At 57.7% G+C, this 68,938-nt stretch overlaps 2 protein-coding genes across 3 annotated transcripts in view; both read left to right on the forward strand.

The window, feature by feature from the left end:
• Positions 1–2,705: 2,705 nt before the first annotated feature.
• On the forward strand, positions 2,706–29,332 carry E2F2 (E2F transcription factor 2). Its single transcript, XM_008265691.5, has 7 exons — positions 2,706–3,390; positions 8,566–8,671; positions 12,565–12,784; positions 14,721–14,879; positions 16,846–16,960; positions 18,984–19,170; positions 26,534–29,332. Exons 1-7 carry the CDS (start codon positions 3,133–3,135, stop codon positions 26,803–26,805), a joined length of 1,317 nt encoding a protein of 438 aa, XP_008263913.3. The 5' UTR covers positions 2,706–3,132; the 3' UTR covers positions 26,806–29,332.
• Positions 29,333–51,644: 22,312 nt separating this feature from the next.
• The window catches only part of ASAP3 (ArfGAP with SH3 domain, ankyrin repeat and PH domain 3), a 50,224-nt gene continuing 32,930 nt past the window's right edge, over positions 51,645–68,938 (forward strand). Inside the window, exon 1 of one of the 2 annotated variants that reach the window (XM_051857964.3) lies at positions 51,645–51,925. In XM_051857964.3, the coding sequence (XP_051713924.3) occupies positions 51,797–51,925 (129 nt within the window). In that variant the 5' untranslated portion in view covers positions 51,645–51,796. The remainder of the gene's footprint in view (positions 51,926–68,938) is intronic. The other variant, XM_051857963.3, reaches the window with a different exon arrangement.

A 68,938-nucleotide genomic window follows, 5' to 3' on the forward strand; every position in this document is an offset into this window, starting at 1 on the left:
TGGTTCACTCTTCCAAGTGATTGCAAGATCCGGGGCTGGGCCAGGACAAATCAAGGAGCCAGGAGCTTCTTCTGGGTCTCCCACGTGGGTGCAGGGGCCCAAGCACTTAGGGCATCTTCTACTGCTTTCCCGGGCACATTAGCAGGGAGCTGGCTCAGAAGTGGAGCAGGTGGGACTCGAATCAACAGTCATAGAGGATGTCAGCTGTGCCACAACGCAGACCTGATACTTTTTACTCTCCCTCAGCATACCCAGCCAGGGGCATTCAGGGAGCTCTGACCTAGACCCCCGAGGGAGCCTGGCGCTGACTGACAAGGCATGAAGACAAAGCCTTGTCAGCGGGCAGGGAGGGCTTCCTGGAGGAAGTGAGATTTCAACTGGGCTGGGGAGGACCAGTGAGATATGCAGACTGAAGAGATGTGAGTCCTGGAGCTAAGGTTAGAGCTGCAACAGCAGCGGCCGATTCCTCAGGCTCTTCCCGGGTACTACCTCAGATTTCCCACGACCCCAGGCCATGTGTGCTGGAGGGGATGAGAAAACCAAGGCTCGGAAAATGCAAAAACTCAGGGTTGGAGCTGGTGCTGTGGCATAGTAGGATAAGTCGCCACCTGCAGTGCTGGCATCCCAGATGGATGCCGGTTCTAGTCCCGGCTGCTCCACTTCCTATCCAGCTCTCTGCTATGGTCTGGGAAAGCGGTAGAGGATGGCCCGAGTCCCTGGGTACCTACACCTGCATGGGAGACCCAGAAGAATCTCCTGGCTCCTGGCCTCTGATCAGCCCAGCTCTGGCTGTTGTGGGCATTTGGGGGGTGAACCAGTGGATGGAAGACCTTTCTGTCTCTCCCTTTCTCTGTCTGTAACTCAATCTCTCAAATAAATAAATCAAATCTTAAAAAAACACAAACCCTTAGGCTAGGCACTTGGCACAGCCGTTAAGATGCTGCTCAGGACGCCCATCTCTGTGTGAGTTCCACTCCTGCTTCCCCTCCAGCTGCCTGCTTGTGCACCCCTGGGGGGCAGCAGGTGAGGGCTCAAGTCCTTGGGCCCCTGCCACCCACATGGGAGCCCAGGGTGAGCCCTGGGCCACTGGCCTCCCCACGGCCCAGCACCAGCTACTGCAGGCTTTTGGGGAGTGAAGCTGTGGATGAAAGGTTTCTCTCTCTGCCTTTCAAATAAATGAGAATAAACAATTTTTTTTAATGAAAACATTTTGAAAATGTGCCTGGAGTCACACAGGTAGTAAGGGCAGAGCTTGTGTTTAAATCCTAGGCTGTTGGCTACAGAGTCTGGACCCCCAATCCGCATGGGTTACTGCCACCGGGTCCTGGGGGTTACTGCCACCGGGTCCTATGGGTTACTGCCACTGGGTCCTGTGGGTTACTGCCACTGGGTCCTATGGTTACTGCCACCGGGTCCCTATGGGTTACTGCCACCGGGTCCCTATGGGTTACTGCCACTGGGTCCTATGGGTTACTGCCGCTGGGTCCTATGGGTTACTGCCGCTGGGTCCTATGGGTTACTGCCACCAGGTCCTATGGGTTACTGCCACTGGGTCCTATGGGTTACTGCCACTGGGTCCTATGGGTTACTGCCACCAGGTCCTATGGGTTACTGCCGCTGGGTCCCCATGCATTATGGCCATCATGTCCCCATGGTTTACTGCCACCGTATCCCCAGGGACCTGATGAGGCATTAAGCTGAGGAGTGACTCTAAAGGGCTTTGAATGCCAAGGCCTGACCTGCACAGAAGCCACACGGCACCAGGCAGGAACCCGCAGAACTGTCTAGCGGCACCTTCTAGCTGGTGGCTACCGAGGCCACTTCTGGGAGCCCCTCTGAACAGCACAGAGCGGACTGTGTTTCTGAAGGGGGGGGGGGGTTTCTTGCGATCCAAGAACTGTTTGAGAAAGGCAGAGATGTTCAAATATTTACTGAGTGGGGTCCTGGGAACACAGCTGTGAACAGGCCAGAGCTCTGCACTCTGGACACCCACCCTCCGCGAGCCTGCAGGGGGCAGGGCTGGTGAGCTGGACGGTCCAGGAGTCCACTGCGGGTTCTCAAATCGGCCAACCCATCTGGACGACCCTGGGCAGGTTACGGCGCCTCTCAGACCCCACCTCCACCGCGAGGATCATCGCTCTTCCCGGGGTTGGTGCAGCAGTGAGATGCAAAGCCTGCCCGCATCTAGCAGTCCGCTCCGCACAGTGCAGCCGCACGCCTTAGGAGCTCAGCAGAGGTGTCAACATGAGGCTCCGCCCCTCGCCCCCCTGCCAAGAAAAGGAACAGGCTTTCATTCCATGGATGCGAAAACAGAACCGCCAGCTAGGCAACCCCGCAAACAAACAAACGCCCCTGTGGCCAGGAAAATGCACTGCTGCGCCTGGATTCGGGTCAGGACTCTGCGCCAAAATGTTTCCCGCACCCGCAGGGCCTCCCGGCCCCTCTCCGGGCGCCCCCCGCGCCGCTCCGGCCGCTGCTGCACCGCGCATCCGGGAACCACGCTCCGTCGGGGCTTTGCGAGCAGCTAGCCCGCCGGGGCGTCGCGGCCCCTTTAAGAGGCGGAGCCGGTGTCGAAATCTGCGCCTCGAGGACCGGTCCTTTCCGGGGGGGCGGAGCCTGCGCCTGTTGCAGCAGCCAATCGCAGCGCGGCATTTTCCGCGGGAGATCCGAATTTCGCGGCACGCAGTTTGGCGCTAAAAAAAAAAAAAGAAGAAGAAGGAAAAAAAAAAAAGAGGCAGAGAAAAGCTCGGGGACCAAAGAACGAGCCTAGAGGCCGTCGGGGCAGTCGGGGCTCCGACCCCGCCCAAGTCTGCGACGCCGCGGAGACCCCTCCTCCCAGCGGGCCGGACCCCAGGCGCCCCCGGCCTTTAGGGACGCGGGGCCGCCCGGGGTGGCGACCGCCCTCGGGGCGGGACAGCCCCTGGCTGTGCCTCCGACGCCCGGCGATCCGCGAGCGCAGATCTCCAAGCGCGGCTCGGCTCGGCCGCGAGCCAGGAGGGGAGGGTCCGCCCTTGTCCCGCAGGCGTCCATTGGCGGCTTCCCCCGGCCTCCGCGCCATGGCGCGAGCCGTGTGAGCTGCTGCAGGCTCCAGAGCCCGCAGGTGCCGGTGGGGTAGGGGGCGCCGCGCTCGTCATGCTGAGCGGGTCCCGGGTCCTGGCCCCGGCTGCTGGGCAGCCCCTAAAGGGGGCGTCGGCGATGAGCCCCACCGAGCCGTGGCCGCCCGGCCTCAGCAGCCCTCAGCTTGGCCCGGCCACCACCACCACCACCTACTACACCGCGCTGTACCCGCAGACGGTGCCTCCCGCTGCGGCTGCCGGCACCTGCCTCGACGCCACCCCCCACGGACCCGAGGGCCAAGCTGTCCGCTGCGTGCCCGCAGGCCGGCTGCCGGTAATGCTGGGGACCCCCGCTGCCTCCCTCTATGCTTTTCGGGGTGTGGGAAAGGAGGGAGGGGCACTGAAACCCTGTTGGAATTTTGGGGAGGGGGAAGATGAGTTTTCAGTTTCTGGAACAATCCATTTCCCCCCAGAATCCGAGCAGAAGGCCCTTGCATTCAGTGGCATTCACTGTAGTGGGGGCGGTGTGAGCACTGGGCTGGGAGTCTGGAACCCAACCCACTACTCCCAGCGCTCCCCTGACCTTGGCGAAGTCCGTAGACACCCGAAGTAGCCACCCCTGGTTGGCAGAGATGACACACACAGGCTTTCTAATGCATTCATTCATTCCTTCATTGTTTGGCCTGGCAACCAGAACTAGGCACCTGCTGTGTCCAGGCACAGGGCTTGGCCTCAGGACACCTTGGGGACTTTGAGACAAGGGGGATGGGTCCAGTCTGGCTTAGACAGGCTCCAGATTATCCGTCCAGCCAAGTCCTTCCCAAACCTCCACCCTAGGTCCTCGCCCAGGTCCAGCCTGCCTACCAGGTGAGGCCTGTACCTTATGAATGGCTCCCGTTACCAGGGAGTCCCCGGTGTGGCACCAGGCTGCCTGTCCGACAATGCTCAGGCTGCGTTTGGTGGGAGTGGAATCCCTGGAGCCCGGGTGAATCGGGGTGGAGTGAGAAAGGCCCTGGGGGCAGGGGGGCGGGGGGGTGGGGGGGGGCGAGGAGCCCTCTCTCGGTCCTGGCCGTGCCCGCCGCGTCGCTGCGTGCTCCTGGTCAAGCCTCAGCCCCTGTCTGGGGCCGGGTTTCCTCTTGTTGAGATAGCAGGTGTGCCTGCAGTAGCTGAGGGGCAAGCACCTCTCAGGTCACTTCCGGCTCCGGGTCCTGGGTTTGGAAAGCAGACTCTGGGCAGGGGAGTGTTGCCGATTCACTTAGTTGTGGGTGTGCTGAATAAGTTCAAGTACAGGGCTAAGACCCCCCCCCCCCCCCGCCCGCCGCAGAGGCACGTGTGACGCATGCCAGTCACAGGCAGAGCCCCTGCTTCTTGCCACTGGGCTTAGGTTCTGCTCATGTTCCAGGCTTTGTCCTTCCCAGAGCCCCTTCCCACAGCAGCCCACAGGACTCTGGTCCCCGTTTTATGGGTCGGGTAACTGAGGGTCCCCAGCTCTGCCCCGACATATACTTGGTCTGACATATTCTTTGGTAGCTGTGAAATATGAGGATATTTCAAAAAGTTTATGGAAAGTGGAATTGTAAGAGAATTTTATTCTGGTGCAAAAAAAAAAAAAAGGAAATCTGTGCTTGGAGGGGTATTCAGAAAGTTCGTGGAAAATGCATATTATGAAAAAACGGGTGTGGATTTCAGAGGGTTTTTTTGCACCGCAATAAACATCATTTACTTCTGTTTTTCCTGGAATTTGTTACCCTCCAGCTGGCACTGGTAGTCCTACTTTGTGTGGGGGAGGGGCTGAGACTCAGGGTGTGTGGGTACCACCTGGCCCAGGTGACCTGGGGAGACTGGGTGGACTGGCCTGACCCACAAAGGCAGGTGAGTGGAAGCCCCTCCCTCTGCAGGCTCGCCTCCCCCCCCCCCCCCCCCCACCGCGCACTGCCTGGCTTTGAGCAGGGTGTCCCCCGGGGAAGGGGCCCGGTGGCTGCCTCGCTCCTCTGGCCAGCTGCTGTCAGGCCAAGCTGCAGCGACAGCTGTGGCTTTGAGCTGCTCTGAATCCTCCCAGAGGGACCCGAGTGCATCTGCCCGTCCCTGCTCCCCGAGCGGCCCAGAGATCTTAGCGTAAATAGCTGCTTTTACTGGACGCCTCTCGTGTGCCGGGCACGGCTTGGTCAAGATGCTGGGGGTGAGGAGACTGAGCAGAGGAGCGACGTCATTTGCCCAAGTCACAGCCCAAGAGGAGGGTGAGTCTCCTCGCTCCAGACCACCCTGCAGACCTGCCAGAACCCCTCTCCTGTTGCTTCCCGGATCCCGGGGCCCCTCAGCCCCATGGGCAGGACTGCCCCCCTGCTTAGTCATTTCACAAGGGCGTGACCTGGTGCGGCTCCAGGCCCAACCCTGGGTGTGCCACTTGCTTTGTGGCCAGGCTGCAAAGTGCAGGGTGAGCAGGATTTGTGGGGGAGCTGCTGTTGAAAGGGACCTCAGGCATCGCCCAGGGATGGCAGCCAAGTTCAGTAGCAAATCGAAAGCCAGAACCCAGGCCTGCTTGCTCCCTGTCCAGCGCTCTCCCCCGCAGCTTCGGGAGAAGGCTCAGGGGACACTCTTGGTTGGGGGCCCCACGGTGGCCAGCCCTGGCAGTATTCTCTCTCGTTCCTGCAGGAGCCTTAGAGTGGGTGGGCTTCTGTGTTCTCTTCCTTGGATGTCTCTGTATTTCCCCCCTGAGAGGAAGTGAGCATTTGAACGCACAGCCCTACAAGGCCATGGGAAGAGGGGGAAATGCTGGCTCCGAGGGGCAAGGCTGGGAGTCCCAGGCTGCAGAGCTGGGGCCTCCCCGGGAGGCTCCCCTCCTCGCACCTGCTCCTACCCCGCCCTGTCTCACTTAGGGCATTGGAGAGACCAGGCTCTGCTTCTGCGGGACCTTGGGCAGGTCGCTTCTCTTTCCCGGAGCCCTGGTTTCCGCCTGGTGCTGCCGGTCGAGAGCGCTGTGCCTGGGCATCTCTGCCTGCCTGGGGCTGCCTGAAGAAGGAGCTGTGGCAGCGTGGGCTCAGATCCTAGCCAGGCCTTTAAGGTCCGGCCCCAGGGGCTGCCTAAGAGGGGCCTTTGCCCCCCTAAGCCCGTCACCGTCTCTCCAGCTCGCCCTTGAACTTGCCCCTTGCTGGTGCTCCTGGTGCCGCGGCACTGGCGGCTCCTTGCTCGGGCGTTGGCCCCGGGCGAGGCGCTGTGCCGCAGCGTCCCGGTGATCCCCATTCTACAGCGGGTGCAGCAGGCCAGCGGCTTCCCGGCTCCCCCAGCCAAGAAGGGGGGAGCCTGACTGTGAACCAGGCTGTCGCCTCCACTTTCTGTTCTGCAGGCTCAGCCCAGCCACAGGCTGACTTCCCTGGACAGTGTCCAAAGGTGTCAGGGAGGTGCCTTTGGGTGGGGGGAGTGAGGGGAATGTGGGGGGGGGTGAGTGCTGGGGGTGGGCAGGCATAGCCAGGCCTTGGCCCACGCCTGGCAAATCCTGGGGGAACCTGTGGGGGCTGGAGTCGAGGCAGCCTGGTCCATGCCCTTGGAGGCAGGCAGACCTGTTCCAGCCCTGGCTGTGCCCTCTGTGTGACCTTGGGCGGGCGCCGGAGCTGCTCCGGGTCTCCATTTCTCGCCTGCCCGCTGAGCTGGCTGGTGCTGTTACAGGGCTCCGAGCAGCGCGTGAGGGCCCCTGCACAGGGGTTCTGTTCCAGGTCCTCCCTGCTCTGTGGATGGGCAGTTCCTTCAGGCTGGGGGTGGCTTTAGGGGGCTTCTGCACTGCCTCCCCCCCACCTCTGTTGGCCTCAGCCTGCCCTTGGAGCTGCCTCTGAGGGGCAGGTGAAGGATCCTGGGATCCTTGGTAAGGCCTCATAGGGGCTTGCTTGGAGCTCAGCAAGCCCGGACTGGTTAATCTGTAAAATGGGCATCCGTGGTGCTGGGGAGGCGGTGGATGTCGGGGCTTGTGGAAGTTCTCAGTGATTGACTGAACCTTTCTCTAGTGACAGGCTGCGGCTGGGTCTAGAATCTAGATTTCACCAGCTGGGAGAGTAGGTGAAGAACATGCAAGAGAGACGTTGAGAGAAACAACCAGGGCTGGTGTTTGAACGGAGTCCCGGTCTGGGTGTGGGTAGAGGAGAGGAGCGTCATCATACCCAGGCTCCTCAAACCGAGGAGCAGAACTCCTCTGATCAATCCAGGAAGACTTCCTGGAGGAGGCAGGAGTGGGGGGAGGGGAGCTGATGGCAGGAAGAGCCAACACCCCCTACACCTGTCAGCCCAGCTGTGCTTGGCGGTTAGAAGTCTCAGCCGTGGCGCGCATGACCTCACCACCAAGTGTTAAAAACAAGCCTCTGTCGGAACCAGGCTAGGGTACGTGTGTGGGGGGAGGGGCCAGGGGCCAGGGGAGGAAGGAAATGGACTCTGATTACCAGAGGGGGGGGGTCGAGGAGGAGGCTGAGCCTGCACCCCAGGGGAGGGGCCCCACGGTTTCCTACGTGAGCTGGTCCAGACCCAGAACTGCACAGAACTTTCCTCCTGAACCCCTGCGCCTCGAGACGCGCTCTGCCCATTTCACAGAGGGGGAAACCGAGGCTCCTGGGTGCGCAGTGTTTTCCACACTCACACTGTGAGCCTGAGAAGGGGCTGGAGACTGGAGCCCAGCCCTCTGACCTCTGCCCCCGTGCCCCCGTGCCCCAGCGCCCCAGCCCTGCCCTGCCCCGCCCTGCCCCGCCTGCCCTAACCAGGAGGGAGCCCCTTTCCGGGCCAGCGCTGCTCGGGGCCTGACTGGGGCCGGGGGCAGCAGGGTGGAGAGCAGCAGATGGGTCTGTGGTTTGATTTCCCCAGCAGGTGTTTCCCAAGCTTGGCGGGAACCGGGAGGGGAACCGGGGGCCTCAGCTGCTTGTCCTCAAGACACAGGGGCGCGCTCATTGTCTGCCCCACTTGGCAAAGAAAGAGTGGCAAATGGGGTCTATTCAGCGGGCCCTGGGGCCCTGGAGCTGGAGTCCACACAGGGGGGTGGTGGTGGGACGTTTGCATGGCTTCCCGGGGCGGGCGCCTCCCTGGGGTGTGGCACCGTGCCAGGAAGTCCTCTTGGCCTGGGCGGGTGCCCGGCCCCGCCCTGATAGGGGCCAGCTGTAGCGCTGTGATGGGCACCCGGGCTGCTGGGCCAGCTGCTCTGCAGGGGGGCCTTCCCCTGCCTGCTGTGGTTCAGGCCCCGCCCATTGCTTCCTCCTGGTTTCATCCTCTGGGCAGGGGAGGGGCGAGGGCAGAGGTGACCTTGGGTGCTGCTGTGGGGGAGCCCCGAGCCCTTGGCTGGACTGGCTCTGTGTGCTCTCCCACGCCTGGGCCTGTATCTGCTTCCTGCCCCTGAACTCACTGCACAGGTGCTGGGTGTCTCCCCAGGACCCGTGGCTCCTGCTGGCCTCGGCACCTTGGTTCCAGGTCAGGGAAAAGCTAAAGGGAGACCGAGACTCAAAGTCTGCCTCTCTCTCTCTCCACCTCCCCCCTCTCCCAGGCCAAGAGGAAGCTGGACCTGGAGGGCATCGGGAGGCCTGCGGTCCCTGAATTCCGAACTCCCAAGGGGAAGTGCATCAGCCTGGAGGGGCTGCCCAGCCCCAAGAGTAAGCGGGGCTGCGGGAGCGGCGTGGGGGCCGGGCGGGCGCCAGCTCACCCTTCCGTTTTACGAAGGTTTCCTGTGCCTTCTCACTGGATCCTGATGAGACGGCTGAGTGACTCTCCCAAGGCCACACAGCTAGGAGATGGGCACCTGGGTCTCACCACGCCACGCCACGCCACGCCACGCCCTGCTCTCATGATCCAAATGTGATGGCTGTTTTCATTGGCAGCTTATTTTTTTATTAAAGTTTTCAGATTTAGTTCACTCTGACCTTTTTTTTAAGATGTATTTATTTATTTGAAGGTCAGAGTTACACACAGAGAGAAGGAGAGGCAGAGAGAGAGAGAGAGAGAGAGAGGTCTTCTATCCGCTGGTTCACTCCCCAATTGGCCACAATGGGTGGAGCTGGGCTGATCCAAAGCCAGGAGCCAGGAGCTTCCTCCAGGTCTCGCCCACGTGGGTGCAGGGGCCCAAGGACTTGGGCCATCTTCTACTGCTTTCCCAGGCCATAGCAGAGAGTTGGATCAGAAGTGGAGCAGCTGGGACTCGAACTGGCGCCCATATGGGATGGTGGCACTGCAGACGGTGGCTCTACCCACTATGCCCCAGTGGCAGCCCCTCAGTCTGACATTTCCTAAAGTTTTATTTATTTTCATTTTATTTGATGGAGCTTCCATCCACAGGGTTCAATCCCCAAATACCCACAACAGCTGGGGCTGAGCCAGGCCAAAGCCAGGAGGAACCCAGAACTCTATCCGAGTCTCCCACGTGGGTGGCAGGGACCAAGGTACTTACGCCATCGTCTGCTGCCTCCCAGGAGGCAGGAAGCTGGATCAGAAGCGGAGTAGCTGGGCCAGCTTTGTGGTGCAGCAGGGTTAGCCCCCAGCTGTGATACCAGCATCCCATGTCAGAGGGCCGGCCGGAGGCCCGGCAGCTCTACTTCCTACCCAGCTCCCTGCTAATGCCCCTGGAAAAGCAGTGGAAGATGGCCCAGGTCCTTGGACCTCTGCCACCAGGATGGGAGACTGGGATGGAGGTCTGGCTCCTGGCTTTGGCCTGGCCATTGCAGCCATGTAGAGAGTGAACCAGTGGATGGAAGATCTCTTTGTTTTTCCTTCTCTCTCTCTCTGTCACTCTGCCTTTCAAATAAATAAAACATAAATAAAAAAAATAGCTAAGACTCAAACCAGGCAGTCTTATGCAGTAACTTAAGCCGCTGTGCCAAATGCCTGCCCCTGACTTTTCCTGAAAGAATCCAGCTCAGAGAGGAGCGGAGCTAAGCAGCACCTTTCTCTCTCACTTGCAGACAGAAAGCAAAATACGTGAATCAAAATGGCGTAGGGCTGGGGTCAGTCCAGCCTGGGCCACCTCAGAGGCTGCGCAGAGGGCACCTCATACAGCTAAGCTGGAGGGGATTTGTGCCTCGTGGGTCAGGGTCAGCCAGGGTTCTGGGCAGAGCAGGGGGTTAAGCAGCTGTGTTGGGGAGACACTCTAGCTTTGGGGGACAGAGGTCCAAGTGGGGATCCCCCCGACCCATCTGGTCACTCCTCTCGGGAGAATTTTAGTTGTTTCATCTGTAAAACGAGGCACAGCTGGATTAAGAACTGGAAGAGCGTTTCCTCTCCAGTTGATTGGTAGAGGCTGCCCAGACCATTGCATTGAAGGATTCTAAGGCTCAGCAGGACTCCTGAAGAGTATGCTGATCAATTAGTAATGTCTGCCAAGGGCAAAAAACCTGGCAGAACTCTGCCTGCCAAACACTTGTCATCCACAAGGTACTTCAAAAAGTTCATGGAGGCAGGCCGGTGCTGTGCCATAGTGTGCTAAGGCTCTACCTGCAGTGCGGCATCCCACATGGGTGCTGGTTCATGTCCCAGCTGCTCCTCGTCCGATCCAGCTCTCTGCTATGGCCTGGGAAAGCAGTAGAAGATGCCTCAAGTCCTTGGGCCCCTTCACCTGCATGGGAGACCTGGAAGAAACTCCTGGCTCCTGGCTTCAGATCAGCCCAGCTCTGGCGTTGCAGCCAACTGGGGAGTGAACCAGCAGATGGAAGACCTCTCTCTCTCTCTGCCTCTGCCTCTATGTAACTCTGCCTTTCAAATAAATAAATAAAACAACAATAAAAAAAAGTTCATTGAGGTACAGCCGGTTAAGCTGTTGCCTGCAATTCTAGCATCCCATATGAACGCCAGTTCAAGTCTCAGCTGTGCCACTTCCAATCCAACTCCCAGGTTACGTGCATGAGAAAGCAGAGGAAGATGGCCCAAGTGCTTGGGTTCAGGTTCCTGCCTGTGGCCTGGTCCAGCCTGGGCTGTTGTGACCACTTGGGGAGTAAATCAGTAGACAGAAGATCTCTCTTTTTCTCTGCCTCCCGGGACACACATTGGTAGGAAGCTCCCTCTCTCTCTGTAACTCTGCCTTTAAATCTTAAACACACACACACACACACACACACACAAGAAGAGGAAGAAGTTCATGGAGGTTGTGGTACAGTGGGTTAAGCCACTGCTTGGATGCCCACCTCCCATATCGGAGTGCCAGTTCGAGTCCTGGCTCCTCCACTTCCCATTCGGCTTCCAGCTAATGGGACTATGGTTCAAGTTCTTGGGCCCCGGTCACCTACGTGGGAGATTCAGATGGAGTTCTGGACTCTTGGCTTTGGCCTGGCCCAGCCCTGGCTCTTGTGGGATCTGGGGGAGTGAACTAGTGGATGGAAGATGGATCTCTCTCTCTGCCTTTCAAATAGATGAAAATAAATAAGCTTTTTTTTTTTTAAAAAAAAAAAAAGATCTACTTATTTGAAAAGCAGAGTGGCAGAGGGAGGCAGAAGCAGAGAGAGAGAGTGAGAGAGATCACTTATCTGCTTGTTCACCTCCCAAAGGACCACAACAGCCAAGGCTGGACCAGGCCGAGGTCAGAAGCCAGGAGCTTCTCCCATGTGGATGACAGGGGCCCAAGCAGTTGGGTCATCTGCTGCTGCCTTCCCAGGAGCATTAGCAGGCAGCTGGATTGGAAATGGAGCAGCCGGGACATGAACCAGCACCCACATGGGATGCCAGCATTGCAGATGGCGGCTTTACCCATAATGTTTGTGGGAAATAGAATTAAAATACAAGTTATTTTGGTTAAAAAAAAAAACCACCCTGAAACCCCTGCCTAGCTTTTTCATCACGTGCATTGGCCTGAGCCCATACAAGCCCCTTCATGTGTGTTAAGGGATTCTGAGTCCCTCTCTGCGGAATCTCACACTCTGTAAAAGTCAGGTTCCAGAACTTGTTGGGTCACTGGCCTGCTGTGTCGCAAGAGTCCCCTTGTGGTCTGCGATGCTGCAGCTGAGATGTGGTCTTGTGACATCAACTCATTAAGAACGGGACCTTTTTTTATGAACCTGCCACAGCTGATTCCTCTCAGATAAACCTGAGCACCCCACGGAAAGTAGCAGCAAGCGTGCATCTGTGAAAACCTGAAATCCAGCCTTATCACCACCTCCCTACCCCAGCTGCAAATTCCTGACCTATCTGGCAGGGCAGGGTAAGGGTTTAAAAGGAAGACACTGGAGCCAAAGCGCCTGGGTTTGAATCCCAGCTTGGCTAGTTTCGAGCTGAGCGAGCCTGTCTCTGTCTCAGTGTTGGCATCTGTGAAATGGGCACAGCACGTTGTGAGGGTAACTTTGCTGGAGTGTGGACCGTGGGAGCGGCAGTGGCTCGCAGGCGGCAGGTGGTACAGGTGTCACAGGTGTCACAGGTGTTGGCCAGGCTGCTGCCAGGCCTCAGGAGAGTCGCTCTGTCTCGGGAGCCAGGTTGGTGGTGTGCTTCCTCGCAGCACTCTGTCAAGGGGGTAGAGGGTGGCGAGAGGTGGGGCTGGCCCCCCTCAGTTGTGCCTGCGCCCCGTCCTCAGCGCCCAAGTCCCCCGGGGAGAAGACGCGATACGACACGTCGCTGGGGCTGCTCACCAAGAAGTTCATTTACCTGCTGAGTGAGTCGGCCGACGGGGTCCTGGACCTGAACTGGGCGGCGGAGGTGCTGGCCGTGCAGAAGCGGCGCATCTACGACATCACCAACGTGCTCGAGGGCATCCAGCTCATCCGCAAGAAGGCCAAGAACCACGTCCAGTGGGTGTGAGTGCCCGCGCGGGCCATGGGGCGGGTGGTGGGCGGGGCTGGGGTGCCAGTGCCCGCCAGGCTGTGGGGGCTCAGCGTGGGCGGGGCCGGGGCGGAGAGAGCCCCTGGCTGTGAGGTCAGGGCCAGGGCCGGGGTGTGGGTGCCTGGGATGTGGGGGCCGGGGTGTGAGGGTCAGGGTCAGGGCCAGGGCCGGGGTGTGGGTGCCTGGGATGTGGGGGCCGGGGTGTGAGGGTCAGGGCCAGGGCCGGGGTGTGGGTGCCGGGGTGTGAGGGTCAGGGCCGGAGTGTGGGTGCCGGGGTGTGAGGTCAGGGCCAGGGCCGGGGTGTGGGTGCCGGGGTGTGAGGGTCAGGGTCAGGGTCAGGGCCGGGGTGTGGGTGCCTGGGATGTGGGGGCCGGGGTGTGAGGGTCAGGGCCAGGGCCGGGGTGTGGGTGCCGGGGTGTGAGGGTCAGGGCCGGAGTGTGGGTGCCAGGGTGTGAGGTCAGGGCCAGGGCCGGGGTGTGGGTGCCGGGGTGTGAGGGTCAGGGTCAGGGCCGGGGTTTGAGTGCCTGGGATGTGGGGGCCAGGGTGTGAGGGTCAGGGCCGGGGTTTGAGTGCCTGGGATGTGGGGGCCAGGGTGTGAGGGCCAGGGCCGGGGTTTGAGTGCCTGGGATGTGGGGGCCAGGGTGTGAGGGCCAGGGCCGGGGTTTGAGTGCCTGGGATGTGGGTGCCGGGGTGTGAGGGTCAGGGTCAGGGCCGGGGTGTGAGTGCCTGGGATGTGGGGGCCGGGGTGTGAGGGTCAGGGCCAGGGCCGGGGTGTGGGTGCCGGGGTGTGAGGGTCAGGGCCAGGGCCAGGGTATGGGTGCCGGGGTGTGAGGGTCAGGGTCAGGGCCGGAGTGTGGGTGCCGGGGTGTGAGGTCAGGGCCAGGGCCGGGGTGTGGGTGCCGGGGTGTGAGGGTCAGAGCCAGGGCCAGGGCCAGGGTGTGAGTGCCTGGGATGTGGGGGCCGGGGTGTGAGGGCCAGGGCCGGGGTGTGGGTGCCGGGGTGTGAGGGTCAGGGCCAGGGCCAGGGCCGGGGTGTGAGTGCCTGGGATGTGGGGGCCGGGGTGTGAGGGCCAGGGCCGGGGTGTGGGTGCCGGGGTGTGAGGGTCAGGGCCAGGGCCAGGGCCGGGGTGTGAGTGCCTGGGATGTGGGGGCCGGGGTGTGAGGTCAGGGCCAGGGCCAGGGTGTGAGTGCCTGGGATGTGGGTGCCGGGGTGTGAGGGTCAGGGCCGGGGTGTGGGTGCCGGGGTGTGAGGGTCAGGGCCAGGGCCGGGGTGTGGGTGCCGGGGTGTGAGGGTCAGGGCCAGGGTTGGGGCAGAGCCACTGCTGGAGAGCTGGGTGGAAGGGCAGGTGCACTCCCTGGAGTAACAGGAGGTGGGAAGCAGGATGGAGATGATCTCCAGGAAAAGCAAAGGCCTAAAAGGACCCCAGCTCCTTCCTCTTGGGTGAGGACTCCCCAGGTCCCCATCTCCTAGCTCAGGGAAGTCCCGGGAAGCTGAGAAGGCCTAACCCAGCCTCCATCTCTGAGACGTGAGGACCAGGGCCTCCTCTTCCCACTCCTGCAGGGTCTGAAAGAGCAGACCTACAGTCCCTGGCGTGGATCCTGAGAGAACCCAGGCAAGGGACTCAGGACTGGGGTCACTGTGGTCCCCTGCCCTTTGGGGGAGGCTGGGCATTAGGGATGGACCGAGTGGAGAGCCCCCCAGAAGCGGGGTTCGGGCCTCGACTTCCAGTTCCAATCCCTGAGAGTGATGGTGACCATGTGATGTGCACACCCCGGGGCCACCATCATGCACCTTGACCTGGCCTTGACCTGGAGCTTCACCCCTACCTTCTCTGCAGCCCTGGGGTTGGGGGTGGGACTCTGGGTGTGGATTGACACTGACACTGGCGGTGGGGGGCTGCTCTCTTCCCAGAGGCAGGGGAATGTTTGAAGACCCCACCCGGCCCGGGACGCAGCAGCAGCTGAGGCAGGAGCTGAAGGAGCTGACGAGCACAGAGCAGGCCTTGGACCAGCTCATCCAGGGCTGCTCTCTGAGCTTAAAGGACCTGACCGAGGACAAGGCCAACCAGAGATATCCTGTGCTGTGGAGGGGCCGGCGCAGGGCCTGCGTGTGCTTCTGTCCCACCGCCTCCCAGGGCTCTGGCCATCTGTCTCTTCCTCCGTGGTTTTTCCTCTCAAGCCTATTAGAGTTACCTTTTCATGATTCAAAATGGGACAAATACATTTTTTAAAGATTTATTAAATTTTTAAAAGACAGAGTTACAGATAGAGAGAGAGAGAGGGAGAGAGGGAGAGAGAGAGAGAGAGAGAGAGAGAGAGAGAGAGAGGTCTTCCATCCCCTGGTTCACTCCCCAAATGACCACAATGGCCGGAGCTTCTTCTGGGTCTCCCATGTGGGTGCAGGAGCCCAAGGACATGAGCCATCTTCTGCTGCTTTCCCAGGTGCATTAGCAGGGAGCTGGATTAGAAGTGGAGCAGCTGGGACTTGAACCAGTACCTGTTATGGATGCTGGCACTGCAGGCGGCAGCTTTACCTGCTACACCACAGTGGTGGCCCTGAGACAAGCACATTTCTTTTTTTAAAGGTTATTTTTATTTATTTGAAAGGCACAGTTACAGAGAGGCAGAAGTAGAGAGAGACAGAGAGAGAGAGAGAGAGGGGTTGGTCTTCCATCTAGTGGTTCACTCCTCAGATGGCTGCAACAGGTGGAGCTGTGCCAATCTGAAGCCAGGAGCTTCTTCCGGGTCTCCCATGCAGGTGAAGAAGTCCAAGGACCTGGGCCATCTTCTACTGCTTTCCCAGGCCATAGCAGAGAGCCGGATCAGAAGTAGAGCAGCTGGGACTCGAACTGGTGCCCACATGGGAAGCTGGCACTGCAGGCAGCAGCTTTACTTGCTACCCCACAGCACCAGCCCCAAGTATATTTCTTTAAATCTGCAAAATATAGAACAAAAGAGAAGCCGTGGGCTGCCAGCCTAACACAGCATCGCTTCCTTACGAGGCTCGGGGACCCTGCTGCACATTGCATTTTTTGTTCTGTTCTTCTCCACTTAATACTGTAGACGTTTGTATTTGCCATTACATATCCACAGGAAAATGCCAGTATGCAATCACGACGTACCCGTGAGAAAGCAACTTCACATGACTCAATCTCTTTCACCTGTCTATAAACTGACTTCAGATTGTCTTATAGAATGAGTATGTGGAACAAGTCTAGGTTTCTGCTTTCATAGAGGTGAATATCTTTGTGTGTTGGACATTGCCCCCTTATTGTCACTTATTTCCCTAAATCAGATTCCTGGGATGCAAGCAATGAGGTCAGAGAGCGTGGTTTGTGCATTTTCCCAAATGGTTTCACATCTAATTGGCTTTTGGATCTAGCCTGGTATTTTTGGAAGGATGTTAGGCATTGTGAGAAATATAAAGAAGCAAAACAAATCTTCCTGTCTTCTCAGAGCTAATGATCTTTTTGAGAGGAAGCCTTTACATAAAAAATTGATATAAGGCAGCATTTTTTAAAGATTTTTAATTAATTTATTTAAGAGATAGAGTTACAGACAGAGGGAGAGACAGAGAGAAAGATTTTCCGTCTGCTGGTTTACTCCCCAAATGGCCACCATGGCCGGAGCTGGGATGATCCAAAGCCAGGAGCTACTTCCAGGTCTCCCATGCAGGTGCAGAGGCCCAAGCACTTGGGCCATCTTCCAGTGCTTTCCCAGACACATTAGCAGAGAGCCGGATGGGAAGTGGAGCAGCTGAGACTCAATCCGGTGCCCATACGTGTTGCTGGCACCGCAGGCGGAGGCTTAGCCCACTACGCCACAGCACTGGACCCATGGGCAGCATTTGAAAATGATGCACACCTCCTTGGGCTGTCTAAAAGTATCCAAAGGAGCTTATGACATTCAAAGAAGAGGTTACAGTTCTGAGTTATTTCTAAGCAGTGTGAGAAAGCGGGAGTCAGAGGCTTGGGCCCCGCCTGGCATCTGGGGTCTGCACTTTGCCCAGCGCTCACTTTTCTTGACTCTGCCCCTACGCTGGCCTACGTGACGTACCAGGACATCCGTGCTGTCGGCAACTTCAAGGAGCAGACGGTGATTGCCGTGAAGGCGCCGCCGCAGACGAGACTGGAAGTGCCCGACAAGACCGAGGTGAGAGCAGGAGCCCCTGGGGCAGGGTCCTGGGCCGCTCTGTGCATTCTGCCCTGGCACTGCCCGTGCCAAGCTTCCCTGGGATGTCCGTGGCGCTGTCCGTGGCAATAATGGTGATGTCCAAGCTGGCCAGAAACAGCGAAGGCTGGAAAGGATGGCGCAGACCGGGCACTGGCCTGAGAACGTCTCTGCTGCTGGTTTCTCCGTGCCGTCCCCGCCCCGGCTGCTCGCAGGCGCGCTCACATGGGCTCATTCAAGCCACCTCCCTACTCACAAAATCCTTGCATGCTGACCGTGCTTGCCTAAAGACCAAAATTCCTACCCTGCCCCAGGGGAAGACGCCAGCTGGCCCTGCCAGTCTCTTCCCTGCTGCCCCAGTCTGGATTTGCTTTGGCTGCACTGACCTGGCTCCAGTTGCTCCCCTGTGCTAAGCTCATCCCCAGGGCGAGATCTCACGTGCGGTTCCCTCCTGCTGAAATGCTCTTCCCTGCTTCTGCCTGGTTTGCTGCTGTGCGTCCTACAAGTCTCAGCCTGAATGGCACCTCTTCCTGGAAGCCCTTGGTGATCACCCCAGCTTCATAGCCGCCTGTGGTCTCCTACCACACCTGACTTCCATTCACCAGGAAGATATATATCTATCTTTTAGACGGATTTTATTTATTTGAAAGGTAGAGGGAGACTGAGAGAGCTCTTCCATCCGATGGTTCACTCTCCAAATGGCTGCAGTGGCCAGGGCTGAGCCATGCCAGAGCCAGGAGCTTCTTCCTCGTCTCCCACCTGGGTGCAGGAGCCCATGGACTTGGGCCATCTTCACTGTTTTTCTAGGCACATTAGCAGGGAGTTGGATCACAAGTGGAGCAGCCGGGACTTGAACCAGCACCCACATGGGATGCCGGCACTGCAGGCGGTGGCTTAACCCAGTGTGCCACAGCGCCAGCCCTACCAAGATTTTTTTGGCGTCATTACTTTGGCTTCATCCCTTAGAGTGCAAGCTTCGTGAGCGAATTGTTCTGCTCTCTCATATCCTGACTCGTCCCCTGGAAGAATGGGCTGCAGAGGTCACTAAGGCCGTGCCACTCCCTGGGAGGCGCTCAGGCCCGGCAGGAGACGAGGCAGGCGGACAGCGATGCTGTCTTCCTGGATTGAGCACGGAAAGGACAGGAGGAGGCAGCCCCCAGGGAGCCCGGGACCCTGGGTCTGAGAGCGAGGAGGGTTTTTGTCCAGGGGAAGTACTGCAGGGGCCCGCGTGCAGCCAGCTGTGGCCCAAGTTGCGGGTGTGTAAAAGGGAAGAGGCGACGGTGGGGGGGAAGGCCTGGTGTCAGGAACTCTTGGTTACAGGAAACAGGAAGTCAGGTCTGACTGGCTCGCGCTCTGGGGGCTGGGGACCAGCTTGGAGACGAAGGGGAGCGGATGCAGGACTCAGGCCGGGACTTCGCGTGTGTCTCACGTGCTCCCGCTCACCTGCCGTTCTCTGTGCTGGACCCACTTCCGGTGGGCTCCCCTTGCAGGGACCAAGATGGGCTGTATGACATCAGCCGGGCAGTCCCAGTGAGAAGGGATTGATGGCAGAAATAGCAGGTGTCGGGGCTGGCGCTGAGGCGTAGTTGGTTAAGCATCTGCCTGCAGTTGCTGGCATCCCCTAAGGGTGACAGTTCGAGTCCCAGAGGCTCCACTTCCAATCCAGCTCCCTGCTGTGGCCTGGGAAAGCAGTGGATGATGGCCCAAGTGCTTGGGCCCCTGCACCCACATGGGAGACCTGGAAGAAGCTCCTGACTCTTGTTTTCAGATTGGCCCAACTCCAGCTGTTGCAGCCATTTGAGGGAATAAACCAGTGGATAGAAGACCTCTGTCTCTGTCTCTCCCTCTCTCTGTAACTCTGCCTCTCAAATAAATAAATCTTTAAAAAAAATAGCAGGTGTCCCCACATGAGGAATGTGGCAGCCACATGTGTCCATTCGTGTGTGCTGACTCGAGTACGTGTCCAGCTGCCCAGAGCCCAGACTTGGCTTCTCTTTCCCTCCAGGATAATCTGCAGATATATCTGAAAAGCACCCAAGGGCCCATCGAAGTCTACCTGTGCCCAGAGGAGGTGCAGGAGCCGGACAGTCCTGCCACCGAGCGCCTCCCCTCCCCTGCCCGCAGCCCCAGCCCTGACTCCACCCACCCCAGCAGCACCAGCCCTGGAAGGGAGGAACCCACGTCATCCTCAGGTAAGGCCCTAGGAGCAGAGCAGGGGGGAGAACACCTGGCCTGGTGCCCTCTCCCATGTCCGCCCAGCAGTGGGGGGCGGGGTCCCCCAACTGGGCACCTTGCACCGCAGGGCTTCACGCAGCACCATGCACGCATTCCATGTCTCCCTGGAGTGCTGGTGCCCCACCTAGGGTGGAGGGGCCTGCCTTTGGCTCTCAGCCCTTCCCCCACCCGCTGTGTGACCTTGACCTTGGGAAAGTGCCGTAACCTCGCTTTGTCTCAATGTCCTCGTCTGTAAGCTTGGCACAGTGATGGACAGTATCTACCTCACAGGTCAGGTGACTCCCCCCTCCCGCCCGCCGTTCTGCTTATTGTTTTCATGTTTATGGATCCATTTGAGAGGCAGAGAGTGACAGAGTTCTTCATCCACTGGGTCACTCCCCAGATGCCCACAGGAGCTGGGGCTGGGCCAGGCCAAAGCAGGGAACCTCAAACTCAGTCTAGGTCCTTTCTCATGGGTGACAAGGACCCAACTACTTGATCCATCACCCACTGCCTCCCAGGGTGCGCGTTAGTGGGAAGCTGGAATTGGGAGTGGAGCTGGGACTTGAACGCAGGTGCCCTAAGCAGTGGCTTACCTGTTAGGCCAAAGGCCCGCCCACTCCCAGCAATTCTGGAGGTGAGTTTTCCCGTCCCCAGGTCGGTGGTACATGAACGGGGCAGAGACAGAACGGGACTGGCCTCCCACCTGGGAGGCCACAGGCTGTGGTGTGCTCTCCGCACTGGCACAGAGCAAAGAAGGAAGGGGCCCCTGGCCGGCAGGGAGCTGGTGCAGGGGAAAGCTGGCTGCACCTGGCGGGAAGCTGGGGGGGGGGGAGGCAAAGAGGCGGGCGAAGTCCGGAGAGGCTCCCGAGCAGCTGGGACCTGGGACGGAAGCGTGGGAGGCCCCGCCTCCAGGACGGTGCGCGGCCTCTGCTGGGGGCACGCGCAGGCCAGCAGGTGACGTGGGAGAGGCACGGAGGCCGTGTTCCCCTCTTTCTTAGGTCAGACCCTGGGGTAAAAGCAAAAGCGGGGCTAGAACAGGTCCCACGGGAGAGGCCCGGCAGGGATCCTGCGGAACACAGGTTGGATTCCCCTTCTCTCACTGAAAGGTCTTGCTCACGGGCCAAATCCGGCCAGTTTTTAGATTTGGGATCTAAGAACACTTTTTACATCTTCTTAAAGTTATAGGGGGAAACTGCCCAGCCACGGGGTGGCAGACACCTATGGGGCCTGCAGAGCCTCAGGCACTGTCTGGCCCTTCACAGAAGCTTGCTGGCCCCCTGATCTAGTGCAATTCTTCCTTATGTTTACATGAATGGAGGCCCAGAGAGGGCAAGCGGCTTCCGTAAGGTCACACAGCAAGTGCATGGCAGAGCCGGGATGAGAGCCAGGCTCTTCTCTGGCAACCTCCCCTGTGTCTGTTGACCTCGTCGCAGGAGCAGGCTTCTCCCTTTGCCAGCCATCTGTCCCTCTGGCCACCTCCCTAGTGCCTATCTCCTACCGCAGACCCGTGCCCCACCCTCCTGTCCCGCCTCCTGCTCTGCCTTCTCACTCAGCTGTCAACACGGCCGTGGATCTCCTGAGTCAGAGCCGCTCTGTCTTCCCTGTGGTCCTCTGAGCCCTCTGGCGGAGGTGGCATAAGCAAGGGCAAGGCGCTCCCCTGGGTTTTACACGTCAGGAGCTGAGAGGAGTAGAAACTTGCTGGGTGGTGGGGCCGGCCCAGGAGCTGGCTCTGCTGTCACGGCTGTCCCTGTCGCCTTGGTGGGTGGCCTCAGAGTGTTGTCCCTGCTGAAGGGCCAGGGAGGAGGAGGCTTCCTGGAGGTGTGGGTGAACATACACACACACACACACACACACACACACACGTCCCCATGTTCTGGCCCGAAGCAGTCATTCGGGAACCTGAGCACCACCAGGCCCAGGTTGGGAAGCTGTGTCCATCTTGGGGCCCAGGTCCTGGCCCGGCATCACCGGGGAGTGAGTTGCTAACCCTTCCCTGCCTCGGTTTCCCTCACTTGTGGCAGGCGGGGTTTGTACAGTAATCGCCACCCCCCTCCAGGCCCTGACATCCCGAGATGAATCTAAAGGCAGCTGGGAGCGTCGGATCGGAGCCTGGGAGACCTGGGTCCCATCCCAGCCTGCATCTCACCTCTGAGTGCCTGGACGACTCGCGCTGACCTCTAAGCCCGGCCTCAGTCTCCACACCTCTACAATGGGAACCCTTAGAATTCCCTTGTGAAGACTGAGTGCATGACAGGAGATGATACGGCATGAATGAATGCGGGTTTTTGTTTGTTTTACAAAGTCAACGTGACCTGAGCACCTTCTGTGCAAAAACCTACGCGCCTTCCAAGCAGGATGAATGTTGCAAGGGGCAGCTCTCTTGTGCCTGTGCCCAAGGGCAGGAGAGCACATGTCCCGCCCGCACTAGACGGTGCCACCGTGCCCTCTTAGCCAGTGCCCCAGCGGCTTGGCAAAGCGGAGCTGGGCTTTGCTTCCTGGGAGATCGGAGGCACTCACTCGTCCGGCTGCCGAGAGGCTGGGCTGGGCTCAGCCCCGTCCTCGCTCCCACGCCAGGCCTCTTTCCCGAGCATCAGCATCGTGCTCAACAGTCCTGAGACTGTCAACAGTCCAAGTGGAGTTGGCTTCTCTGGGCTTCGGGTTCCCCGTCTGTAAGCAGGGGTGACGGTGCTGCCTGTACCAGGGCCGCCCAGAGTCGGGGAAGGAGGATGGAGGTTCTTCCCCAGAGCAGGCCCTTCGTGCATGGGAGCTGTTTTTTGTACTATTTTTAAATGTTTATTTATTGATTTTCGTCTTCTTGGAAGCAGAGCAGTAGAAAGATAGAGATCTTCCACCTGCTGCTTCACTCTCCCAACTGCCTGTAACAGCCAGGGCTGAGCCCGCAGAAGCCGCAGCCGGGAACCCCAGCCAGGCCTCCCCGACGTGGGTGCGGGGGCCCAAGCACTTGAGCCATCATCGGATGCTTCCCAGGCACATTAGCCGGAAGCTGGACTCGGGAGCGGAGCAGCCAGGATTTGAATCCGCGCTCTGATGTGGGACGCGGCTGTGGCAAGCAGCCGCTTAACCCACTGTGCCACAGCCCGCTGCAGACCCAGGGTGGGGTTGCGGCAAACCAGTGTTTAAAAATTTTATGTATTCATTAGAGAGGCAGAGAGAGGGCCAGACAGAGCGAGAATCCACTGGTCCACTCCTCAAATGCCCACAATAGCTGGGCTGGGCCAGGCTGGAAGCAAGAATCAGGAGCTCCATCCGGGTCCCCCACATGGGTGGCAAGGACCCAGGTACTTGAGCCGTCCCCTGCTGCCTCCCAGGAAGCAGAGTCGAGACTCGAACTCAGGCCGTCCAGTAAGGGATGCAGCTGCCCCAGGCAGCGAGCATCTTGGCCGCTCGGCCAAGCGCCCAGCACTGTCATTTCAGTCTCTCACAGCCCTTGAGGTGGAGAGAGTGATCGGCCCTCTGGAGGTGCGGAAACGGAGGCCGGTGGACATCAGGCCACTGCCTAGGGTTGCAGCGTCAGGGAGAGATTGCCCGGCAGTCTGGCTGCCGGCCGGGTCGTATTTTCAAAGCAGTGCTTGGTTGGGGCTCAAGGAATGACTTGGTTAGTGGGACTCTGGCTTCAGGATAGGTTTGGCAGGCAGTTTCCGGTGCTGCGTTTTGTTTCCCTGTTTTCCCTGTCACCTTCCCACCTCTAGGTGGAAATGACCTTAGTGGATGAGCTCAGGACCGAGGTGGGGGCGGGGTAGAAAGGTAGGCAGGGGCTGGATCGTGCAGGGTCTTCTCGACCCCAGGCAGATTTTATTCCAAGCCAATAGACAGCCAGCAAGGTTCCTAAGTGAGAACACAGACTGGACCGGGCAAGAATGAAAGCGAGGTGACCGGGCCGACGCTGTGGCTGGGCGGGTAAAACTGCTACCTGCAGGGCTGGCATCCCATATGGGTGCTGGTTTGAGTCCTGGCTGCTCCATTTCTGGTCCATTTCTCTGCTATGGCCTGGGAAAGCAGTGGAAAATGGCCCAAGTCCTTGGGCCCCTGCATCCATGTGGGAGACCTGGAAGAAGCTCCTGGCTCTTGGCTTCGGATCGGCACAGCTCTGGCCATTGCAGCCATTTGGAAAGTGAACCAATGGATGGAAGACCTCTCTCTCTCTCTCTCTCTGTCTCTCTCTCTCTCTTTGTGCCTCTGCATCTCTGTAACTCTGCCTTTCAAATAAATAAATTAATTTTTTTTTTTTAAAAGAAAGCGAGGTGACCAGGTGAGGGTGAGGGGGTGGGGCGAGGACCAGGATGGGAGCCATGGAACCCAAGAAAACAGCAGCTTGGAGAACTCCTTTGGTTGTGGACGCCAGACTGGTTTCTGCATTGGCTGCTGGGAGATGGCAGAATTCTGGAGGATTCTTTGGCCTTTTGGCTTGGATACCCGAGTGAGTGGTGGTTTACAGGCCACAGTGGAGGCAGACTAGGGGAGGCACGGGTTTTGGGGAAATGTTGTGACGTGCTATGTTCTGGTATCACTTAGCCAGGTATCACTTAGCCGCTGAGACAGTCACGTTGGGACCACAGTTCCCATGGGGCGAGGGCTGAGCCACAGGTGTCCACTTGGGAGCAGCAGGTCCAGCGGGGGACTTCAAGCCACAGGAGGCCAAGATCAGCTGGGCGAGAGTGAGCCAGAGGCTGAGAATGGAACCTGGGCCCTTGGGGTCTAGGAGTTAGGAAGGAGACAAAGATCCAGCCAGGGGGACCAAGGAGAAGCAGCCAGAGAGGAAAACCAGGAGGCGCTTTGTAGCCGAAGCCAAGCGCAGGCGGTATTGCAAGTTGCACAACGTGAGATAGGGCGAAGCCGCAGGGCTGCCCGTGCGGTTTAGCAGTAGGCAGGCCCTCGCTCCGTGGCTCGGTGGGGCCGGAGCCCAGCTGGGAGCAGGTTGATGGTAATGGGGAAGCAGAGAGTGACACAGGCAGCTCTTGAGCAAGTTCACTATGAAGAGGAGCGGGAAACAGACCAGGAACTGGAGAGTCATGAGGTCAGGTAGATTTCTTTCCCACTGTGGCAGAATGTACATTTCATGAAATGTGCCCTCTGTGTCAGCATGCAGTTCAGTGATCTTAAAGGCATTCATGTTTGCCTCCAACATCTGCCTGCACAGCTCTTTTCTTCCTGTAAAACTGAAACTGCACCCATGACCAATAACTCCTGGGGGGTGGGGCCAGCACTGTGGTGTAGCGGGTTAACACCCGGGCCTGCAGTGCCAGCATCCCATGTGGGCACTTGTTTGAGACCTGGCTGCTCCACTTCCGATCTAGCTCTCGGCTATGGCCTGGGAAAGCAGTGGAAGACAGCCCAAGTGCTTGGGTTCCTGCACCCACGTGGGAGACCCGGAGGAAGCTCCTGGTTCCTGGCTTTGGCTTGGCGCAGCTCTGGTCATTGTGGCCAACTGGGGAGTGAGCCAGCGGATGGAAGACCTTTCTCTCTCTGTCTCTCCTTCTCTCTCTGTGTAACTCTGACTTTCAAATAAATAAATTAATAATAATAATAATAATAATAATAAACTGGCTGGCGCTGCAGCTCACTAGGCTAGTCCTCCACCTGCAGCGCCGCACCCCGGGTTCTAGTCCCAGTTGGGGTGCCGGATTCTGTCCCGGTTGCTCCTCTTCCAGTCCAGCTCTCTGCTGTGGCCCGGGAGTGCAGTGGAGGATGGCCCAAGTGCTTGGGCCCTGCACCTGTATGAGAGACCAGGAGAAGCACCTGGCTCCTGGCTTTGGATCGGCGCAGCACGCCGGCCATAGCAGCCATTTGTGGGTTGAACCAATGGAAGGAAGACCTTTCTCTCTGTCTCTCTCTCACTGTCTAACTCTGCCTGCCCAAAAAACAAACAAACAAAAAACCCCAATAACTCCTGGGATGTGCATTGTGGCCTAGTGGGTTAGACTGCCACCCGTGTTGCCAGCATCCCACATGAGCTGTGGTTCAAGCCTTGGCTGCTCCACTCTGATCCAGCTCCCTACTAATGCATCTGGGAAAGCCGTGGAAGATGGCTGAAGTACCTGGGCCCCTGCCACCCATGTGGGAGACCCAGATGGAGTTCCAAGTTCCTGGCCCAGCCACAGCCAATGTGGCCCTTTGGGGAGTGAACCACTGGATGGAAGATCTCTCTCTCTCTCTCTCTCTCCCTGTAACTGCACTCAGGAAATATCTACTCAAGTCCTGTGCCCAGTTTTTGAATGAGACTTTTTTCTGTTGAGTTTTAGGAGTTCTTTCTATGATCTAGATTTTTATAAAATATTTATTTATTTATTTATTTATTTGAAAGGCAGAATTACAGAGAGGCAGAAAAGAGAGACAGAGAGGTCTTCCATCTGCTGGTTTACTCCCCAAATGGCTGCAACAGCCAGTGCTGGGCCAGGCTGAAGCCAGGCACCAGGAGCTTCATCCAGGTGCCCAAACGCTCAGATCATCCTCTGCTGCTTTCCCAGGCACATTAGCAGGGAGCTGGATCAGAAGTGGAGCAGCCAGGACTTGAACCAGTGCCACAGATGGCAGCTTAACCTGCTACACCACAATGCCTGCTCCTGTAGTCTGGATATTAACCCCTTATCTGATACATGGTTTTAAACATTTTCTTCCTTTGAATAGGACACCTCTTTACTCCACTGCTACTGTCTGTTGATGCACAGCTTTGAAGCTATTTTGTGAAGTGCAATGTATCCATTATTCTTTTGTTATCTGTGACGTCCATGTCCATCACGGCCAAATCCCAGGTCATGAGTTTTGCTGTTTTCTCCTGAGAGTTTTATCGTTTCGGGTCCCGCCTGCAGGTCTTAGGTCTCTGATCTGTGTTGAGTTTTGAGCTGCTTTCTGTATATGGTGTTGGTGATGGCACGTGCCTGTCCAGCTTGTAGAGAGGGCTGTGGCTTAGGGGACGGTACTTTGGAAAGGCAGGTGTTAGGAGAGTGTGTGTGCGTGGGGCCGGGCTAGCCGAGTAGGAGAAATCGATGGTGCAAGAAAGAGAGGAAATGATTTCAGGAGCAAGGGCCGGAAGGTGACAAGGGGTCAGGTTGGGTCCAGAAGCCAGGGGGTGCATCTGAGAGCAGGGCGCCCCCCCTCTGTGAGAGGAGAGAGTGCAGGGATGCGCGGAAGCTGGCTGGAGTGGTGCCAGCAGGAGAGGGAGGGGTCCCTGTGCCCTTGGGGGGCAGGCTGGGGGCGAGGGAGAGGGCCCACAGCCATCCAGAGAGCACGATAGCTGCCCCTGGGGACTGGGGGCTGACTTCAGCCTCGGAGGGGCTCGGGCACCAGGGCCAAGCGTGACGGTTGTCTCTTCGTCCCCAGCGCCAGCACCGGTTCCCCAGCAGGTCCCGCCGCCGCCGCCGCCGCCGCCGCTCGTGCCCTTGGAGGCCACCGACAGCATGCTGGAGCTGCCACACCCATTGCTGCAGCAGACCGAGGACCAGTTCCTGTCCCCGAGCCTGGCCTGCAGCTCCCCGCTCATCAGCTTCTCCCCGCCCTTGGAGCAGGATGACTACCTGTGGAGCCTGGACGGGGGCGAGGGCATCAGCGACCTCTTCGACTCCTACGACCTGGGGGACCTGCTGATTAACTGAGTGGCCCTGCCTGCCACCAGCAGCCCGCCCCTGTCTCTACCTCCTCACATCGGACTGACAGGCCCCCTACTCACACGGGTCTGGGGGTCTCCTCCTCTCCTCTCCCACCTCCCATCAGCGGAAGCATCTGGGGAGATGTGGAGGCTGGGGGTGAGGAGGGCACCAGGGGTTGGGACCTGTCCATCCCAAAGGAAGTGGGTGGGGCCTTCTGACCTCTGACCTCTCGTGAAGGACCACAGGTGGGGCCTCCCTGCTTCCTTTTGAGGCGCGAGCGGACCCTCGGTTTGTTGAGAATCCTTGTATTTATTTCTGGTTGAGTTTGTCCTCCCTGAGTTTTGGCAGGGAGATTGTTCTAGTTTCTACTAAGACCTCTCAGACAGGCTCTTCCCTGGCCCCAGGCCACTGACAGGCCTGGGCTCCCAGGGCTTCGGGTCCCCTCCCCGGTCCCCCCGCTGCCATGGGGGCTGGGTCTCTGCCGGCCTGGTCCAGGCTGCCAGCACTAATTGCACTCAGGCCTCGTAAATCTAGCACCAGGCCGCTGGCGTCTCCGCCGCTCTATCTCATGTCTGTAGCTGAGGCCCCGGCCTGGGGTTCCAAGGACCTTCTCAGGGCAGGTGCAAAGGGGGATGGGCAGTTGAGGGGCCACGTTCCTGTGGGATTCCCTCCTCCCGCCTCCCCTACGGAAGAACCTTCCAGGGGCCCTGGTCCAGGGGCCGTGTCACCCGGAGGTGCCTCCACCACGGGGAAGGGGGAGATGGAAACAAGAAACCAGCGCCTCCCCAGGAGCCTTTGGCTGCCATGTTTGCACGGGGGGGCGACTGTTGAAGACCCTCCCCTCCCCAGCTCTCCCCCAGGGTAGAGGTAGCTTGGTGGTCTTTCAGGGATGCCCAGCGGGTAACAGGGAGGGCCCCCCTGCAGACTGGGCCTCGGCGGGGACAGGGGGTGACAGGGAGACAGCTCGCGGTACCCCTGCGGGCTGGGAGGCCCCTGAAGTCCTCTGGCTGCACCCCGTTCCCCTGAGTCTTCCCTGTGGCCCAGCCGTGGGCAGGGGTGCTCTGGGCCGAGCCAAGGCTGTGCCTTCTGGGGACAGACAGCCAAGGGTGGTGGGCTAAGAGGCCCCCCGCCCACCCTCAGGGATCCGGGTTTCCTCCGGTGCTCAGCTGGGCAAGCACTGTTGTTGTGTGAAGTTTGTAGCATTAACTTGGTTTAAAATATGAAGTGAGCTCCGGTGGGTGGCTCCTGAGTTGACTGGCGGCAGCTGAAGGTGGGGAGGTGGGCTTATCTGGGCTGGGACCCCATGTAAGAGGGCGCCTGGCTGGGGGCAGCCTTGCCTTGTCACTGGCCCCACTTCCTGGGCCCCCAAGTTCACCTCCTCCCAGGAGGGGGCGGCAGGTCACAGCTGCCCCCACTCTGTAAATGGCACTGATTTTGTAAGCTTTCCAGAAATGCCTGCGACTCCCCTCGGCAGACATGAAGACCCAGCATACCCGGGCGAAGCAGGTGCTTCCCCAGGTGTCCCCTGGGCTGCCCCTTGGCCACGGTCCACCTCTGAGGACAGAGATGTTTGACCTCCACGCCTTGGGCTCTGGGTGGAATTCATGCTCTCCCCGCACACCCAGCCATGGAGCTGAGCTGGACAGGGCCGCACACCCTCGGCCAAGGTCAGGCGTGGTGTGGGGAATAAGCCCCTGCCTCTTTCTGGCCATAACCCTGGAAGCCTCCCGGTCCCACGAGCGCTGTGAGGCCGCATTGTGAGCAGTGGTCCCTTTGGGGGCTACGTGAACTTCCCAGCTAGGGCAGGAGGAAAGCCAAGTTCCTTCCGAAGAAAAAAAATGACTTCCACCAGCAAATGTCGCAGCCCCACCAGCAGCCCGTGGGTCTCCCAGGGACATCAAAGGCTCAGAGGCCCTAGGGAACCTGGTAGCACTAAATTCTTAAGACTAGGGCATGCTCCTGAGCCCCTCGCCGAGAAGGGGGTGAGATCGAGGACCAGAGGGACACCAGAGCACTGTGTGTCTGTGGTCCCATGGCTGCTGGCCAGGCTGCGAGGTGGGGTGACGGGGTGGGCCTGGGAGCACAGGTTCCAGGGGGTGGGTTTGACTCCCCCCCTCCCCGTGTCTACAGCCTCGGTTCTGGGAATATTTAGAGTTCAGTGAGAGTTTGGCTGCTCTGGCCTCCTGGGGACATGTCACTTAGCACGTTTGAAGCAGAAACCTTTTGGGGTTGTTTGGAAGAAGTTTCCTGGTCCTTGTTGCATCCTGAGGTCCCCACCTCCTCCTGGGACCCCGTGCCCCACAAGGACCCTCGGCAACCTGGGCGGCCACCAGCCTGGCCAGCCCGCTGGCTCCTGGGTGGGGTGAAGAAGCTGGAAGCCGTGGCACATTTGTCTCGGGTGAGCTGGGCCAGGACTCCATACGGGTCATTTGCGTCCAGCCTGGCTTCACCCTGGGCCCCGCCTCCCCGAGCTCCATGGAAGCCTTGTGTTGTGAGATAAAATGGCATTAAACTCGGGGGGTCTTGTCTTTGCTGTGCTTTGTGAAGCTCATTGCCAACTCTGGGTCTGGGCCGCCCTAGGCGGGATGGGTGGCTGCCTGGGCTGAACCCACGAGTGCACGTTTACACGGTGGCTTCCCCTCGCGGATGCTGCCAGGTCTGAACTCGCTCCGCAGGGGACACGGGGCTGAGAGCCCCACCAGAGGGAACGTGGGGTCTGCCTGGCCTCCACCGCCTCCCACCTGGGCCCTCGGTCACTCCCGTAACCGTCTCCACCCCATACACATCAGTCAGCTTTTAATTTCTACAAAGGAAACACCCGAGAAGCTAGCTGGGAGGTTCTGGGGCAAGGCCGGGCAGCCCCCCTGGTTTGCGCTCAAGGGCGCAGGTGTGATAGCAGAGCTCAGGCAAAGAACCATGGGATTACGTGGCGCCGCCGCGAAGCAGAGTGGCTCCCCCCCTCCCAGCTGTTAGCACCAGCCTTCTCCCAAGCACCGCCTTCCAGACATGCCCCCAGGGCCTGAGGCCCGCCCCCCCAAAGGCTCATTTCTTAGACACCATAACTGGATCAAGTTTCTGCCTTCTACTACCTACGTGAGTCAGCTTTAGCTGCTACAAGGAAATACCTAAGACAAGCTGCTTAGGAAGGACAGGTTCGCTTCAGCTCACGGTGTTGAAGGCTTGCAGCCCGGTGATTGGCCGTGGTGATGGCATTCCTGCCCGCACAGCTCTGGGCGGTGCTGACCACACAAGAGGCAGCAGGCCGGGAGCTCCTGTCCGTCTGTCTCAAAGCCAAGGTCATGATTGGCTCACAGAGGCTCCACCCTACCGACCTGATCCAATCACTCCCGAAGGCCCCACCTCTGTGCACCTTGCCTGGACTGTGTCCTCCTCCTAGTCCCATCAAGCCGGTAACACGTGTCATAGCACTTTGCCCTTGTCGGTTCTCCACGTTTAATTCTCAGACCGGCAGTAGCCACGGGAGCTGGGACTTGGGGGAAACGCCTCCCCACCCCTGCTGAGTCGGGAACTCCAGGGGTGGGCCTGGGCTGCTGGGTCCAGGTGATTCCAGTGTAGCTGGGGCTTGAGCGTGCACCCCAAAGGGCTCCTGCTCGCGTCACTCCCACTCACAGCACGCCCGTGGCTCCTCTCTGCCCTCTGTGCTGGGCGGAAAAGGCCCCTTACAAGCTCTCCTTGATCAGCCGCCCCAGCCACGCCTTCCCACCCACAGCCACACTGGGCTTCCCTGTTGGTTCCCGGAAACAGCGCAGGCTGGGCCTGTGCTTCCTGCCCCCATGCTGTTCCGGCTGGGATGCCCTGCGCTGCATTTCAGCCAAGCAGCACCTACTTATTCTGCAAGGCCCGGGTCAGGAGCCTTTTTTGGTGGAGTTTTCTCGGCACCAGCCTAATCACTGGCACCCTGCATAGGTGTGGTTAGTATGGGTGATGTGCTAGTTAGTTATGGATGATGTGCTAGGCACCGAGCAGACAGAGCTAAGACCCAGTTCTCATCCTTGGCATGCTCACGAGACACACATAAAGATAGAATTATGAATGACATGACAGTTGAAGTGATGTACGTTACAGGAGTTATTATGGAAGACTTCCTGGAGGAGGTGACAAACAAGAATAGCCTGAAGTTGGGGCACAGTGGGGAACAGGAGACCATTACAGGCAGAGCAGTCAGTACTGACTGTCCAGTCTTCCAGCACAGTGGCCCAGGAGCCCAACTCTTCCGGTGTAGAACTCTGACCCCAGGGAAGTCTGCTGAGCCGAAAGTGTTGACACAGACCCTGAGGGCAGCGGGATGGGGAGGCCAGGGCTGGGGATCCTGCTATGTGTTTATTTTCACCGCAGAGAGAGAGAGAGAAAATCTCCCACCCACTGGTTCACTCCCCCACATGCCGGCAACAGCCAGGTCTGGGCCAGGCTGAACTCCTCCTGGGCCTTCCCAGACGGGTGGACGGCAGGCACCGAGTACTCGGGCCGTCATCTGCCGTGTCTCAGAGTGTACAGCAGGAAGCTGGCTGGGAAGTGGAGGCGGTGGGACTCGCACCAGCAGTCCTCTGTGGAATGCAGGCGTCCCAAGCAGCACTGACCCACCCAACACCTACCCAGGGGGTCCTCTCAGACCATGGGAGACCAGTCAAGAGGGCCCGGACCTTGATGCAGGAAGTCAATTTAAGCAGAAAGCTCCAGACACGTAAATCCGGGTAAGCTAAGTGATGTCTGAGTTTGGGACCTCGACGCCCACAAGGGGGAAGCAGGGTGGCACCCGCTAAGCCTTTGCACTGTCTGGACTGGCCCAGCCTTCACAGGTCAGCATCTCGGTGGATGCCGCAGCTCTATCGTCACTACTTTACGGACGAAGAAACAGAAGGCTCAACTAAGTTCCCTTCCGTGTGGCAGCTCCTCCGATAAACGTGAGGCCCGGGGCTGGCACTGTGGCACAGCAGGCTAAGCGGCTACAGTGCTGGGACCCGTATCAGAGCGCTGGGTCAAGTCCCAGCTGCTCCACCTCCAGTCCAGCTTCCCGCTGACGCCCCGGAGACGGCAGCAATGCTGGCCCGCTCCTCGGGTGGGAGACCTGGATGGAGGTTCTGGCTGCTGGCTTCAGCCTGCCCAGCCCTGGCCAATGCAGCCATTGCGGGAGTGAAGCAGCAGAGGGAAGATATCTCTCTCTCTTCCTGTAACTCTGCCTTTCAAATAAATCAATAAATGTGACAAACAATATATTGTACTGGAGGTTCTAGCCAAGATAATTAGGGAAAAAAATCCAGATATATAGGAAGAAATAAAACAATTTCTGCTTGTAGATAACATGATTTTATATGGAGAAATCCTAAGGAAATGACTAAAAAAAAAAATAGAGCTCGGAGTCAGCACCGTGGTGTAGCCGGTAAAGCCACTGCCTGCAGTGCCGGCATCCCATATGGGCATCGGTTCGAGTCCCGGCTGCTCCACTTCCGATCCAGCTCCCTGCTATGGCCTGGGAACACAGGAGAAGATGGCCCAAGTCCTTGAGCCCTGCACCCACGCGGGAGACCCAGAAGAAGTTCCTGGCTCTGGCTTCAGCCAGGATATTTCTTGCAAAAGACATCATCAAGAAAGTGAAAAGTGGGGTGGGCATGCGGCCTATTGGTTAAGAGCCTGTGTGGGACACACCCCCTACTGGAGTGCTGGGTTCAAGTCCTGGCTCTGCTCCTGAATCCAGCCTCCTGCTGACTGGGCAATGGCTCAGGTAGTAGGCCCAGTCCTGTCCCCCAGCTTCTACCTGCTGCAGTCTGAGCCAGTGGGTGGGAGACTTCTATCTCTTTCTGCCTCTCAAATAATATGAATAAGTAAAAATAAATTTCCATATTATTTTTAATTTAACTTATTTTTTTATTTATTTGAAAATAGGGTTACAGAGAGAAGGAGAGACAGGAAAGAAAGAGAGAGAAACTCTTCCAGCCACTTGTTAACTCCCCAAATAGCTGCAATGGCCAGGGCTGTGCCAGGCTGAAGCCAGGAGCCAGGAGCTCCATCCAGGTCTCCCACGTGGGTGCAGTGGCCCAATTACTTGGGCCGTCTTCTGCTGCTTTCCCAAGCCCATCAGCAGAGAGCTGGATTGGAAGTGGAGCAGCCGGAACGCAAATCCAGCCCATATGGGATGCCAGCATTGCAGGTGGCAGCTTAACCTGCTATGCCACAGTGCCTGCCCCATCTCCATGTATTTTTTAAAGATAAAAGTGAACAAAGGATTTGAATAGACATTTATTCAAAGAAGATATACAGATAGCCAGTATAAAAAAATTCAACGTCATTAGCCATCAGGAAAATGCACACCAAAAAAAACGGCATCTACTATTAATCAAAAAAACGTGTAATAAAGAACAAGTGCTGCTGAGGCTGAGGAGAAACTGGGAGCTGGGAGCCCACCCCAGGTCGCCCATGTGGGTGGCAGGAAGTTGTGTCACCCACCCATCACCAGCCGCCTTCCAGGGTCTGCACTGCAGGAGGCTGTGTCCAGAGCTACGGCTGGTATCGAACCCAGGTACTCTGAGGTGGGATGTGTGCATCTTAACTGCTGGCTTAGACTCTAGATCTGCTCCGAAAACTGATTTATGGCATTGGTTGTGGTTAATTGATAAAATTTCTGAAGGTGGGGCTGGCGCTGTGGCCCAGCAGGTTAACGCCCTGGCCTAAAGTGCTGGCATCCCATATGGGCGCCGGTTCTAGTCCCGGATGCTCCTCTTCTGATCCAGCTCTCTGCTGTGGCCTGGGAAAGCAGTAGAAGATGGCCCAAGTCCTTGGGCCCCTGCACCCGCGTGGGAGACCTGGGGGAAGCTCCTGGCTTCGGATTGGCACAGCTCCGGCCATTGTGGCCAACTGGGGGAGTGAACCATTGGATGGAAGACCTCTCTCTTGGCCTCTCCTCTCTCTGTGTAACTCTAACTTTCAAACAAATAAATAAATCTTAAAAAAAATTCTGAAGGTTATTGCATTGCACACCTGACACAGGTGAATTTTGTTTTAAATTTCATGTTATGTAAAATGTACCTTGAAAAAGTTGTTCCCAGTTGTGGTGTAGTGGTGTAGTCGCTGCCTGTGACACTGGAATCTCATATGTGTGCCTGTTCGTGTCCCAACTGCTCCACTTCCGATCCAGCTCTCTGCTGTGGCCTGGGAAAGCAGCGGAAGACGGCCCGAGTGCTTGGGCCCCTGCACCCACATGGGAGACCCAGAATGGACTGGCCATTGTAGCCACTTGGGGATTGATCAGCAGGTGGAAGATCCCTGTCTCTCTCTCTCTCTCTCTCTCTCTCTCTCTCCTTCTCTCTGTGTAACTCTGACTTTCAAATACATAAATTTAAAAAAGAGGTAAAAAATAAAAATAAAATTTCCCACGTAATGCACCAAGGAGAGACAGAACTATTGGTGCATGCAAAATGAACACTTGTTTAGACAATAATGAATTGACCCAAATTGATTCAAAAAGAAACGGAAGCCATTTACTAACTTGAATTGGCACTTAAGAGTTTCTGTACCAAAATGATGCCAGAGCCAAATGGTTTTACAGGAAAATGTCATTAAAATCATAACCTTGAGCTTCTACTTGTTCCAGACGATGGAAAACAAAGGAAAGTCATCCAGTTTCTATTATGAGGCCCTAACAGCCTTGATCACAGATGTGGGGGCATAAATCCTACAGAAGAATCAGTCCAATCTAACCTTGAAAAACAAGATCAAGTCACAGGGGCCGATGCCGTGGCTACTAGGCTAAGCCTCTGCCTGCGGCACGAGCATCCCATACGGGTACTGGTTTGAGTCCTGGCTGCTCCTCTTCTAATCCAGCTCTCTGCTGTGGCCTAGGAAAAGCAGTGGAAGATGACCCAAGTGCTTGGGTCCCTGCCACCCACATGGGGGACCTGGAAGGGGCTTCTGGCTCCTGGCTTCAGCCTGACCCAGCCCTGGCCGATGTAGCCATCTGGGGAGTGAACCAGTGGATGGAAGACCTCTCTCGCTCTCTCTGCTTCTGCCTCTCTATAACTCTGCCTTTCAAACAAATAAATAAATCTGGAAAAAAAGATCAAATCACAGCCAACCTGGATTAATCCAGGACTACAAATGCATTCACTGCTTTCCCCACGCACCAGATGTGAAACAGAAGTGCTACCTTTGGAGAAGCTTGTCCAGGAAGCTGCTCCTCTTTGGCAACTGTTGGGGTGCTTGTTACGTGCTGGGTGCTTCCTGACACCTGAGCAGGGCAGAGACGCTGACCCCCCAGGACGGCAAGAAAGGAAACATCACACAGTCACACACGCACGCATCTCATTAACCAAGTACAGGGAACAACCAGGGGGCCAGCTCCACAGATACAGGCAAAATCCTTGGAAAAGTCAACACTCTTGCCTGATTCTTTGGAAACTTAAGAACAGGACTTGGGGCCGGTGCTGTGGCACAGCGGGGTAACGCCCTGACCTGAAGCGCTGGCATCCCATATGGGCGCTGGTTCAAGACCCAGCTGCTCCACTTCTGATCCTGCTCGCTGCTATGGCCTGGGAAAGCAGTAGAAGATGGCCCAAGTCCTTGGGCCTCTGCACCCATGTGGGAGACCCAGAAGAAGCTCCTGGCTCCTGGCTTCGGATCAGTGCAGCTCCGGCCATTGCAGCCATCTGAGGAGTGAACCAGCAGCTGGAAGACCTCTCTCTCTCTCTACCTCTCTCTGTAATTCTGACTTTCAAATAAATAAAACAAATCTTTAAAAAAATTACACTGATTTAATTAATTTGTATTAATGCAAATTCTCCATCATGTATGTATGTGTGTGTATATATATGTGTGTGTGTATGTATATATATATATATATATATATATATATATATATAAAACAGGACCTACTCAGCTGCTGCACATCTCAACTTCACAGTGCAACTTTAGAAACAAGAGCACCCAGTATCACGCCTGCCAGTGAACTTCACGCTGGGGACGGTGGAGAAATCAGGAAGACGAGCGGAAGTCAACAGTCCCCGTCCGTCCTCCCAGAACCTGCGCCATTGCCTCCCACCGTCTCCTGAGCAAGGGGCAGGAGCCCGGGGCAGGGCGAGGACGTCACCGCAGCTCCTCATGCGTGCAGGGTGTTCGCCCGCTGGCGGAGTTCGCTGTCTCTTTCTGGGGCTGGCCACAGCCCAGCAGGGGTGTGTCTGCCACACTGGAGCGCTCTGCGGGTTCTAAACGAGTTTCCTCCTGGGGCGCAGCAGTGGGACAACACTTGCTCTGTAGTCTCAGCTCTGTCCTCTGCCTCCGGATCCCCCGTCAGTCCTGGGAGAGGAAACAGGTACGAGGGAAATTTAAGCTACTTCGAACCCTAAAAAGAACCGAGAGGGCTCTTTATTATTTTGTTTCACAAACTTTTAATTGTTTTTTAACCTCTGCTCCATGCCTGTATCTGCGAGTTGCCGGGGAAGTGCTGGCCTCCGACTTGGTGGTGCTTACGGCCAGTGCGAATCCAAGCCCAGGGTGCAGATGTGAACGGCCGCCGAATCAAGGTCCTCTGAGGTCACGGTGAGGACAGCACCTGGAGGAGGCGTTTGCCAAAGGGCAGAGACGCAGGAGAGCTGCCCAGCAGGCAGAGGGAGCCATCCGGAAAGCACGAGAGGTCCTCCCAAAGCTCCCAGGACGAGCACGCCGTCTCTCCATTTTCCATGCTTTTCGGAAGTAAGAGCGTCCTGGGCAATCCCAATTCACTCCAGTCCTGCAGTGGCCAGCGGGACTCCCAGTGGATCTGTTGTCCGGCCTCGTGTTGACAATCAGGACCGAAGACTCTGCTGGAGCGGTGGCCCCGCCACCAAAGGGATCATTGACACTGTGAGGGGTGTGCCGGTTAACCCTTGTCAGGCCTCTGCCCACGCCCGTGACTTTCTCAGGGTGGGGACCACTGCCCTCTGGCGGCCACTCTGCCAACTGCAGAAACTGGAGAAAGAGACCCACTGAGGAACAGGCTTCATTCAACTTGATCCTTTCAAAAACCTTACAGAGCAGGTGTAATTATACCCCAAGCAAGCTCAGAGAGGTGCATTTACTTGTCTGAGGTCAAACAGCTCGTAAGGGGTGGGCAAGGTCACGACAAGGGAGGCCCTGGGGATGGACCTGGACTGGAATCTGGTCACTAATTCCGAAGGCCCGTGCTCTTGACCCCACTGGCACTGGGGGGGCTCCACCCTGATCTTAGACATCTGCAGTGTGAGGACAACGCTAGGTGCTGGGAAGCAGACACAGCCCTCCACCCGCAAAGAGGTGGTCCCTCAAGTTTGAAAAAACACCTGGCTTCAGGAGCAACAAAGGAGCTGGGAGATGCATCTGCGAGTTTGCATGCGCATGCGCCTTCCTCCCCAGACAGCCTGGCCCCAGCGCTGGGAGCTTCAATCAGCCCATAGGCCGAGCCCAGTCCCAGGATCCCTCTGCTCACACAAATCTTCCCCAAGGCAGCCCGGCCAGCAGGCCCTCCAGGTCCAGCGCCTGTCTCCCTGGTGCTCACCAGGCAGGTCTGGGAGGTGGTGTTGGGTAAGCACCTGTGCAATGCAGCTGATGGCTTCCCCTTGTCACATGATACTCGTGCTGTGCGGTCACCAGACGCTCAGCAGAGTGAAGGTAATTCACATGCCTTTGACCCACACAGTCCTGGCGTGGCTCGGGGACTCGAATTTTGTCAGCGTTTTTCCTTCAGGCTCCAAGTCAGCAATTTCCCCTAGAAGCAGTTCCCAGCGTTTAATGAGCACCTAGTAGGAAGGCAAATCACGGGAAGAGGACAATGACAGACGTGGAGGTCACACCTCTCACTGAGCACTCCAGGGTCGCAGCGCGGACCTCCCGTCACTCCTCATGGCAGCCCAGAGCGGTGGGAGGATGCGCGCTTGAGAGATGGGGAGGCAGCTCGCCGAGGACATGGGCCCATCCGAAGCCGCGCAGCCAGAGGCAGAGCCGGGCAGCGGTGCGGTGCAGTGCCGGGCTGCCGCTCGGGACTCCTGCAGCCGATCTGGGAGTGCCTGGCTGGAGGCCCAGTTACTCCGCCTCCTGCTGGAGGCAGCAGGTGAGGGCTCAGGTCCTTGGGTCCCTGCCACCCACAAGGGAGACCTGATGGGGTTCTGGGCTCCTGGTCTCTCTATGTAGCTCTGCCTTTTACATAAATTAAAATAAACTTGGGGCAGCTGGCGCTGTGGCGTAGCAGGTATCCAGCATCCCATGTGGGTGCCTGTTTGAGTCCCAGCTGCTCTACTTCTGATCCAGCTCTCTGCTGTGGCCTGGGAAAGCAGTAGAAGATGGTCCAGGTCCTTGGGCCCCTGCACCCACGTGGGAGACCTGGAAGAAGTTCCTGGCTCCTGGTTTTGGATCGGCGCAGCTCCAGCTGTTGCAGCCATGTGGGGAGTGAACCAGCAAATGGAAGACCTCTTTCTCTCCTCTCTCTCTCTCTCTCTCTCTCTGCAACTCTGCCTTTCAAAAAAATAAATAAATATTTTTTAAAAAGCACCTGCCTGACTCTGGGGTTCCCTCCAGCTCTTGTGGGACCTGTGGGTAGGAGATAGCCTGCACAACTTGAGGCCATGGGGTCACGGGACCCATGGCCAGCAGACTTAGGGTGACGGGTACCCACATTCAGACACAGGGAATGAGATGAAAGGTGGCGGGGCGGGTGCTGTGGTGCCAGAGGCTTAAGCTGCCACTTGAGACCCAGGCATCCGCAGCAGAGTGCAGGTTTGAGTCCCAGCAACTGCACCGCTCACCCAGCTTCCTGCTAATGCACCCTGGGACGCAGCAGATGAGGGCTCAGGTGCTCGGGTCCCTGTCGCCTACTTGGGGGACCCGCGTGGAGCTCCTGGTTCCTGGCTTCAGCCTGGCCGAGCTCCAGCCTGGCCTAGTCCTGCCTGTTGCAGGCATTCAGGAGGTGAACCAGCAAACAGAAGACTTCTCTCTCTCTCTGTCTCTTTCTCTCTTAAGTAGATTAAAATAAACATATGAGAACTGCTTTTGTAGGATTTTGCAAGTTATTATGGCATGGGCTTAGAAGAACATCTAAATGAAATTAATCTTCCTCTTTTTAAAGATTTATTTATTTGAGAGACAGAGGAAGGGGGGAGAGAGAGAGTGAGATCCGTCTCCTGGTTCACTGCTCAAATGCCCACAGTAGCTGGGGTTCCAAGGCCAGGGGCCAGGAAGTCCATCTGGGTCGCCCATGTGAGTGGCAAGGGACCTGAGTATTTGAGTTATCACTTGTTGCCTCCCAGGTGCGTTAGCAGGGAGCTGTCTCGGAGGTGTAGAGCAGTCAGGACTCAAACCAGCACTTGGATATGGGATGTGGGAGTCCCAAGTGGCAGCTTAACCCACTGCACCACAATGTCCACCCACCCAAAGTAAGACTTTTTTTTAATATTTATTTTTTTTTATTTTTTTTAATTTTTGACAGGCAGAGTGGACAGTGAGGGAGAGAGAGACAGAGAGAAAGGTTTTCCTTTGCCGTTGGTTCACCCTCCAATGGCCGCCGCGGCCGGCGCGCTGCAGCCAGCGCACCGCGCTGATCCGATGGCAGGAGCCAGGAGCCAGGTGCTTTTCCTGGTCTCCCATGGGGTGCAGGGCCCAAGCACCTGGGCCATCCTCCACTGCACTCCCTGGCCACAGCAGAGAGCTGGCCTGGAAGAGGGGCAACCGGGACAGAATCCGGCGCCCCGACCGGGACTAGAACCCGGTGTGCTGGCACCGCTAGGCGGAGGATTAGCCTAGTGAGCCGCGGCGCCGGCCTCAAAGTAAGGCTTTGATAAACATTATCACTTTCACGTTCTGGAAGGCCCACCCCACCTCAAGCCAGCTTCTTAGGAGCCGTGGTGTGCTTGGTTGTGTTTCTGTGAGCTCATCAAATATTGCCTTAGAAAGTTCTCAACCTTTTGTGGGTTCATGGAAGGGCAAGAACACCAGACCACCTCTGGGGATCAGGGAAGGCTTCCTGGAGGCAGTGAAATCTGTGGCATCCGAGTCCTGAGGAGAAACAGGGGACCAAGTCAAGAAGCTGGAAGGGTGGTTCAGGCAGAGGTGCAGGAGCGGGCTGGCAGGGCCGATGCCTCGGGAACTCCCAGAGCTCGGTGTTCTGCCCTGGGAGGCAGGATTGGAGTGGCAGAAGGGGCTCGATCGGGAAGGGGCTTGGGGCACGCAGTGGAGTCCAGCTTGCACCTATCACATCCACTTCCCTCAGCCACAGGTCCTCATGGTCACCCCCTCTGCTCTCTGCTCTCATCCTGTCCCACGACAAGAAACAAGAACTCCCCATGCTCTGGGCGCGCCGAGAGCCCGTCCCCAGCAGGCAGGTCAGGGCGGCCGGGGAAGCAGGGACTTCGACGTCGGATGAACCCAGATTCTAACGCTGCCCTTGCCACTCACCGGGCACCAGTAAACAGGAGCCAGAAAAGCTACTTGGGGCCAGCGCTGTGGCACAGCGGGTAAAGCCACCGCCTGCAGCGCCGGCGTCCCATATGGGCACGGGTTTGAGCCCCAGCTGCTCCACTGGCCTGAGAAAAGCAGTGGAAGGTGGCCCAAGTCTCCTGTACCCATGTGGGAGACCCAGAAGAAGCTCCTTGCTCCTGGCTTCAGCCTGGCCCAGCCCTGGCCATTTAGGGAGTAAATCAGCAGAGGGAAGACCTCTCTCTTCCCCACCCCCCACACCCGTAACTACCTTTCAAATATATATATATATATACACACACACACACACACACACATATATATATATATATAAAGATTTACTTATTTATTTGGAAGTCAGAGTTACACAGAGAGAGAAGGAGAGGCAGACAGAGAGACAGACAGACATCTTCCATCCGCTTCCACTCCCCAGTTGGCTACAACGGCCAGAGTTGCACCAATCCGAAACCAGGAGCCAGGAGCTTCTTCTGGGTCTCCCATGTGAGTTCAGGGGCCCAAGGACTTGGGCCATCTTCTACTGTTTTCCCAGGCCACAGCAGAGAGCTGGATTGGAAGTGGAGCAGCTGGGACTCGAACCGGCGCCCATATAGGATGGCAGCACTGTAGGCGATGGCTTTACCAGCCATAGTGCCGGCCCCTCAAATACATATTTTTTAAAAAAGCACCTATTTGACCCAGCAGATGTTGAGTGCATGTAACTGACACTCAATGCACTGAGACATAGCAAGCGCCACACACTGCTGCTCAGCCTGTACCCATCATGTCACTTGCTCGTTTCTGTAGTCCATGGAGGGAGTATCATTATTCTCCCACTTTACAGATGAGGAACCTGAGGCCCACAGAAGTTTAAACCACCCAAGGTAGATGGCAAAGCCAAGATTTAAACCTAGGCAATCTGGCTGAGAGCCTGAGCATACTGGCCTGGTTCCCCAGAAAGCCCGGATCGGAACAAAGGCACCGCGGTTCTCACGGGAATTCCATCTGAACGGAGGGAGCGAATAGTGAACAGGCTGATAAATAAGAAAACAGCATATGAGAAGTGTTGAGTGCTAGACAGGAAAAAACGGAGCAGGGTAAGGGTGACTGGGAGCGTGGGGAGAGGAGGTGGGGACGCAGGGGACTGCAGTATTAAATAGGGTGGTCAGGACAAACCTCATTCCACAGTGAAAAGAGGAAACTGGCTATGTACCCATCGTGGGAAGAGCGTCCGGATGGAGGGGGCAGCCAGTGCAAAGGCCCTGAGGCAGGCGTGTGCCCAGTGCATTCAAGGAGCAAGCAGGAAGTGTGAGCAGAGGTGGGGGACAACAGGGAGAATGAGACGGGTGGGTAGGTCATGGAGGCGTCGCAGACCACGTGAGGACTTGGCTGTCTCAGTGAGGGCCACCCTGTCTCTCAGAGTGCGACGGCCTGGCCTGACTTTTATCTTAAAGGAGCCCGTGTTGCTGACGACAGGCTGTAGAGGAGTGAGGGTGGAAGCAGACAGCACGGAAGGCCCCTGCAGTCACGCAGGCCAGCACAACCGTGGCTTGGGTCGCAGGATGATGGACAGTGGGGTTGGGGTGTTCTGGGGGCAGAGCCGGCAGATTGCCCGTGTGCGGAGGCTCTGTGAACTCCGGAAGCAGGCGCGGTCAGGAGTGTGGGTCTGGGGCGGGGGAGGGGAGTCAAGAGCTGGGTTTGGACAGGTGAAGTTCGAGGCCCCCTGATAAAGCGCCCCAGGGGGACGTGTGCGGGTGAGGGAGGAGGAAAACCCAGCTGAGGGAAGACAGCGTGAGCAGGCTGCTGGGGCCGGGCCAGGGACTGGACATTGCCGGCGGCTCAGCAACTTGGGGGTTGCTGGGGGCCCCACCAGCAGTCTCGGTGAGAATCTCAAAGGGCCGGCGTCAGGGGCTTGAGTCCTCCCCTACGCTCCCCTGTACCCCCTGTACAGCACCTGGGCCATCGCCCATGCCCCCATGCCGCACCTGGGCCACCCCCCATGACCCTTTGCCACACCTGGGCCACCCCCCATGACCCTGTGCAGCACCTGGGCCACATACCCCCACCCCCTGTACGGCACCTGGGCCACCCCACATGTCCCCTGTGCAGCACCTGGGCCACACACCCCCACCCCCTGTACGGCACCTGGGCCACCCCACATGTCCCCTGTGCAGCACCTGGGCCACCCTCCCTGCCCCCTGTGCAACACCTGGACCACCCCGCATGTCCCCTGTGCAGCACCTGGGCCACCCCCCCCCCGCCCCCTGTACAGCACCTGGGCCACCCCGCATGCCCCCTGTGCAGCACCTGGGCCACCCCTCCCCCCTGCCACCTGTGCAGCACCTGGGCCACCCCCTGCCCCCTGTGCAGCACCTGGGACACCCCTCCCCCCTGCCACCTGTGCAGCACCTGGGACACCCCCCATGCCCCCTGTGCAGCACCTGGGCCACCCCCCTGCCCCCTGTGCAACACCTGGGCCACCCCCTTGCCCCCTGTGCAACACCTGGACCACCCCGCATGCCCCCTGTGCAGCACCTGGGCCACCCCCCACCCCGCACCCTGTATGGCACCTGGGCCACCCCCCCCATCCCTGTGCAGCTCCTGGGCCACCCCTCCCCCGTGCCCCCTGTGCAGCACCTGGGCCACCCCCCATGCCCCCATGCCACACCTGGTCCACCCCGCATGCCCCCTGTGCAGCACCTGGGCCACCCCCCATCCCTGTGCAGCACCTGGGACACCCTCACTGCTCCCACTGCCGCCCTCCCAGCTGCTCTTGCTCCCATTGTCCCTTTTCCTAAACCTCTGGTGACCTTGTTCACCTGGAAAAGCCTTTGCTGAGGTCCCCAGGGGCTGCAGGGGCCAAGTGTGCCTCCCAGGGCCTCTGAGCTCACTTCCCACCCCCACCCCCACCACTGCCCCAGCCCAGAAGCCTGGACTCTCCTGAGGGCTTGCCAGTGACCTCGAATCAAGCACAGTGATCCTGGCGGAGGAGCTGCTCCTGAAGCTGTTTGTTAACTGTGTGCAGAAATCAAGGGAAGCTTTTCATTATTATTATTATTAAAGATTTATTTTATTTATTATCATGGGGCTGGATCGGAAGTGGAGCAGCTAGGACTCGAACTGGCACCCATATGGGATGCTGGCACTGCAGGCGGTGGCTTAACTGTCTACACCACAGCACTGGCCCCAAGTGGGTCTACTTTAAAAGTGATGGCACTGGGCCGGCGCCGCGGCTCACTAGGCTAATCCTCCGCCTAGCGGCGCCGGCACACCGGGTTCTAGTCCCGGTTGGGGCGCCGGATTCTGTCCCGGTTGCCCCTCTTCCAGGCCAGCTCTCTGCTGTGGCCAGGGAGTGCAGTGGAGGATGGCCCAGGTGCTTGGGCCCTGCACCCCATGGGAGACCAGGATAAGTACCTGGCTCCTGGCTCCTGCCATCGGATCAGCGCGGTGCGCCGGCCGCAGCGCGCCGGCCGCAGCGGCCATTGGAGGGTGAACCAACGGCAAAGGAAGACCTTTCTCTCTGTCTCTCTCTCTCACTGTCCACTCTGCCTGTCAAAAAAAAAAAAAAAGTGATGGCACTGGGGCAGACACTGTGGCGCAGCAGGTAAAGCCGCCACCTGCAGTGCCGGCATCCCATATGGGCGCTGGTTTGAGTTCTGGCTGCTCCACTTCCCATCTAGCTCTCTGCTGTGGCCTGCAAAAGCAGTGGAAGATGGCCCAAGTGCTTGGGCTCCTACACCTGCATAGGAGACCTGGAAGAAGCTCCTGGCTTCAGATTAGCACAGCTCCGGCCGTTGCGGCCATCTGGAGAGTGAACCAGCAGATGGAAGACTTCTCTCTCTCCCTCTCTCTCTGCCTGAGCCTCTCTATAACTCTGCCTTTCAAATAAAAATAAATGAATCTGGGGCCAGCGCTGTGGCGTAGTGGGTAAAGCTGCTACTTGCAGTGCGGGCATCCCATATGGGCGCCGGTTCAAGTCTCTCTCTGTAACTCTGCCCTTCAAATAAATAAATAAATCTTCTGAATAATAATAAATATTTTTTTTGACAGGCAGAGTGGACAGTGAGAGAGAGAGACAGAGAGAAAGGTCTTCCCTTGCCGCTGGTTCACCCTCCAATGGCCGCCGCGGCCGGCGCACCGCGCTGATCCGATGGCAGGAGCCAGGAGCCAGGTGCTCCTCCTGGTCTCCCATGGGGTGCAGGGCCCAAGCACCTGGGCCATCCTCCACTGCACTCCCTGGCCACAGCAGAGAGCTGGCCTGGAAGAGGGGCAACCGGGACAGAATCCGGCGCCCCAACCGGGACTAGAACCCGGTGTGCCGGCGCCGCTAGGCGGAGGATTAGCCTAGTGAGCCGCGGCGCCGGCCATAATAAATATTTTTTAAAAAGGTGATAGCACTGAGAGTCTTTGCTCCTTTAAACACAGGGACCCTTACATTTTCCTCCCCGTTCTGTTTTATTCATAATTTTAAATATTTACCTTTGAAAGGCACAGGGACAGAGAGACAAGGACAGACAGAGATCTTCCATCTACTGGTTCAGTTCCTAAATGTCCATGCCAGCCGGACCTGGGTCAGGCAGAAGCTGGGACCTCAAACTCAATCAGGGTCTCCCACGTGGGTGGCGGGGACTCAAATACTTGAGCCATCACCATCTGCTGCCACCCACGGTGTGAATTAGCAAGAAGCTGGCATTGGGCATGGAGCCAGAGCTGGAACCCAGGCCCTCCTGTGTGGGAAGCGCCGTCCCGGGCAGCGTCTTCACACTGTGCCAAATGCCCACCTCTCACTAATGTTTTGATCCAAAGTAAACATAATCTTGGGCATGACATGATACCAGACAACTAGAAAGATTATGCAAAACTTGGAAATCTGGGCAATATTTCAATGTAACTGAATTTCTCACACAGCATTTTTTTTAAAGATTATTTATTTATTTATTTATTTGAGAGGTAGGGTTACAGACAGTGAGAGGGAGAGACAGAGAGAAAGGTCCTCCATCTGCTGGTTCACTCCCCAAATGGCCACAACGGCTGGAGCGAAGACAGGAGCCAGGAGCTTCTTCCAGGTTTCCCACGTGGGTGCAGGGGCCATCTTCCACTACTTTCCCAGGCCACAGCAGAGAGCAGCTGGGACTCGAACCGGTGCCCATATGGCATGCAGGCTCTGCAGGTGGAGGATTAACCTACCGTGCCACAGTGCCAGCCCCCTGAATCGCTCACACAGCATTTAAAAGCAAAAGGTGTCCTGGGAACTAGGGAACATCAGAGGACAGGAGCCAGACAAATGATGAGAGGATTTTTCACCGACTTCTGCTGCAAAGGGCAGCAGAGAGGTGGGTCAGCCGCTGGAGGGAGAAGTTATATCAGGGAGAATTGTCTTTTATTGACATTTAATTTGTATATATTGGGACCAGCATTGTCGCCAGCAGGTAAGCCGCTGCTTGCCATGCTGTCAGCCCATATGGCTGCTCTACTTCCACTCCAGCTCCCTGCTAATGCACCTGGGAAAGCAGCAGAAGATGGCCCAACTGCTTGGGTCCCTGCACCCACGTGGGAGACCCGGATGGAGTTCCTGGCTCCTAGCTTTAGCCTGGCCCAGCCCCAGCTGTTGCAGACTTTTGGGCAGTGAACCAGCAGACAAAAGATCTCTCTCTCTCTCCTTCTCTTTCCCCCTCCCTCTCTGTCACTCTGCCCTTAAAATAAATAAACAAATCTTTTTAAAAGGTTATACATATTTATGAGGTACTATGTGATTTTTTTTTTTTTTTTGGGACAGGCAGAGTTAAACAGTGAGAGAGAGAGACAGAGAGAAAGGTCTTCCTTTTCCATTTCCATTGGTTCACCCCACAATGGCCGCTGTGGCCAGTGCACCACGCTGATCCGAAGCCAGGAGCCAGGTGCCTCCTCCTGGTCTCCCATGCGGGTGCAGGGCCCAAGTACTTGGGCCATCCTCCACTACTTTCCCGGGCCACAGCAGAGAGCTGGACTGGAAGAGGAGCAACCGGGACAGAATCCGGCACCCTGACTGGGACTAGAACCTGGTGTGCCGGCGCCGCAGGTGGAGGATTAGCCTATTGAGGCTCCGTGCCGGCCGATGTTTCAATATATGTATATACTGTATAAAGTTCAAATCAGGATAAACCTATGAATCTTCTCAAACATTTATCGTTTCCTTGTGGTGACAACACCCAAAATCCTATATTTTCTAGCTGTTTTTCTTGAAATATACAGCTCATTATTGTTATCTGCAGTCACCCGGAAATTGTTTTTCCTGGCTTTGGCCTGCCCCAGCCCTGGCTGTTGTGGCCATTTGGGAAGCGATCCAGCAGATGGAAGATCTCTTTCTCTCTCTCCCTCGGTCACTTTGCCTTTTAAATGAACAATGTGGAAGACATCACATCCTGTATCTACGCTGATGGCGATGGCTCTTCCAGTCTTCTCCCTGCCTTTGTTCAGCCTGCCCCTAGCTCCCCTAAATCTTTTCAGGCTCAGCTCAGGTACCCTTTCTTCCCTGAAGCCTTCCCAGCTTCCCTGAGCCAGAGCATGAGGGCTCTCGCTCTCTCCCTAAGGGACCTCAGTGTGCAGTTGGTTTGTAGGATTATCTGTGTCTAAGTCACTGGAGAACTGCTCCCTAGCTTGCTCATCTTACTCATAGCCTCCCCCCGCCCTCCACCCAGGCTGGCACCCAGACCGGCTTGATAAACGTTTGCGGAAGGAACCCAGGAACTCCAGGGAGCCAGGATTGCACCTGCTGGTCTGGGGACCCAAGAGCAGCTATTTTAGAAGCACTGCGTCTCACACTGCCCCCTCATGGTGGCCCTAGTAAAGCAGATGTCTACACCGGCTGGTCTTGGAGACAGCTTGAAACAACTGGAAATTTCCTTGAAGGCACACATTTTCTCTAAACATTTCTTTTTGTTTCAAAATTTTTAAAAAGATTAAATTATTTATTTGGAAGTCAGAGTTACAGAGAGAGGGAGAGATCTTCCGTCTATTGGTTCACTCTCCACATGGCCACAACAGCTAGCACTGGGCCAGGCCAAAGCCAGGAGCCTAGAACTCCATCCAGGTCTTCCACATGGGTGAGAGAGGCCCAAACACTTGGGCCATCTTCCGTTGCTTTTCTCAGGCCATTAGCAGGGAGCTGGATTGGAAGTGGAGCAGCTGGGACAAGAACCGGCGCCCATATGGGATGCTGGCTTTGTAGGCAGCGGCTTTACCCACTATGCCACGACGCTGGTCCCTATTTTCTCTTAGAATCTCTAAAACATATTCTTGTAAGCTCCCTCGACAAAGCGCTGGGCTTGTTATATTACCAAACAGCACTGCAGTTATTTACCATGTGCTGTTTGACTTCCTCCCCCAAGTCTGGCGATGAAACCTTATCTCAAAGGGCCCCACCGCAGTACAGGACGCTCAGTTGGCTCGTGTGACACGGGGTGCGACATCAGAGTACCATAGCTGCTTTACAAGATCACGAGGGACGTGCTAGCCTGCGAGGTGTTACGACAGCGAACTAATTAACATCCTGCTTTAATCCCGGGAGCGACTGCTGGGAACACACACATTTGAATTCACGAGGCGCTGCTTTCTAGCTGGGTGACACGGTCTGCTGATTAATAGTGAAAACCAAGCTAAACCAGACAAGGACTCTGGAGTCCCACCGACTTGGGTTGGATTCGTAGTTACATTATTTGTTCATTTTGGCTTTACACAAATTAATCTCTCTGGGTTTTAATTTTTCCACCTATGGCTGGCACCGCGGCTCACTAGGCTAATCCTCTAACTGTGGCGCCGGCATCCCGGGTTCTAGTCCCGGTTGGGGTGCCGGATTCTGTCCTGGTTGCTCCTCTTCCAGTCCAGCTCTCTGCTGTGAACCGGGAGGGCAGTGGAGGATGGCCCAAGTGCTTGGGCCCTGCACCTGCATGGGAGACCAGGAGGAGGCCTTTGGCCCCTGGCTTTGGATCGGTGCAGCGCACCAGCCATAGCAGCCATTTGGGGGGTGAACCAACGGAAGGAAGACCTTTCTCTCCATCTCTCTCTCTCACTGTCTAACTCTGCCTGTCAAAAAATTTTTTTCTTCCGCCTATAACACAGAGACAGGAAAAGTGATGCTAAGGTATTGGCCCCACCCACCCCCAACCAGGCGTTGTGGACCTTTACAGCCCAGGTACTGTGACTGCTCTGTAGCAAGTGCTCAGGAAACAAGTGAGTGGACCAGGCACCAGGACCCGGCTGGTTGCAGACCCCGGTGGTAAGTGTCACGGCGGAGATACAGATGGGGTCCTGATGCAGGCTGTAGTTAGATCATCGGGGAGGGCTCCTTGGAGGAACCGGCAGTTAAATTGCCATCTGAAAGGAGGTGGGGGTATTTTCTTTTTTCATTATAGATTTTTAAATACTTTATATTTTTAAGATGTTATTTTATTTATTTGAAAGAGTTACAGAGAGACAGAGAGATCTTCCACCTGCTGGTTCACTCCCCAAATGGCTGCAACGGCTAGGGCTGGGTCAGGTTGAAGCCAGGAGCTTCATTTGCCTCTCCCAGGTCGGGGGCAGGAGCCCAAGCACCCGGGCCACCTTCTGCTGCTTTCCCAGGTGCAGTAGCAGGGAGCTGGATCAGAAGTGAAGCAGCTGGGGAATGAAATGGTGCCCATATGGCATGCAGGCATTATAGGTGTGGCCCAACCTGCTACATCACAATGCTGGCCCCTAGATTTTATTTTTAATTAAGTATTTGAGAGGGAGAGAGTGTGTGTGCGAGAGAGTGAGAGCAAGAGAGATGCCATATGCTGATTCACTTTCTAAATGCCTGTGTCAGCCCAAAGCCGGGAGGTAACTCAATCCAAGTATCTCATGTCTGTGACAGGGACCCAGTGAACTGAGCCATCACCCTCCACCTCTGAGGGTGCGCATTAGCAGGAAGCTCGAATTGGGGGCAGAGCTGGGACTCAAACCTACGTTCTCTCTTATGGGATGGGGGCAGGGCCAAACACCCACCCAGGGAGGTGGGCAGCATGACAGGCAGGGGGAAGAACAGTGATGGTGTGGGGCTCAGTCACAGCAGGGAGACAGTTGTGGGAGATAAGGACCAAGGAGCCATCAGAAGAAGGCTGGGGGCTGGTGCTGTGGCATAGTAAGTTAAGCCTGCCTATGGCCAGGAGGAATTTCTAGGCTGAATATACAAGCCTGAAAGATGTAGCAGACGCAGTAATGGCCCCAAGATATCCGGGTCCAAGTCCCTCGACCCTGTAAATACTTACAGGCAAAAGAGATTTTGCAGATGTGATTAAATTAAAGATCCTGAGCTGGAGAGATTATCTTGGATTATGTGGGTTGGCCCCAAATGTCATCACCAATGTCCTTATACAGGAGCCTGGGGGGAATGTGACCACAGGGTAGGAGACACCACGGCAGTTGTGCAATAATTGTAAGATGCTGCTGCCCCTGACGATGGAGGGAGATGTCACAAGGCAGGAAAAGCAGGTCTCCCAGGCTGGGAAAGACAAGGAAATGGACAGCCCCCTAGGGCCTCCACGGGGAGCACAGGCCTGCTGACAGCTCGCGGTCAGCCCAGTGAGCTCCAGAATGTGATAAATGTGTGTCCTTTACAGCAGTCTGTCACAGCTGCCACAGGAAGCCAGTAGCAAAGACGTGGCCATCACTGGTGGGCGGGGCGAAGCCAGTGCTGACCTGGCCATCACTGGCGGGAGGGGCGACGGTGTCCAGGAAGCTGACCAAGAAGCCCCCAGGGTCTGGCAACGATTCCGCGTTTAGGACACAGAGGGGCAAGAGCACCTTGGAAAGGGATCTGACAAGCAGCAGCCAGAGAGGGAAGAGGACCACCAAGGAAAATGGTCCTCCCAGGATTCGAGGGCAAGGTGTTGGAAGCAGGAGGCCGAGGGTCAGATGCTCCTAGGAGCCAAGTTAGGAAAGTGTCCCTGTGGGATTCAAGAGGTGGTGGCTGTGGCGCAGCAGGTTAATCCTCCACCTGCAGCGCCGGCATCCCCCATATGGACGCCGGTTCGAATCCCGGCTGCTCCGCTTCCAATCCAGCTCTCTGCTGTGGCCTGGGAAAGCAGTAGAAGATGGCCCAAGTCCTTGGAACCCTGCACCCATGTGGGAGACCTGGAAGAAGCTCCTGGCTCCTGGCTTAGGATCTGCCCAGCTCCGACCACTGTGGCCATCTTTGTAGTGAACCAGCGGATGGAATACTTTTCTCTGTCTCTCCCTCTCACTGTCTGTAACTCTACCTCTCAAATAAATAAATAAATAAATCTTAAAAAAAAAAAAAGCGGTGGCTGACTTTCAGAGGATCCTCGCCGTCGCGGGGACTGGGCTGAAGGGTGGGCGGCGGCGGCCAGCGGGAACCGCACTTCGCGGCGCTACGCCCCCACCTCCGCGGTCGGGGTGGGGCGCGCATCTGCCAACACTGCATTCTGTTAACCGGGTACAGAAAACTCGAATATGCAGGTGCGGCGACTCGCCGCGTGCTCAGCGGGGATTCCGCTTTGCTTTTCTTTTCTGTGCAGACTACGTAATCCTCTCAGCCACTCCGTGGGGTGAAACTCCATGAAGCCACTGTCGGGGGCGGTCACCCGGGCTTCCAGAAGCAGGCGGGGGCGACGCGGGGACTCGGCTCTGACCCCCAGCCCGACGCTGCGCCCCGCGCGCGAACCCAGAGCTGAGCCTAGTGCGTTTCTACCCTGAACCCACCCCTCGACCACGCCGGGGCCGGCGAGCCCACGAGGGGAAGGCGCGGGTCGGCGCCCGCGTCAGGTCGCTTCCTCAGAGCGCCCCGGTCAAGCCGGCCTCCGGCTTCTTCCCCGTTTACGGACGAGGAAACAGTCCGAGCGGAGAGGGGACCCTCCTGCAGTCGCACATTCCCCGAGGGGGCCCCGCGGCGCGCACAGATCCGGGGCCCGGCGTGCGGAGCGGGACGCGGGGGGCGATTCGGCGCCGAGTGAGGCACGGAGACCGGGCAGCGCTCGCGGAGCGACGTCGGGGGAGTGAGGCAGCCGGCGCGGGCTCACAGGGGCCGGGAATGAGTGTGTCGGGGAGGGGGCGGCGCGGGTCCTGAGGAGACTTGCGGGACAGACCCGCCGCCGCGCACTTGAGAGGCTCCCGGGGACGCTACGAAGGGGGCGGAGCGGTGGAGGGGAGCGGGGCGGAGGAGGTCCTAGCGAGGCTGGGGCGGGGCTGCGGCGCTGGGGGCGGAGCCTGCAGTTGGACGCGCGGCCGAAGGCGGGGTTCTCAGAGGCTGCGAGCCCTGGAGGCGGGGCCCAGGAGGCCTGCGCGGGGCTGGAGGGCGGCACCCCCGCGGGGGCGGAGCCGGGGAGTAAGGCGAGGGGCCGGGGGCGGGTCTTTCAGGGGCGGAGCCTCGGAGGCCCGTGCGGGGCCGGGGCGGGGCAGTCCGGACTAAGGTGGGGAGCGAAGGGGCGGGCCGGGGGCGGGGCGTGCGGAGGCCCCGACGGCGCCCGCGGCGGGCGGTGAGGCCGGCCCAGCGCGGTGCAGCGCAGCGCCCCTCGGCGCCCCGCTCCAGCAGCCCCGGTGCCCCCGCCCCGCACCCGCCATGCCCGAGCAGCTCAGCGTCGCAGAGTTCCTGGCCGTCACCGCGGAGGACCTCGGCTCCCCGGTCGGGGCCGCCGCCTTCGCCGCCAAGATGCCCCGGTGCCGGGGGGCGGCGCTGGCGCGCGAAGAGGTGAGGGCGCCGAGGAGGGAGCGACCCGGGGTGGGCGCGGGGCCCGGCCATGACCTTCCCAGGCGTGACTGGAGCCCCCAGAAACCCGCCCCCCGCCCCGGATCGCTGGGAACCGAGCGCATCTCCAACGTCGGCGTTCTCACGGTCGAGGGGCCCTGGCGCGGGGGGGGGGGGGCGAGTCCTCCGGATGACCGATCGCCTTGGGCGGGGGACGGGGCCCGCACGCTCCGGCCGAGCGCGCCGTCCCGCTCCGAGTCTTCGCCCCGCCAGTGTGCCCCCCACGTCGCTCTCCTTCGGAGAAGCGGGCTCCGCCGCCTCGGTCCCGAACTGACTGCTCGGGGCTGCGGGGAAGGCGCCCTTCCCCTGCCGCGGGTGCGGAGGCTTGGCTCGCGCGGTGGAACGAGTGCGAAGGGGAAGGCGCCCGGAGCCAGGGTTCACCTTGGCCGGCTGCTGGCGAGTTGAGCGGCTCCCCTCCCCTCTTTGTCTTTCCCGGCAGAGCGTCCCAGGCCTTTTTCTTCCTCGCCCTCGCAGGCTGCCCCACCCCATTCCCCTGCTCCCTGGAGTTCATTCCAGCTCCGGACCTGTCCGGCTTTCCCGGGCCCTCCTGCAGATGCCCTGTGGCTGTGGGCCAGCGTAGCATAATGTGTTTTTGCAGTTCCCTTCCAAAGAGGATGCCCTGAATTTGGGTGGCTGGAACCTGGGCAGCGGCTCCAGCCTTCCATCTTTCGCCAGAAGTTTCCGGAGCAGCCACTTCTACCGCGTGGCAGATGCAAAGCTCCTAGCACCCAGCACCCTGGGCCAGTGTGCCTTGGGGCATCTCTCCGCCTCTTCTCCCCTGGTTGCAGACCCTCGGTCCCCAGGTCTCCTTGGCTCACTTTGGAAAGGAGGAGGCCGACCCGCGTTTGGATTCTGGCTCTGCGGTCGGTCAGCTGCGGGAGCCGGGGCAATGGGTGTTTACTGAGGCGGCGTGTGTCCAGTGTGCCTCTTGGATAATCTTGGAATGATGCTGAGCCCGTTGACGGAGGCACCTCTGAAGAGGCAGGGCTCGGGTCTCCTGGGTCCTCATTTGTCTCACAGGGCCTCGCCTTGTGAAAGGGAGCGTGTTCTAATTAAGGTCAGGACCTGCTCCTGAAGTTCGGCGTCCGACCTTGGGCAGAACAGCTGTTTGGAGCCCACTGGCTGTGAACATGGGTAGGCTTTTACTGGAGGCTCCAGGGAGCTAGGTCTTGCAGCCACATCTTGGGGAGGGTCTGACTTGACAGCCTCGCAACTCTTGTCCTTGGAGAGTCCAGTGTCCTGGGCACCGTGAGGGCTTTTCACGGTGCCCCCTCACGTCCAGGCTGTTTGTTGGAGCAGGAGAAGGGGCTGCACTCTGAACCCTTGCCCTGGCCAGAAGCACCTCTGGATGCTGGTGTGCCTGGCCTGGCCTGGCCTGGCCTGGCTTTGTGTGTGTAAGCAGTTTGTGTTGGGGGAGGGGCCCCCAGAGTGGGCTGGAGGCCGCAGCAGGCTCTAGCCCTGGCTCAGCTTTGCCCCAGTTCAGGCCAGACAAGACCCAGCCTCTTGACCTTCAGGTCTCTGGGCCGGCGCCTGCAAGGGTTCGCTTTTGCAACAGAAAGGCTCGCAGCACCCAAACACAGCTTTTCCCCAAGCACTTCAGTGCCCAGAGAGTTAGATTCTGACCTTTGGATTAGGCTTCCCTGAGGCTTCCTGTTTGGTTCTGCGATTGTGTTTACGTGTTGGTATTACGTCGTGTTTGCATGTAGTTTGATGCTGCAGCTCCCCACCAACCCACTTCTGGGTATGACTAACCCCCACCACCACCACCAGGCTCGGAGCTCCACTGAATCCAAATGCAACTGATTCTTTTTACCAGAATTTGTATTCATTTGTTTGTTTTATTGGAAAGGCAGAGAGAGAAGCAGAGATCTCCTGTCTCCTGGTTCATCCTCCAGATGCTGGCAAAAGCCTGGCCCAGGACAAAGCCAGGAGCTAGGAACTCAAGCCAGGCCTCCCGTGTGAGTGGCAGAGACCCAAGTACTTGAGCCATCGCTGGTGCCTCCCAGGGTGAGCCTCAGCAGGCAGCGGGAAGCCGGAGGGGAGCCGGGACGTGAACTCGGCCTCTTTGATATGGGATGTGGGCATCGGAGCTGGTGTCTTAACACATACTGCCCCTGCTGATTCTGAACTCCGTCTCCCAGCCCTGGCTGGTTCCCTGCAGTCACTGGGGGCCCTGTCCTGGGCCTCGCAGTCCTGTTTTTTGCAGCTCTGCTGGGAAGGAGCCTGGGAGCCTGGGCAGCTTACAAGACCCCGGAATGCCGGGGAGAAGGGACCTGGAAGGTGGATCAGCCTGGGCCTTCCTCACTGAAGAGGCCGAGAGGCCCGTGCGTGCCCTCACGGTTGGCATTTGGCAAAGCTGCTGCTTCTACCCAGGCATTCAACTGCTCCTCTTCGCTTGCTTGATTGCTTTCTTTTTTTTCTTTTTTAAGATTTATTTATTTGAAAGTCAGAGTTACACAGAGAAAGAAGGAGAGGCAGAGAGGTGGGGGGGGGGGGAGATAGGTCTTCCATACACTGGTTCACTCCCCAGTTGATTGCAATGGCCAGAGCTGTGCTGATCTGAAGCCAGGAGCTTCTTCCGGGTCTCCTATGCAGGTGCAGGGGCCCAAGGACTTGGGTCATCTTCCACTTCTTTCCCAGGCCATAGCAGAGAGCTGGATCAGAAGTGGAGCAGCTGGGACTTGAACCAGCACCCATATGCCACCACCTATGGTGCTGGCTTTACCCGCTATGGCACAGCGCATCCCCCCTGTTTGCTTTCCTTCTAAACTCCATCTGTCTGTCCTCTCTTTGTAACTTCCCTGGACCTCAGTTACTCCAACCTGAAAATGGGTCTTAGAATCACTCCCTGCTTACTTCTCTGCCCTGTGAAGGTTTCATGTTTTTAATTGTGAAACACTGTGCAAACGGAGAGGGGGGGCTTACATCCATGTCTCACTGAGGGTCGTTGACATAGGTGGCAGTGGGCCCAGGGAGGTTGAGACAGCTGCCCTGTGTCACATAGTGAGTCTGTGACTCTACCTGTATTCTGTCCGGTTCTCCATGCCATCTCTGTTAGGCACCAAGGGCATAAAAATACTACTTAGGGAGATGTGGCCCGTCTTAGGGAGATGAGTGGGAACCCAGGGATCTATCCCGAGGTCCCAGAGAAAGGTGCAGTCAGTATCCTAAGAGACCAGTGGGGAAGGAGAGAAGGGAGGGAGCAATGAATGAGGACTGCTGCAGTCAAGGAGAACTTCCTGGAGGAGGCAAAACTTTTTTTTTTTTTTTAAGATTTATTTATTTGAGAGGCAGTGTGAGAGAGAGAGAGAGAGAGAGAGAGAGAGAGGTCTTCTATCTGCTGGCTCACTCCCCAAATGGCTGCAACAGCCGGAGCTAAGCTGATTTGAAGCCAGGAGCCAAGCGCTTCTTCTGGGTCTCCCATACAGGTGCAGGGGTCCAAGCATTTGGGCCGTCTTCGACTGCTTTCCCAGGCCATAAGCAGAGAGCTGGATGGGAAGAGGGGCAGCTGGGACTAGAACCGGCAGCAATATGGGGTGCTGGCACTGCAGGCAGAGGCTTAACCTACTACACCACAGTGCCAGCCCTAATGTAAAACTTCTAAAAAGAAAATAGATGAACCCCATTTGGTGGAGAGAAGTGAATTCAGAGACCTATGGGAAGAGAGCATATTAGGAACCAAGTAAACCCTTTAGACCAGAGCTGAAAATGTATGCCATATAGTGGCATCTCAAACTGCTAGTGAGTACACAGGTCGCACTGGGGCTCGGGTGAAGCAGTCACAAATGCAGGATCGTCAAAGACTTGCATTTATATATATAAGAAATAAAGTTTAAGTGGACCGGGGATATAATTTCTAGCTTAAAAAATTTCCTGGGGCAGGCATTTGCCACAGTGGTTAAGATGCCACTCGGAGGCCGGCGCCGCGGCTCACTAGGCTAATCCTCCGCCTTGCGGCGCCAGCACACCAGGTTCTAGTCCCGGTTGGGGCGCTGGATTCTGTCCCGGTTGCCCCTCTTCCAGGCCAGCTCTCTGCTGTGGCCAGGGAGTGCAGTGGAGGATGGCCCAGGTGCTTGGGCCCTGCACCCCATGGGAGACCAGGATAAGTACCTGGCTCCTGCCATCGGATCAGCGTGGTGCGCCGGCCGCAGCACGCCGGCCGCGGCAGCCATTGGAGGGTGAACCAACGGCAAAGGAAGACCTTTCTCTCTGTCTCTCTCTCTCACTGTCCACTCTGCCTGTTAAAAAAAAAAAAAAAATGCCACTCGGGACCGGCGCATCCCGTATTAGAGTGCCTGGATTTGAGTCCTAGTTCCATTGCCAACTCCAGCTTCCTGCTAATGCGCACCCTGGGAGGCAGCAGGTGATGGCTCAAGGACTTGGGTCCCTGCCACCCATGAGGGAGACCCGGATTGAGTTCTGGACTCCCAGCTTTGGCCTGGCCCGTCTCTGGCTGTTGCGGTCATTGGGGAGTGAACCAGAGGACAGAAGATCGCCTTCTGTCTGTGTGCTCTGCCTTTCAGATAAAATGATAAGAAATCAGTTAAAACACTTTAAAAGTTTTTAGAAAAAACATTCCACAAGACAGCCCGTGCTCTTCCCCGAGGTGCCTGACGCTGCCAAGTGCGCGTCCTCACCACAGACTACAGCTGGTGCTCAGCGTGGGTGTTTGCCTGTGGGTGTTTGCCTCCATTGGCATGAAGGTTTATAGTACAGTGTAGCTTTTACTGAAGAAAAGGTTTCTTTTAACAATCGCTTTAACAAGGTGCCTTTTTTTTTTTTTTTGGAAGATTTGTTGATTTATTTGAAAGGCCAAAGCCAAGAGCCAGGAGCTTCCTCCAGGTCTCCCACATGGGTGCAGGGGCCCAAGCACTTGAGCCATCTTCTGCTGTTTTCCCAGGTGCATTAGCAGGGAGCTGGATCGGAAGTGGAGCAGCTGGGACTTGAACCAGCGCCCACGAGGGATGCCGGCGCCACAGATGGCGGCTTTACTCGCTGCACCACAGCACCGGCCCTGAAGTTATCTTTTCTTCCGTGACTCTTTTGACTCTTATTTTAGAGAAGATGTCATGCTCAATTTCTTTTTATTTATTTATTTTTTTGACAGGCAGAGTTAGAGAGAAGAGACAGAGAGTCATGCTCAATTTCTAATGCTCTTGTGAATTTCACAGGTGGCTTTGTAATAGGTTGTGTTTATTTTCGTGTAAAAATGCAGTACTCCTAGACAGTGCTTGCCAGAAATGTGAATCCTCTCCAGCTTGCTTCTGCGAAGGGAAATTTGTCTGAGAGATGGGCGGGCGCCTGGCGGACCTGCAGAGCAGCCGGGAGAGGTGGGGAGTGGCGCTGGAGTCTGGGGCGTCGGCTTCCTCGCCCTCTCTGCGCAGTTGCTCAGTGCTGTTGCTGCCTGGTCATCACCCGGGCCCCGAAGTGCAGCGGCAGCCCCCCCATGCACATGACCTCCCCGGTCCAGTGTCTACAGGTAACTGAGCCAGTCCCGTGTCCCACTTTCAAGTTCCTGGCAGAGACTGGCAGCCCAGCCCAGCACCTGGAGTGCATCCAGCAGCCGGGTCTCCACCCCTGGTTTCATCAGCAGAAGGCACGGGCGATAGACTCAGGCAGGGGAAGCACGGCCACAGAGCCCTTCCCTGTGCGGGGGGCTCGTCTCAGCGCAGCGGGGCGGGGCCTGGAAATCCTCCCAGAAGTGTGCATGGCAGATCCTCGCTGGCAGGGGAGGCACCGTGCTCACGCTGGTCGATATCTTTCTGGTTGGCTTTGTAATAGGTCTGTGTTTATTTTCCTGTAAAAATGCATTGACACACACTGCCCCGGCTTGGAAGGCTGGGGGATCCCATCCTGGGTTGTGCAGTCCTGCAGGGAGGACCCTGGGCAGGTCACAGGAAACTAGGGTGTCAGGGCCAAGGGACCCTTTTAGGTAAGAGATCAGCTAGGAATCCTCTTTTAAGATGGGGAACCGATGCCTAGAGGGGGCGAGGGGACTGAGAGGCTGGCCTGGAATGCTGAGACCGGTGGGGCCTTCGTGCTGCTTAGGTGTTTGGACTTCCTTGCTGGGCGGTGGCGACCCATGCATCTGATCCTGCGGCCCGAGGAGTAGATGAGCCTGGCCCTGCCAGAGGCCACAGCAGGCATAGCACCTGGGCACTGCTCTGTGCCAGGCCCCGTGTTAGGCCCCGTGGAGCTTCCAGTCCTCTGAGGAAGAGACAGGATGCAGGCGAGCAGGAAGTGACTGTACACTGTGCGAAGTGGCACAGAGGCCGCCTTCCTCCAGGTCTGGTCCTGGGCCTCCTCCTCGCCGTCTCCAGGCAGTCGCGTCCACACCTCTGGCTTCCAGGTGACTCACACGTTGTGTCTCCAGCCTAGGGCTTCGTTTCCTGCCACTCACCTGATGGTTTCCCTTAGACCCCATCCAGGACTATTCCCCCGGGGCTGGCCTTCCAGGGCTCCCTTCCAGGCAAGGGCGCCTCCATCCACTACACAAGGCGGAAGCCTCGCACCTGCACGTGTATCCTTCATCCCCAGGGGTCATCAGTGTGGCCTTCTGAGCATCTCTGCAGCCTGCCCTAGTCCGGGCCACCAGTGTGTCCCCCCTGGAGCACAGCCGCAGCCCCCCCACTGGCCTCTCGGCTTCTGCTCTAGCTCAGTCTCCCTACCAGCACTGCCTCTTCCCTGACGGCACGCGTTGTAGATAAAGTTATTCGTGTAAGTTTTTTTTTTTTTTTTTTTGACAGGCAGAGTGGACAGTGAGAGAGAGACAGAGAGAAAGGTCTTCCTTTGCCGTTGGTTCACCCTCCAATGGCCGCTGCGGCCGGCGCGCTGTGGCCGGCGCACCGCGCTGATCCGATGGCAGGAGCCAGGTGCTTCTCCTGGTCTCCCATGGGGTGCAGGGCCCAAGGACTTGGGCCATCCTCCACTGCCCTCCCGGGCCACAGCAAAGAGCTGGCCTGGAAGAGGGGCAACCGGGACAGAATCTGGCACCCCGACTGGGACTAGAACCCGGTGTGCCAGCGCCGCAAGGCGGAGGATTAGCCTAGTGAGCTGTGGCGCCGGCCTCGTGTAAGTATTTTTATTAAATTTTGCTTTCTCAATAGATTTTGACTTCTGTGAGACTGGAATCAAATGTCATGGTTGTAGCCCTAGGATTTACCACTGCCCCATAGTAGATGTTCAGGAAATAGTGTCTGGACGACAAGTCAGGGAAAGTCAGCCAACCGAGAAAGCGTTCACAGAGAATAATGGTGTAGGGCAGTCCAGATGCAGCCAGCGGCTTAGGCAGAGCCCTGAGGCAGTGCAGAACCTAAAGGACAGGATGTGTGAGGCTGAAAGGAGGCCAAGGGGCAGAAGCCTAGGGGTGGATCACCGGGGACAGCAGATGAGCTGGAGACTCGCCGGGAGCTGTGTCAAACTGAAGCTCCTAGGCCGTGCCAGTGCCTTTGGACTTTCCAGCGGCTTGATCCACTTAGAAAGGGTCCCATCGGCTGCTGGATGGAGACTGAGCTGGGGAGGCCCAGGGAGGACCCGAGGAGGCCGTTGTGGGAGGTGTGTGTGGGGTTGTGATTGGTCGAGGAGAACAGTGGGCGGGTTCTAAGTAGTACCATCAAGATGTGTTGATGGAGTGAGGGCCTGTTGTTGGGGACGGTCGAGAACGGTTTTCCAGTTTCTGATGAGAAGGGGAAGCCAGGAGTTCTGCGCGTTGTCTTCTGGGTCTTTGGATGTCCGAGCGGAGCTGCCCGGAAGGCCGTTGGGTGTCCCAGTCTGGAGCGCGGAGGGCGGGAGGGGCTCGCCTGAGCGTCGTCCGCGCTGCCCTGGTGCATTTCAGACTTGGGTCCGGGTGAGCATCATGTCGCGTCCTGCCCAGACGGCTCTGCGCACGGACTCAGGCTTCTTACTGCAGGCAACAGCCTGAGCTGTGTGTCGCAGAGCGGGAAGTCGCTGGAAGGGAACGCTCAGAGGTTCGCAGAGTTTCTGGGAAGCTGGAGGGTTGAGGCTGGGCAGCAGGCAGGATCCCAGCCGGAAGCACAACTCCGAGCCACTCTGGCAGGCCGCTGCCGCCTTTCACTGAATGCCACAGCATTCACTGGGACACTGGGCCTGGGACCGCTGCTGCTGCCCGCACGAGAGGGGATCTGACCCCATCCCTGCACCTGAGCCAGAGTCTGCAGCGAGGGCCTCTGATGCCTGAGCCCGGTGTGAGCCAGAAACTTGACCTTTTCTGCTTGCACACAGGTCACTCCCCACAGGAGGTTGATGGCTGGTGGCTCAAGAGATGGCCGGTGGCCTTGGGGATCTGGGGATCTGCATTTAGACCAGAACCCAGAGACTCCCGTCCACACAGGGGCCATGAAGCACGTTTGCACATGCTGGGAATGGGTAAGGTTACCTAGGGAGGAATGCAGGGGGCCCTGGCCAAGCTCTGGGGAGCCCCAGTATAGGGACAGCGGGACAGGAAGAGGGGTTAAGAAGGGGGGCTGAAGGAGCTGCCAGCCAAAAAGAAGGAACTCAGGAGAGTTCAGGGCCCAGAGCCAGGAGAGGCGTGGGGGAGAGGCCCAGCTCCTGGAGCTGTGCTCTCCCGCGCAGGGGGTAAAGGAAGACAAAGGGCCGGCATTTAGCTCCTCCTGGCATCCTACATTGGCGCCCTGAGCTCAACTCCCAGCTCCAGCTTCCTGGCTAGGCACCCCCTGGGAGGCAGCCGTGATGCTGGAGTATTTGGGTTCCCACCACCCACAAGGGAGACCTGGATTGAGTTCTTAGGGCTCCCAGGTTTGGCCCCAATCCAACCCTGGCTGTTGTGGGCACTTAGAAGTGAGCTGGTCAACTCCCTTTTTCTCTCTCTGTCTCTCAAATTGAAAAATTAAATGACAATAAGTTAAAAGAAAGACAACACAGACCCCTGGCTTTGGCCACGTGGAGGCCCTCGGTACCTTCAGGGCAGGTTTAGTGCCCTTTCCCTCCACACTGGCCTGGGCTGGTCTGAGGAGGGGGCCCGAGGTGCCGGTGCGGCTGGGGACCAGGGATGGGCTTGGAACCCAGCTGCCCACCCAGCAGCGTCTTCCCCATCAGCCGCCCGCGAGCCGGCCAGGGTCCTCCCGGCCTTGTCGGCCCGTCCTCTCGCTGAGCTGCCCCTCTCCCCTTGTTTCACACTCCTTCCAGGCTCGCTTCCTTGCCTGCTCCGCTGTTTCTGGCCACTCAGGTGCCGCTGGCAGATCTGGGGACAGAAGCTGGCACTTCAGGGCAGACCAGAAGGAAGATACTTGCTTTCCCTGCAGACGATTAGATCACACAAAAGTGTTTCAGAGTTTCTTTGGGTTTCAAAAGTTTCAAGATCTGCGCCGACGAGTGTGATCCCCTGGCAGGTGGTGCCGAGGGGCCCCCGGGTGGGCTGAGCGCTTGGGCCCGGGCTCACCGCACACGCTTTGGAGAGCTTGCGCGGCTGAGCTGAGAACAGCTGCTGAAGGTTCTCTAACTTTAGACCTTGACCGCGCTTTGAAGAGCCTCAGGCCCCACCCAGACCTCCTGAGTTGGAACCTCCCGGGGGTGAGGCCCAGGCTGGTGAGCAGTTCCAAGCGCCCTGAACTCTGAGGAGCAGTCAGGGTGAACACTGTTGGGCTGAGTTATTGCATGTGCTCGTCTGGTCAGTAATCCATTCACCCGTGTTCACGGAACACCTGCTGGGCACAGAGGCAGGTTCCGAGGACACAGAGCAGCTGGACAGGGTCCCCAGCTGGGGAGGAGAAAGAGTCAATCATCGGAGGATGATTGGTAGCCCTCAGCATGGAAGGATGTGGCTAGGTTCAGACAGATCTGGCTTTGCATTCCTGCTGGCCATGTGACCTCGGGCGAATGACTTAACCTTTCTGAATCTCAGTTTCTCCATCTGTCAGTCAAGGATGACGATAGCTCTCTTGTTGGTCTGTTTGGGGGGAATCACACAGAGAGCATGTAGCGTATAACCTGGCGTATAACAGGTGCTTAATACTTTGTCAAAATTCCTTTAGCTAAAAGCCCAAGTAAACCTGCACACAGAGTAAAGAGATCAGGAACCAGACAGAGAGACGAGAAAGTAACTGCCGTGAGCACTAGAATGGCGTGGCTCTGACACCCAAGCTAGAAGAGAAACCTTGTGTGCCACGGAGGTCCCGGGGACATGGTGCTGAGGCCGCTCTGGGGCGAGGTGGGGTCTTCCCTCTACTCCGCTGCTTGCTCCGTCTCATCCTTCCGTGTGTCCGGCAGGCATTTGCTGAGAGCCTGCCCGAAGGTGTTCCGCCCTGACTGCACATTGCAACCCTCTGAGTTGCTTTTAGGTAGAAAAACGCACTGTGGCAGCCATCCGAGAGCACACAGTTTAGCAGTCTTCAGTGTGTTCACAGTGCTGTGCAGTCATGACCACTGTGTAATTCTGGAACATTCCCATCACCCTGAAAAGCAAGCCTGCGCTGATTCATGGTCACTCCCCAAGCCCTCCACCCCACCCCCAAGTCCTGGCAACTTTCTGTCTCCACGGATTCATTCACCTATTCTGGGCGTTTCCTGCAAATGGAATCCTGCAACATGTGGCCTTTTCTGCCTGGTTTCTTGCAGTGAACACCATGCTTTCAACGTTCATCCGTGCTGTCTGTGTTGCCTTAAAAGCATTAAAAATACGAACAGGTGGGCACTTGGCCTCCTGGTTAAGATGCCAGCAGGGACACCTGCATCCTGTATTGGAGTGCCCGGGTTCAAGTCCTGGCTCCACCATGATTCCCGCTTCCTGCTAACATGCATCCGGGGAAGCAGCAGGTGATGGCTTAAGTAGTGTCCCTGTCACCCACGTACATGGGAGACCTGGATTGAGCTCCCAGTTTCAGCCTGGCCCAGCTCCATCTGTAGGCAGGCATTTGGAGAGTGAAACAGCAGATGGAACTCTGCCTGCCTTTGTCTCTCTAATAAATAAATACATAATCTAAAAAAAATCAACAGCAAAATGCCAGGCAATGTTATAAGCATTTTCTGTGTATTAACTCGTATGAACCCCACATAAGAGATGTGTAAGGTGTAGAGAGGTGACGGAGCCTGTTAAGCTGAGTTGACGAATAACATACAGGCTGCCCGTGTGATGTCTGGGACAGTCTTATCCTAAAAATGATCTGAAATTCGGAGCTGCAAGTTCTGTTTGTATTTTTGGGAACCTGGCAGCTCTGCCAGCGGTAAGGGGTCGGAGCAGGAATCGGACGTGGAGCTGGCCGCAGAGCCGGGCTTCACTGCTCAATCAACTGGCGAAGCCTGGCTCCTCCCCTCCGGGGCCTCTGCAGTGAGGCCCTGGAATCCTGATTGATCGTTGACCGATTGATCGATTTTAAACAATTCAGATGATTCCGCTGGCCCGGCAGCCTGGGGACACAGCGGTGGTATCTCCTGGGCAGGAGGAGCCCTCCTGCATGCCACGCGCTGGGCTTTGTCCTAGGAGATGGTATTGTTATTATCCCATTTGCCAGATGGGAACAGAGGCTCAGAGAAGTTCAGTCACTTGCCCCGGGTCACGCAGCTGAGTACTGGAATTCGGATACTTAGGACAATGTGGCATGACAGCAGACATTCTTAACCCCTGCTGCCTTTTCTGTTCCAGGGAGCCCGGTAACATTCACTCATTTTTTTTTTTTTAATTTTTTTGACAGGCAGAGTGGACAGTGAGAGAGAGAGACAGAGAGAAAGATCTTCCTTTTGCCGTTGGTTCACCCTCCAATGGCCGCCACGGCTGGTGCGCTGCGGCCGGCGCACCGCGCTGATCCGAAGCCAGGAGCCGGGTGCTTCTCCTGGTCTCCCATGGGGTGCAGGGCCCAAGCACCTGGGCCATCCTCCACTGCACTCCCTGGCCACAGCAGAGAGCTGGACTGGAAGAGGGGCAACCGGGACAGAATCCGGCTCCCCGACCGGGACTAGAACCCGGTGTGCCGGCGCCGCTAGGTGGAGGATTAGCCTAGTGAGCCGCGGCGCCGGCTATTCATTCATTCTTTCCACAAATGTTTATTGATGCTCATGTGCCAAGCCCTGCAAATGAGCCGATCCCTGTCCTTCTAGAATTCTCAGCCCCATCAAGGTCAGATGCGTGGGGTGTGTGACAGCCACAGTGCCCTGTCTGTAATGGGTACTAGCGGCACAAAGGTAGCCAGGGTCGGTTCTGCTGTGCTGGGAGGGGGGTCTGAGGGCTGAGTCAGGGAGGGGCGGTGCTCACTGGAGAGAGCGGGAGCAGCAGCCTGAGCAGAGGGCCGGCGGCTGCAAGCACCTCGCACGTTAGGAAATCGCCAAGTGTTTGTGGGATTAGTGCTGCACAGCAAACCCAGATCCGGAGCCCTGAGGGGATGGTCCTGGCCGAAAAGGGGGCCAGAGGGTGGGACCCCTTGCTGCTGTGTCCGAGAGGGCGGGCCAGGCCATCTCCCCGGGCTGGGCGGAATCCAGGGCGTGGGGCCAGGGGTCGGGCGGGAATCTTCCGCGCTCGCTCGTCCAGCAAAGTTCTTGGTCTCTTAGCTCATCCCTGCCGAGCAGTCTCCCGAGGAAAATCCCCGCCAGGAAACGCGGGGTTTGCAGAGACCTCAGCTTTCCCTGAGGGCGCGGCTCCCTTTCTGCAGCCCCTCTGCCTCCCTGCTGTCCACCGCCCTTGTAAGGGGAGCCGATGAGGCCGAGCCGGTGGGGCTGGACAGGTGCCCGGGCTGGGGAGCCGTCTGCGGAGGCCCGAGCTGGGGGCGCGGGAAGGAAAACAGTGAGAGGCCCCGGGATCCTGAACTAATAAATGTCAGAGCGGCAGGAGCCTGCCCTGTCGCCGCCCAGCCCCTTCATTCCAGACACGGGCCCGGGGAGGGAGGGAGACTGGGTAGGGTCCCCCTCGCCCCACCGATGGGCTAAGATGGCCCCGGATCCTGGCTTCCAGGCCTTGCAGTGTAGCCATGGGCTGTGGGCAGGCCTGGCCAGGGCCTCCCTTCTTAACAGAGAGTCCGAGGGGAAGGCAGGAGAGCCCTGCCCTCCCCTGACTGCCTCAGCCGGGCCTCTCAGGGTTGGGGTGGGGTGCAGCCGGATGAGAACCTCTTTGGAGAATGTGCCTGCTGCTGGTGGCTGAGGTTGGAGCAGCTGGCAGGACACAGTGGACCCCCACTCAGCCCAGAACACTGAGCTGCAGGAGATTGGGAGCTGATGACCGTCAGCCTAAATAGGCAGGGGAGGAGGAAGGAGCAGGCTTGGAGGCGTGCGGACCGCTCATGGCAGCGACTGGCCTGAAACTCAGCTCTCCCAGCCCAGGGCTCTGCGGCTTCCAGCCCTATGCCAAGGCCTGGGAGGGCCAAGCCTCAGCTGATGTCTGCATGCCCTCCGGAGATGCCTGACACCCCCACTAGGAAATGCACCTCCCGACAGCCATGCACAGGGATCCTTACAAAGACTGCTGGGCTGGGAGGGGTGGAACGCCGTCACCGTGGTTTAATGAAGGCAGCCTGATACTAAGCGACGGCTTGGAGGCCGAGGGCTCTACACTTCCTGGAGCTTCCTCTATGATCTTGAGCAGTTGTCTAACCTACCCCAGCCTCGATTTCCTCATCCGTAAAATGGGGGGATAATAACTACTGCACGGGGTGTTGGAAGCGGTAGACAGGATCATAAAGCGAGCACCTGGTAAATGGGGCAGAGTTCAAGTCATGTGGGTCACAGACTTGTTCTGGGAGCTTGGAACTGGAGTTCTTCCTGTTGGGTGACCTGCTCCCGGTCAGGGCTGGGCTGCGTTCCCTGGTCACCCTGTGGTGCCCCAGGGACACGGCTGCACCACTTTTTCTTGCTTGGACATAAGGCCACACCTAAGCCCTGGAGGTGAACCTTTTAAAAAAAATAAACTTTTTATTTCCAAATAGTTAAAAAAATATTATTTTATTTGAAAGTCAGAGTTACAGAGAAAGATCTTCCATCCACTGGTTCACTCCCCAGATGGCCGCAACAGCCAGGGCTGGGCCAGACCGCAGCCAGGAGCTTCATTGACGTCTCCCTTGTGGGTGCAGATGCCCAAGCACTTGGCCATTTTCTTTCTACTGCTTTTCCCATGCCATTAGCAGGGAGCTGGATCGGAAGTGGATCAGTCAGGACTCAAACTGGCACCCGTGTGGGATGCCAGCAACACAGGCGACGGCTTTACCTGCTGTACCACAACACCAGCCTCAGTAATGTAAATTTATAAAAAAATTGTGACATAGTTCAAAGTGCCCATTCACCACACACCCAGTTTCCCCTATTATTAACATCCCAGATAAGTATCATATGTTCATCACAGTAATGCACCACAACCAGTTTCCCCTCAAGTTTTAAAAATTATTTATTTGAAAAGTAGAGTGACACACAGAGAGGGAGAGATAGGGAGAGAAAGAGAACTTTGATCCACTGGTTCAGTCCTCAAATATCCACAACAGCCAGGTTGGTCCAGACTGAAGCCAGGAACCCAGAACTTCATTCAGGCCTCCCACGTGCGTGGGGGGCTCAAGCCCCTCGGCCAGCTTCCACTGCTATCCCAGACACATCAGCAGAGAGCTGGATTGGAAGTGGACCAGCCGGGACTCGGACGAGTGCCCCTGTGGGATGCCCAAGCTGCAGGCTGGCGGTTCAGCCAGCCGTGCCACAGCACCAGCCCCCGTGCTGCTCTCCACAGCACTGTACAGACTCCCATTCCCACCAGCAGTCCACCTCTGGTGAACTATGTGATCACTTAGAGGGTAAAAACCAGAGCGTGGAGGCCGGCGCTGTGGTGCAGTGGGCTCAGCCAACACCTGATGGTGGCATCCCGTATGGCGCGTCAGTTCCAGTCCCGGCTGCTCTGCTTCTGGGAGTTCCTAGCTCCTGGCGTCTGCCGTTTGAGTGGTGAACCCGTGGACAGAAGATCCCTTCCGTGCTGTCTCTCTCTCCCTCTCAGCTAAATAAGTAAACTAAACCTCTTGAAGAGCACTAGAGCACGGCTTTTGGGGCAAAGCATGGTCTGGCGCCTACCCGCCTGGGGCTGAGTCGGGCTCCCCCACGTTCGTGGGGGCCTGGGCCGTGTCTTCCCTCCATCTCAGTTTCCCTGTCTGCAGACTCCTGGGCTTTGGAAGGGCCCCGTGAAACAGCACAGAGTGAGTCAGTGCCAGGTAAAGCCTGGCGCGTGGGAGCGCCGTGGGTGCGGCTGGCCGCCCTCGCTCTCGCTTGGCCCTCGCTTGGCCCTCGCTTGGCACGCTCCCTCGGCTGGTTGTCTGGGGCCCTGCTCCTCGCTGCTGGCCACTTCCCTGCTGGCCCTGCCAGACTCCGGGCTGTTCCCGGTGCGTGCTCGGGCTCCTGCCTGGGACTTGGCAGGGACACCTCTGCTCTGCCCAGCCCCTGTCTCTGCATTTGTTTGTTTTTATTTGAGAGAAACAGAAAGAGACAGACAGACAGGGGAGCGTCTTTTTCTCTCGTTCATTCCCCAGACGCACACAATGGCCAGGGCTGGAGCCAGGCACCGGGAACTCAGTCCAGGCCTCCCACGTGGGTGACTGGAACCCAGCCAGCTGAGGCATCACTGCCGCCTCCCGGCATCTGCATTGGTGGGAGCTGGAATTGGAAGCGGAGCCAGGAACTGAACCCAGGGACTTTCCAATGTGGGGTGTGGGTGTCTCCACCACTAGGCCAAATGCCTGCCCCTTGTTTTCAAGACTGATGAAGAAAATCCCTTCATCCCAGAATGGGGAGGGTGCTCCTCTAAGCTGCCCTCCTGTCCCGGGGTGCCAAGGCTTCCTCCGCCCTCAGCAGGCACCTCCTCCTCCCTGTTGACTCCCCGACTGGGCTGTGAGCCCCTTGAGGGCATGGGCCAGGCCTGCACGGGGCCCAGCAGACAACCAGGCACTCAGCGAGCGTGGCAAGCTCCTCCTGAGTGCCAGAGACCTTGTTGGAGACTTTATCCTGTCCCCTTCCTGTGCCCCACTAGGATGGAGAGGGGCAGGTCTGCAAACTTGAGGCTCCCCAGTAGATGGCGTTGGGATGGCCCCAGGTAGGCTGCTAGCAGACACTTCCACATCCCACCCTTTACCCTCCTTATCGGCCACCCAGGAAGGCCCCGTGGGGGCTCCCCACCTTTCTCTGGGTCTGGTGGCAGGGTGGCTGGCCGGGAAAACACAGAGCGTGACACAAACAGCACAGCTCACTTTTGCATGCGTGACACACATTCCCAGTCTTTTTTTTTTTTTTTTTTCCCCACTAATTTATTCTCTTTATTTGAAAGGTAGAGGGAGAAAGATCTTCTATCCACTGGTTCACTCCTCAGACGCCTGCAACAGCCAGGGCTGGGTGGGCCAGGCCCAAGTCAGGAACGTGGAACTCAGTCCAGTCTGCTGTGTGGGTGGCAGGGGCCCGAGCACTGAGCCATCACTTGTTGCTTCCCAGGTGTACCCAGCGGGAAGCCGGATCAGAAGTATAGGAGCCAGGACCCGAAGCAGGCATGCTGGTGGGAGGCAGGTGTCTCAGCCACTGCTCCAAAGGCCCGCCCCTGCGTGATTCCATTCTCAGTGGCCCTGGCCGCATCAGCACTGTCCTCCCCTCCTAATAGGGAGTGCAGAGAAGCTGGGGACTTGCTCGGGTCACGGTACAGCAAGACATTAGGCCAGAACAGACCCGTCTGCTCACCGTACTGCACTCTTCCTGTTTCGTGTCCTCTGCGGTTGGGCCTTGCCATTTGGCGGCAGGCTGAGTTGGCGGATGCTGCCTCTGCCTCCTCCTGCCTCCCCCGGGCAACGCTCACTCCCTTGTTCTTGGTGAAAGCCGTGTGCACTCATTCAGGGAAAAGGGGCCAGATCAGTGTGCGGCACGAAGGTGACAAGGACAGTCCAGGAAGCTGAGTGCACGCGTTCCCAGCTGCCCTGAGGATAAGCGTCTTTGTCTCCTTTTATTAACTTGTGTTGCAGAACTTTTCCGACACAGGTAAAACAGTTTCAG

The sequence above is a fragment of the Oryctolagus cuniculus genome, chromosome 7 (genome assembly GCF_051225735.1).
Source record: "Oryctolagus cuniculus isolate XC-2025 breed Fujian yellow rabbit chromosome 7, ASM5122573v1, whole genome shotgun sequence".
Classification (NCBI taxonomy): Eukaryota; Metazoa; Chordata; class Mammalia; order Lagomorpha; family Leporidae; genus Oryctolagus; species Oryctolagus cuniculus.

What these genes read in the sequence shown, in the direction of transcription:
- E2F2 (XM_008265691.5), top strand. Translation starts at nt 3,133, where the DNA reads ATGCTGAGCGGGTCCCGGGTCCTGGCCCCGGCTGCTGGGCAGCCCCTA. An exon ending in TGCCCGCAGGCCGGCTGCCG is followed by an intron (nt 3,391 to 8,565) that starts GTAATGCTGGGG and finishes CCCCTCTCCCAG; the next exon opens with GCCAAGAGGAAGCTGGACCT. An exon ending in GGGGCTGCCCAGCCCCAAGA is followed by an intron (nt 8,672 to 12,564) that starts GTAAGCGGGGCT and finishes CCCCGTCCTCAG; the next exon opens with CGCCCAAGTCCCCCGGGGAG.